General features: G+C 35.8%; 6 protein-coding genes, 1 long non-coding RNA gene and 2 pseudogenes across 9 annotated transcripts in view; 7 read left to right on the forward strand and 2 right to left on the reverse strand.

Annotated features, from left to right (window-relative positions):
* Positions 1 to 1,816: 1,816 nt before the first annotated feature.
* Positions 1,817 to 3,406, reverse strand: LOC148934097 (protein FAR1-RELATED SEQUENCE 4-like). The gene is made up of 2 exons (XM_089062407.1): positions 2,463 to 3,406; positions 1,817 to 2,366 (listed from the first exon to the last, which is right to left on the reverse strand). The coding sequence occupies exons 1-2, from the start codon at positions 3,346 to 3,348 to the stop codon at positions 1,978 to 1,980; spliced, it is 1,275 nt and encodes a 424-aa protein (XP_088918533.1). The 5' UTR covers positions 3,349 to 3,406; the 3' UTR covers positions 1,817 to 1,977.
* Positions 3,407 to 13,094: 9,688 nt separating this feature from the next.
* LOC125220167 (uncharacterized) lies at positions 13,095 to 16,178 on the forward strand. The gene is made up of 3 exons (XR_007176330.2): positions 13,095 to 13,382; positions 14,302 to 15,706; positions 15,822 to 16,178. It is a non-coding gene; the product is annotated as an uncharacterized LOC125220167 (long non-coding RNA).
* Positions 16,179 to 18,814: 2,636 nt separating this feature from the next.
* On the forward strand, positions 18,815 to 26,176 carry LOC125219472 (aspartic proteinase 36-like). Of its 2 annotated transcripts, none has more exons than XM_048121449.2 (10): positions 18,815 to 19,042; positions 20,367 to 20,496; positions 20,618 to 20,862; positions 21,662 to 21,886; positions 22,658 to 22,817; positions 22,908 to 22,981; positions 23,524 to 23,611; positions 24,827 to 24,902; positions 25,519 to 25,590; positions 25,706 to 26,176. In XM_048121449.2, the coding sequence occupies exons 1-10, from the start codon at positions 18,819 to 18,821 to the stop codon at positions 25,849 to 25,851; spliced, it is 1,440 nt and encodes a 479-aa protein (XP_047977406.1). In that variant the 5' UTR covers positions 18,815 to 18,818; the 3' UTR covers positions 25,852 to 26,176. The 2 variants fall into 2 exon arrangements, with proteins under 2 accessions (XP_047977406.1, XP_088921560.1); XM_089065434.1 differs by having other exon boundaries at positions 21,662 to 21,822; positions 22,738 to 22,817.
* Positions 26,177 to 29,386: 3,210 nt separating this feature from the next.
* LOC125223348 (putative WD repeat-containing protein C2A9.03) lies at positions 29,387 to 33,587 on the forward strand. Its single transcript, XM_048126461.1, has 10 exons — positions 29,387 to 29,550; positions 29,760 to 29,885; positions 30,039 to 30,206; positions 30,333 to 30,419; positions 31,525 to 31,659; positions 31,842 to 31,952; positions 32,132 to 32,223; positions 32,303 to 32,405; positions 32,693 to 32,779; positions 32,932 to 33,587. The coding sequence occupies exons 2-10, from the start codon at positions 29,775 to 29,777 to the stop codon at positions 33,343 to 33,345; spliced, it is 1,308 nt and encodes a 435-aa protein (XP_047982418.1). The 5' UTR covers positions 29,387 to 29,550; positions 29,760 to 29,774; the 3' UTR covers positions 33,346 to 33,587.
* Positions 33,588 to 39,091: 5,504 nt separating this feature from the next.
* On the forward strand, positions 39,092 to 42,413 carry LOC125218216 (Leucine-rich receptor-like protein kinase family protein). The gene is made up of 2 exons (XM_048119846.2): positions 39,092 to 40,768; positions 40,854 to 42,413. The coding sequence occupies exons 1-2, from the start codon at positions 39,246 to 39,248 to the stop codon at positions 42,289 to 42,291; spliced, it is 2,961 nt and encodes a 986-aa protein (XP_047975803.1). The 5' UTR covers positions 39,092 to 39,245; the 3' UTR covers positions 42,292 to 42,413.
* Positions 42,414 to 43,919: 1,506 nt separating this feature from the next.
* LOC125218217 (eukaryotic translation initiation factor 3 subunit H-like) lies at positions 43,920 to 49,067 on the reverse strand. 2 transcript variants are annotated; one of them, XM_048119847.2, is made up of 12 exons: positions 48,931 to 49,067; positions 48,778 to 48,857; positions 48,277 to 48,393; positions 48,080 to 48,183; positions 47,499 to 47,565; positions 47,231 to 47,364; positions 47,082 to 47,130; positions 45,231 to 45,302; positions 45,053 to 45,154; positions 44,923 to 44,990; positions 44,657 to 44,809; positions 43,920 to 44,376 (listed from the first exon to the last, which is right to left on the reverse strand). In XM_048119847.2, the coding sequence occupies exons 1-12, from the start codon at positions 48,938 to 48,940 to the stop codon at positions 44,319 to 44,321; spliced, it is 1,014 nt and encodes a 337-aa protein (XP_047975804.1). In that variant the 5' UTR covers positions 48,941 to 49,067; the 3' UTR covers positions 43,920 to 44,318. The 2 variants fall into 2 exon arrangements, with proteins under 2 accessions (XP_047975804.1, XP_047975806.1); XM_048119849.2 differs by lacking the exon at positions 45,053 to 45,154.
* Positions 49,068 to 60,229: 11,162 nt separating this feature from the next.
* LOC148934098 (uncharacterized) lies at positions 60,230 to 62,585 on the forward strand (annotated as a pseudogene).
* Positions 62,586 to 64,185: 1,600 nt separating this feature from the next.
* Positions 64,186 to 64,959, forward strand: LOC148934099 (uncharacterized; annotated as a pseudogene).
* Positions 64,960 to 65,200: 241 nt separating this feature from the next.
* LOC125221839 (importin beta-like SAD2) overlaps positions 65,201 to 71,219 on the forward strand; it is a 9,185-nt gene continuing 3,166 nt past the window's right edge. Inside the window, exons 1-14 of the mRNA XM_048124126.2 lie at positions 65,201 to 65,461; positions 65,635 to 65,770; positions 66,227 to 66,314; positions 66,569 to 66,718; positions 67,280 to 67,442; positions 67,801 to 67,985; positions 68,069 to 68,242; positions 69,005 to 69,150; positions 69,233 to 69,356; positions 69,449 to 69,629; positions 69,947 to 70,106; positions 70,190 to 70,231; positions 70,326 to 70,444; positions 70,523 to 70,721. Coding sequence (XP_047980083.1) covers positions 65,372 to 65,461; positions 65,635 to 65,770; positions 66,227 to 66,314; positions 66,569 to 66,718; positions 67,280 to 67,442; positions 67,801 to 67,985; positions 68,069 to 68,242; positions 69,005 to 69,150; positions 69,233 to 69,356; positions 69,449 to 69,629; positions 69,947 to 70,106; positions 70,190 to 70,231; positions 70,326 to 70,444; positions 70,523 to 70,721 — 1,957 coding nt within the window. The 5' untranslated portion in view covers positions 65,201 to 65,371. The remainder of the gene's footprint in view (positions 65,462 to 65,634; positions 65,771 to 66,226; positions 66,315 to 66,568; positions 66,719 to 67,279; positions 67,443 to 67,800; positions 67,986 to 68,068; positions 68,243 to 69,004; positions 69,151 to 69,232; positions 69,357 to 69,448; positions 69,630 to 69,946; positions 70,107 to 70,189; positions 70,232 to 70,325; positions 70,445 to 70,522; positions 70,722 to 71,219) is intronic.

Genomic DNA, 71,219 nt, shown 5'->3' on the forward strand with positions numbered 1-71,219 from the left:
GTCTTTTCATCAACACCACACCTACGGTACAGTAAACGAGTAAATAAATAATAGTATTACATTAAAAGTTAAAATATATTTACAAAAATGTAAACATGACAGATTTACAACATTACTGCAAGGAGATCTGGTTGGACTGAAGCAGAGAGTCGAGAAAGATTTTGCTCAAACTTGAATGAATTTGTGTCACAGATTGAAAATTTCAAATGGGAAAATTATGACCTGGTAAGTCATAATTAGATATACATTACAGAACAAGGGTGCGTTATAATGGTAACCCATATTTATGTGATAAGCTAATAACCCTATCATTTTATGGGTCAAAAGTATCATTTTTACTAAAAATGATATTTTTCGTCCATAAAATGATATTCTGTTCTACAAAATGATACTTTTCATCCATAAAATGAGGGTTATTAGGTTATCACAATAAATATGGGTTATGATATGATCACATCCCTTACAGAACAACATACCTATATTTTTGAAAATGACATTTATATATAATGTTTTGAAAATTAGATATTCTTTCCAATCTGGGCGTACGAACATTATTATATCATCTGCTTCAATCTCAAAATGCAAATGATGGATGTGATTGACAATTCTCTGGTTAGTCAAGATTTACTTGAGAAGAAATATGAAGATGCACCAAGTACTCTGGTATGTTTAGTTAAATGCATTCAGTATTTATTAGTTAAAATGCATTGACTATAATTCAGTATGGAACATAATATAATTTTTAATCAATCTCATGTATGTTTTGTGTTATTTGAATAGAGAAATTTCTTCCGAACTTATCTTGGAAATGGACTCAATCCATCAATGGGAAGAACTGTCAAACTGTCAAAAACCAGATACATGAATATGCCATGGCAGAACGATACAAATAAAGTTGACTGTGGAATTTATGTGATGCGCCATTTGGAGACTTACATGGGTGGTCCTGTTCGTAACTGGAATTCGGGTTTAACGAAGAAGGGAACAGAGTCTTTCATAAAACTCCGTGCCAGATATACTGAAGCATTGCTTATTGGAGATACTAACAAGAAGGCTTTTGAGACACTTACAATGATAAAGAAGAAGTTTGAGAATGACAGCAAAAAAGAAGAAATTGATGTTGAAAAGATGATTAGAGAATTTAAACCCCCTGTATACTAACTTCTATGACTTGATAATAGCGTTTTGTAATAGTGGTTTCGAATATAATCACCCAAATTATCATTTTATCTGCTACAAGTATGATTTTGTCATTATATCGTTTTATCAGTCAGAAGTATCATTTTATCATTTTATCTGCTGAAAGTATCATTTTATCAACTGCGAGTATCATTTTATAATTTTATAAGTCAGAAGTATCATTTTATCAGCTTATATATCATTTTGTGAGATTAAAACATCATTTTATCCGTTGATAGTATCATTTTATCAGCTTATATGTCATTTTTTCCAGCTTATACATCATTTTATAAGGTTATTGTCATTTTATTTGCTGCGAGTATCATTTTTTCAGGTTAAAGTATCATTTTATCAGTTTATAAACAAAAGAATGATGTTATCAGCCAAAGTATCATTTTATCAGTCAGAAGTATCATTTTATCATTTTATCTGCTGAAAGTATCATTTTATCAACTGCGAGTATCATTTTATAATTTTATAAGCCAAAAGTATCATTTTATCAGCTTATATATCATTTTTTATGTCATTTTTTCAGGTTAAAGTATCATTTTATCAGTTTACAAACAAAAGAATGATGTTATCAGCTAAAGTATCATTTTATCAGTCAGAAGTATCATTTTATCAACTGCGAGTATCATTTTATCAACTGCGAGTATCATTTTATCAGCTTATATATCATTTTTGATGTCATTTTTTCAGGTTAAAGTATCATTTTATCAGTTTATAAACAAAAGAATGAGTTTATCAGCCAAAATGTCATTTTATACACCTAAAATACCTAAACTATATCAAATGGCTTCAATCTGACTTCTCATTGACTCTACCACAATTTCTTGAATCATGACGACCCATCTCATGACATTTACCACACCGTCGTAGAGGCTTATTTGCTTTCCTTATTGCACTCTGCCTCTTTGCTACTTTGCCACTAGCTGATCCTTTAGTACTAACAACGTCTGGAGGATGTACATCAATTACATCAGGTACTGCCATTCCATAAAAATCCTCAACCATCTTCTTCTTTTCAATGACTGAAGGTGCTGCACAATTTCCAAACATATGCTGTTCCAAATCATCAAGACCAGCACTTAACAAAGACAAATGATCCATACTTCCTTCAGACTTTTGGACTAATCGATAAAAGTTGGAGAACAACTTTTTCTTAACTTCATGCTTTTCATCCAAATCTGCAAGATAAAAGATAACATTATTACAATAAGTACTATCATTTCTCTGACTGAAAAATAGAATTTTTACAAATAAAGGTTAAAAATGGAACACACGTTCAAATGGTTGTTGTTCCTCAGATGGTAGACCATGTGCTGCCTTTAGTAAAGAGCTCTTCAACCACCTTCGACCAAAATATTTCTCAGGAATGAGATTAGCAGACTTATTCTTCAACAAACAAAATATATGACAACATAACAAACCAATTCTGGAAAACTTCTTGCAACTACAGTCGAATGTGTCTTGCTTACAATCATACATAACATCCAATGTTCTACCATATTGGTCCTTGACCTGATGCTTCTTGATGTTATCCTCAACAGTAGTTATAGAAACAATCTCACATACAATACTTATTTCCTGTTGTACATGTTTGAAAATAGAATCAGTGTAGATTGTAGATGCATGCTTCTCAATAGGCAATTGGGTTGACAAATCAGGAATAGTTGAGTAATCCAAGTAGTTCAATCGTGAATTGGCATTCCTTTGATCTCCCACAGCATAATTAAAGAAATTGATGAACTGTACAAGATTTGCACGTGGCTTTGTGTAGTTTTTAAAAAAGCTATTCTCCGATTCAGACATCGATGTAGTCCTAAGAAGCGACCCCATGGGAAAATCTCGAAAATAAGCAGGAACCCAGAATTCTCTATCTTCAAACATTGATCCAAACCAGTGCACGTCTTCTAATCCATACCGTTCCATTATATCATTCCATATTATATCAAACTCATCAGGCTCTAACAAATCAGACCAAACACATGCATTCAACTCTTTTTTGAAATCTTCATTACCAAGTAAAGATTTGGGCAACTTATCTGACACCTTAACCATGATATGCCACATACACCATCGGTGCCTTGTTTGTAAAAGTACTTGTTGAACAGCAAGTTTGATCCCCCAATCTTGATCAGTGATAATCAATTTGGGTGCTACCCCCATGCATCGAACAAAACAGCCAAACAACCAAGAATAGGATTCTCTACCTTCACTTGATAACAAGCCAACTCCAAATGTAACTGGTCTAGAATGGTTATCTTTTCCAGTGAATGGAGCAAAAATCATGCAATACCTTCAGAATATAACATAAAAATGAATTATATTTATCAGCTATGAGTATCATTTTATCAGCTATGAGTATCATTTTATCAGCTATGAGTATCATTTTATCAGCCAGAAGTATCATTTTATCAGCAATGAGTATCATTTTATCAGCCAAAAGTATCATTTTATCAGCAATGAGTATCATTTTATCATTTTATCATGCAAAAGTATCATTTTATTAGTAAGAAGTATCATTTTATCTACTGCAAGTATCATTTTATCAGCTATGAGTATCATTTTATCAGCCAAAAGTATCATTTTATTAGTAAGAAGTATCATTTTATCAGCAATGAGTATCATTTTATCAGCCAAAAGTATCATTTTATCTGCAATGAGTATCATTTTATCAGCCAAAAGTATCATTTTATCAGCAATGAGTATCATTTTATCAGCTATTGACAGAAGGGATACTATTTTATGATGCAAAAGTATCATTTTATGATGCAAAAGTATCATTTTATCATTTTATTATGCAAAAGCACAATTTCTATCATTTTATCATGCAAAAGTATCATTTTATTAGTAAGAAGTATCATTTTATCTACTGCAAGTATCATTTTATCAGCAATGAGTATCATATTATCAGATATGAGTATCATTTTATCAGATATGAGTATCATTTTATCAGCAAAAAGTATCATTTTATGTCTATTAGCAACAAAAGTAATATGCCTGTTAGTGTTGTATGTTGAATCAAATGAAATTACATCTCCAAACATATGATAATTTCGTCTTGAAATAGCATCAGCCCAAAAGAGTCTAGTTAACTTTCCATGAGATCCTATCTCAATTTCATAATAGAAGGCATCAGATGATTCCTTTTGAGAACGCATATAATCAAAAATCATTTGAGCATCTGAACCATCAATATTGGACATAATATCACGATAACCATTTCTAATATCAATAATATCACATCCAACATTTTCAGGTCCACCCATTATCTCCTTCAAAAGTTTGAATGTGAGAGTGGGACCAATATTACACCTGCCACAATCCTCCATAAACCTCCGATGAATAGGATCCAGATTGCGATTGGCCATCATAAAATGCCTATGCTCATCCGCAACCATTAAGTGATTATGATACTCAACAAACTGATAAACCTCATATCCTCTGCTCTTGCCATCTGAATAATATCTCAAATTGAGCTTAGCAAGACATTCACACCTAAATAACCGACACCTACGCTTCTTAAAAGACACTTCAGTTGATTGGGATGCATGACCAGGTATAAAATTCTTAGAGCCTTGTCTGTTGCAAGCCAAATACTGCCACTTAGTAATACCTTGAACTGATTTGTTACCCATTTTACGAATGCCAAAACCAACTGAACGAGCATAATGTTCATAGAAACCAACTGCTTCTACTAATGTATTGAATTTCATACCAATCATTGGCTTCAAAGCATCATCACAAACAGGAATGTACATACCTACAAATCAGTAAAAGTATCATTTTATCATAGTATCATTTTATCATAATATCATTTTATGCACTAAAAGTATCATTTTATGCAGTAAAAATATCATGTTATGCAATAAACCTATCATCACAAACAGGAATGTAAATACCTACAAATCAGTAATAGAATCATTTTATCATAGTATCATTTTATCATAGTATCATTTTATCCGACAAAACTATCATGTTATGCAGTAAACCTATCATCACAAACAGGAATGTACATACCTACAAATCAGTAATAGTATCATTTTATCATAGTATCATTTTATCATAATATCATTTTATCCGACAAAACTATCATGTTATGCAGTAAACCTAACATTTATAAGCCAAAAGTATCATTTTAACACATAATCGACAATACATAATATAATCAAATAAGAATTTCAGTACATCAGAAACATAAACCAATCAACAACTAATATTAATCTAAAATCAAATTCAATACATGAATATGAACACAATCAATAAGCTAAATAATAGATAATGATTGTTACCTTCGTTATTTGCTACAGATTCCATCGAAGCAAATTTTCACAGCAATTGAAGAGGTAATCAATGAAAATAAGAACGCAAAATTGAAAACATCTTCCCGATCACAATTATGGAAACAAAATCTGAAGACTATGGAAAATGAATCAAATCTGGAGCCTATGGAAACAAAATAAGCGAGAAGTATGGAAACAAAATCGCAGAGAAGAGGAGAGAATCAAATTGAGTGATCTGGATCAAAATGGAAACAAAATCACAGAGAAGAGGAGAGAATCGAAAATCGCTGAGAAGAAACCGATGAGAAGAGCGTGAAATCTGGAGTGAATCTGGAGCGAAATTCAAAAATTAAATTAGCGAAATGACATATTTACCCTCTGCGCCTATTTTTATTAAGTAAATCTAAGTTTGAATCTCAACCACAAGATTATAAAATATGTGTGGTCCAGATTTAGTTATAGAGTTATCATGTGATTTGAGGGTTATGATATGATCGCATCTCTATCCCTATATATATATATATATATATATATATATATATATATATCCTGCTTCACAAATACTCGTAGTACTAGTAAAATTCTCTTTGAGAATGGTGAAAGGTAGATATGTCGAAAATTAAGAACACTTACTATATACATGTAAAATAATATTACGGTGAATAATACTAGTGTAACAGCCCGCCCTCCTAGGGTACAATAATGCGGCGACTGCTACCAAAACGGACTTAAAGAAATGAACAAAGGCTAGGGTTTCATTTAAAGAGTGTTGACCAAAAGATTAGAAAGAACTATCAGAGCATTTAAAACAACAACTTAACTTAGAAGCTTGAATAAGAAAAAGGAAGGTATAATAAATGACGTTCAAGAATCTCAAGAGCATGACATAGTTTCCAAGATAAAAACCACAAGATAGTCTAAGGCCTCTAAACCGAAAGGAGAGTGCAAAATATTCAAAGATACTAAGGTGTTTCGAAGAGAATTCAGCGGAAAACGACCAAGAGAAAACACAGCTATGTATGAAGACACAACTACGCTTGAAGATCAAAGACATCCATCTTAATTAGTTAACATGCTCAACACCTGCCCCCGCTCGTCATCGTTCAACCTGCACATAAGGAAAACACATGCAGGGCTGAGTATTTTGAAATACTCAGTGAACTCGTTGCCAAAACATTTTATAAGTTATGCCACCCTTACCAAGTGAACTCGAGTTTTTAAGCAGTTTAAAGAGAATATCACGAGTATCACAAAAATATATTTTCCATAGACTGGCCAGTCAAATAACTCCCCACTTTTCTCATCAAATTCCACAATCACAATCTTTCCATGGTGCGACGAAAGTATGGCCACACTTTTCGCCCACGAGACCGGCCGACTAGCAAGGATGGCTCCCGATCCCCTCGTGTACACAGCCTGGTAGTGTTTGCGGCCCATACTCAGACCCGAATTCGTATAAACCTATCCATAGCCCTATTGCCCAATGGAGCGAACTCACAAGCTAGGCATCAGGCGCACAATATCAAAATAAAACAGACATAGGCATGGCATAATAGTTAAACCACCCTTATTTCTTCACATTCATAAATTTGCACATAAAAGAGTTTAAGAGTAAAGCCCACCTCGACTGTTTAGGTTTCAAGTAAGTTCTTTCCCTTGTTATCCGGCTTCGCAACTGAGGTTTCACCTTTTTAATCACATAGGCACATATCACAAATCAGATTCAATACATACTCCTAACTCATGCATGTCTCAACGTTTTTCCCTTTTCCCATCGACCTATTTTAGCATCATTAATCAATCAAGATCATGTTCATCACATAAGTTCCATTCGCATCTCAAATCTAGATCTAACATCAATATGTGTCATACAAGAGTATTCAGCCATCCAACACACTCCACACAACGCAACACACACACACGACATGCACACACACACACACACGCCACACACACGTATACAAATTCCCATACCCCTTTTTATCCCACTTTCACTCAAACAAGATGCATGAGGGTTCAAGAATACCGATTAATCGGTTAGAAAGGAGAGGAATCGAGTAGAAACGAAGAAGATGAATATAAAAATACCTTAAGAGAAAAACGAACGGTAGGAATTAAGTATTAGACTTGGTTCTTCAAAATTCTTGGATCAAACTTCAATTCTTCTCAAAGGTTGAAGGATTATTGAAGAAAAGTAGAAGAAAATTGAGAGAGTGTGGAGAAGAGAGAGGGGGGCAAAAATTATGGGTAGGGGGCGAAAATTTGTGATGGCTAGGGTTAGGTTTTTGGCTTCTTATTTATAGTGCTCAATAAAATCTTTAGGTAAATAAAATAGAATATTTGGTAAGATCTTATTCTCCACAACTAAATAAATAAATATTGTGAAGTAGGGAAGAAGAATTAACAAAAATAGATCCTAGGGCAAAATCTCATAGTTTTCGAAAATTAGGCCTTTTAATTAGCCAAGATTTTGTTTTGGTATATTTTACGGAGTAGAATAAAATATCACGGAGCAAAATAAAAAAAAAAAAAAGAATTCTCCCAACTTGGGATACCTAGAGGTGTCAAACGGGCCGGGCCGACCCAGCCCAGGCCGGCCCAGGCCCGGTATAGGCCGGCCCAGGCCCGGCCCACCAATGAAATGAAGCGGGCTTGGGCTGGGCTTAGTAGGTTAAACGGGCTCCAATTGGGCCTTTCTTCAAACCCAGGCCCGGCCCAGACCCGGCAGAATCTCAATTTTATAGTATATATTCTTAATTATGTGAATATATTTGTTTTTTTCATATCATATTATACATATTCTTTATTCTATTTAGTATTAAATAAATTACCTAATCAATCTAAATCAAAACTTATATTTTCAAATTTTATTTCCATGGTTATATAGATTAATTGTTAACTACTTTTCCTTTTAAAAATAGTGTATCTTAGAATTTATTACTTGATTTATATAATTGAAGAGATTAGTTCCATATATAAAGTGATTGATTAGTCATTTATATTTATGTGATATGTATAAATATGTATTATCTATTATGCTTTACGTGTATTCATATGGGTAAAAAATTTAGATATTATCTCTACATATTCATATCTTTTCTATTAATTTATTACTAGATTGCATGTTATTTTATATTTATATATTTTAAAGATAATCATAGATTTTATTAATAATATTATGCAAAAAAATCAATTAATTTAATTACTAACTTAAGTCAACACTTATTTAAATTTGATTTCCAATTACATTTGATTCACATAATTGTAATTGATTTGCATAATTATAGATAGTAGTTATATTTGATTTATTACTAGTAATATTTAAAATAGTTCCATAATAGTAGCATATCATATGTAACTCCTAATTTTGTGGGAATAGTGGAATTATAGGAGCAAAATTAATTTATATGCGTGTAATTAGTTGATTGATTAACCTATAATTATATTACTCCACACCATATCATAGTTCAATAATTGTTTTTTTTCATAGTTCTATAATTTATTATGCATGCAATGAATGTAAGTATAATTTTATTTAGCCATTTAATTAATTAGCAAACTAGGCCCGGCCCAGCCCGACCCACTTGCCAAATGGGCCGGGCTCGGGCTGGGCTCATTAAAAATACCAAAACCCAGGCCAGCCCGGCCCGCTTCAGACATGGGCCTGGGTCGGCCTGGGCCTAAATGTCAGTGGGCCTCAGCGGGCCCAGCCCGGCCCACTTGACACCTCTACCTATGCCTTTTTAAATAAGGCATAGATTTTGAATATTAACTAAAATAAGATAAGGCAAGATCTCTTGAGGTATGGAAAGATTTGGTAGAATATTTAAATTCTAGGCATGGAAGGAAATCAAGTAAGAAATCAATTAAACAAGCAAAATAATATTTCCTTCCCAACATAGGTGATTTTCGAAAATCACCTAGGAAACAAGGGGCTCGATTTTTCTCCATAAAAATAAGGAATAATTGGGTCTTGGATTTAATTTGGATAAATATCCCAAGAATTAAATTAAATCCGGAAAAATAGAATTCCTTCTCCAAAAGTCAAGGGGGTCGAAAATCTCAAGAATTGGGTGACTAGTATTTATGGAAATTTTCTCTAATATTCTCACTCACCCATAAACAAATAATTCATCTCATAAATTAATAAATCACATGCCACATCATATAATCAACAAGTTTGACTTTTCAAACTTCCAATGCAAACCCTAGACTCGACTCGGCCATAGCATCTCATGCAATAAATGCATTCATAAATAATTCACGTCTCCACGTCATCAAAATAAATTTTAGGGCTCTAAAATTAGGGTTCGGGTATCCGGGATGTTACTTTAATAGTATTCCATACTAGTTACTCCATGTCTTATTATTTATATCTTCGACTATTTGAATTTTTTTTTTTTAAACTATCGATTTAAAATCAATTGTATTATAATTCCATTTTCCGGCATAGAAAAATTGATGTGGATCGCGGACTATCACTGTACGTATATGTATCTCATGTTTTTTTATTTAATTAGAAGTATCACTAAAAACTTAATATTTTATTCCTAAATTGTCAGATTTTGTTATGCTTCTCTACATTTTTCATAGGTTGAAGCTCTCTCCTCGTCGTTATCTAGTTCAATAGAGCTTGTTCTATATACGGTACTGCAACATACAAGATAAAGTTGTTTTATCTTTGAAGATGACACGCCTAATCCGATAACACTACTTATCTCGTCTTGCAGACAAAATTCTTCCTCAACTTGGTTAAATTAAGGTCATTCTAGTTTCTGCTAGATTTGTTTAGTTTAGTTTCCCAATACTTTTTTCCTTCGTATTTCTTTTGATTTGTATTACACTCAAAAAGTTTAATTCTGTAATTCAAAATAACTTTGGACAGCATTTAATTAACTCGCACACTATATATGGCAATATGGCAAGGCCAATATATAAAAGTAAATGAATGTGAAATTAATATTACAAGTAGAAAAGCGAAAATTATGACACATATGGCGCAATTAATATTATTGGTGTGAGTTTTCACAAGCTTACGCAATTAGCAGAAAATCAATGTATTCAATTAATATTATTGATGTGAGTTTTTCACAAGCTTTCGCAATATTAGTACTACAAATTAGATGGTGCTCGGTTGCCAAGATTAAATCTCTGATTAAATATGTATTATATTTGGTTATAAGATTGAACCCTTCAACTTAATCCTAAATGGATAGTCTCATGATAATTAGTCATAGCTTCTCCCCTCCAACTAAAATAATCCCACAACTTAATTCTAGATGGATAATCTCATGATTATTAGTCATGGCAACCGAACGCCATCTTAATGTACTAATATCGTATCATTTGTGAACTATTCCCTCTATGTAAAGTACATCCATATATAGCGATAGCAGTCACAAAATGTACTGCTTGTCTATTTGTAAAATCAAGCATGAGATGAATTCTAAAAAGGACGTTAAAAACATTTAGTCTTGTTTGTAAATTGTGGAATGAAGGACAATCATATTTAAGAGATACTGTAATTATTTGATTGTTACAATTCAACGTACGAACAATGATTGCATATTAAATCTTGCTGATATATACATAAAGCAAAAGGCAAGCTGTCGCTACAAAATAAACCGTGTTTATCGAGCACCAAAGTGCTCGGAAAATTTGCTTCGTCGGAATATTTATCCAAGCAACGATAGTGCTTGCCAAACTGGTCAACACAACCTTGTGCGATCATTTCAAGCACCTTGTTGTACTCGGAAAACTTGTGTTGAATAATGTGAGCACCTACTTCTGTTTGGATGTTGCGAGCACTTTGCATATGCTCACGAAATTCGCGAGTACATGCATATGCTCGGAATTTTTTAGCTGATAGTTCTGATATATTTTGAGCACATATTCCGAGCACCATAATTGGTGCTTGCCGTTTTCCGAGCACATAAATGGTGCTTGCCTTGGTTGATAGATTGTCAAGCCTAGCATGTTGATAGTATTAATATGTTATTGATTTATCGATGAAGCTTAATTGATTGAAAATGAGGAAGCACAATAAATGTCACATTGGAAACATGGAAGTCTTATTGTTTATTGTTTATTATTTATAAGTCATCACGTGTGCACAAACAATAAACAATCACATGTATAAACAATCATTTTCCCGCCTAAATGTACCTGAGTAGCATTTTGGTGAATATCTCAGCAACTGCCACTTTAGATAGTGATAGATTTATAAATAGCATGTTTAGGAATTACAATGATCACTTTTAGCGTGTCCGGATTTTTAGAGGGGAATTTATGGGACTGTCATATATTAATATAAATCATGTTGATTTAATAAAAAATTTAAACTACTATATGGATAATGGATTGGCAAAACACATCCTTAAGTCCTTGTACTTTGATTGTTTATTTCAGTAGATCCTTATACAATTTTTCTGTTTTAATAAGTCCTTCTACTTTTATATTTGATATATTCAAATCTTATTTAACGGAACCGTTAACTTTTCCGTTAAAAATATGACATATCATAATTATTTAAAATATTCCACCTAATATCCTAGTTGGAAAATATAAAAAAAAAGTGGTAAAACAATAATTCGATCACTTTTTCATCCATCTCCCTCAATCTCTCTCTGCATTAATCTCCCACTCCGTTAGCGCCATTTTTTTGTAGCAATGGGGAGCGGCAAGCAGCGCTGGAAAATCTCCTTCCACAAATCCTCCTCATCGCTGCGCTCAAGCAGGTCCAAATTCCGGCCGAGTTCCTCTGCCCTCTCTCCGGCGCTCTCATGGCGGATCCTGTAATCGTCTCCTCCGGCCACACATTCGAGCGCAGCTGCGTCTCCTTCTCCTTCCACTCCACTCTCACCGGCACCGCCACAGATTTCTCCACCATCATCCCCAATCTCGCCCTCAGATCCACGATCGTCAACTGGTGCCTCCTCCATCGCCTCGACCCCCAAAACCCCTCGCCTTTCACTCCGCCAAGAAAATCATCCGTCAATTAATGCCTCCGCCACCGCCGCCGGTCGAGTTTAATCGGATACCTAGCGTCAGCAGCTCGGAGAGTCCGCGACGCCGTGAACTCCGCTCCTTCTAACCACTAGGCCGGCGTGCTACTCCTCTTGTTTTACCTCTTTCTTTATGTTATGTTATATTTTTGGATATTAGGTAGAATATTTTAAATAATTAATATATGATGTGTCATTTTATAACGGAAAAGTTAACGGTTTCGTTAAATAAGGATTTGAATATATCAAATATAAAAGTACAAGGATTTATTAAAACAAAAAAATTGTATAAGGATCTATTGAAATAAACAATCAAAGTACAAGGATTTAATGATGTGTTTTGCCTAATGGATTCATGACATGACATCAGACGTTATTATGCACATGTATAAACCATGCCACATGTCATCGGAGCTTATCATACACATTGTAAACCATGCCACAGTCATCCTAATAAATAGTATTTGAATGAAAACATCACCTATATTTGAATGAAAGTAATAATTTAGGGAACATTTTTTTTCATTTCAAAGATTACAGTTTTTTATAGATCAAGTCACTCAAACTAGTAACTTTAATACGAGTAAAATACTATACTAGTGCATATTTAAGCCGAAAGCCTTGAATCCGTTTTGCCGCCATCACTGCAAAACCCTCTTCCTATTTGTAGTTTGAACATGACAGCAAACGACGCCGTTCTCCTCCGCTTCTCCATACCATCCGATACTCTCGCACCGTCGCCTTCACCAACCCAATCCTCAAACCAATTTCATCACCCCCACTCTCTCCTAAACGACCTCGTCTTTATAATAGAATCAGGCGACTCTCAAGCCCTATTTTCCTATAAATAATTTCTTGTGATTGCCATCGCGGTTGCTTCTTTGCTTCTCTTCAATCTGTCTAACTTTACTGGGTCAGTCACTCTCGCTCAGACGCAGTTTTGTGGTCTTAATTCTGATATTTAAGCTGTTTCAATCTTCAATTTTTGTGATATGCCTGCTTGTAGTTGTAGACAAGATTGAAACTTTTGAAGCTTAAAGTAGTAAATATTGGGAAACCTGTAAGAGAATAATCATATCCACTATTTGATATTGTTAATTTCTACTGAACTGTGTTTTGAATCTCTTATTATCTGTTAAGTTCTTAATTAAACCGCCAATAAAATCAAGAAAAACATTTCCATGTGTAATATCTGTGAATCTGTGATTGATGTCAGAAGAGGACCATGGCGTTAATTGATCCTGACCATAAATATATGTGATCCTGTTTGCTTATTTGATACATGTAATGCTATATTTGTCTTGGACATATTATGACTCAGATATCAATCATAAGTTACATAACAGGTGATAGTCTGATAGACTATGCAACTCTCAAAACCATGATATTAATAGGGATGATTAGGAAGATTGAGATCACTCAGTGAATTTATATTCTAAACAATTTACTGAATTTCTTTAGCAGTCACCCTGATGCATAAAAAAGAGATCTGGTAATTTAGCTGGTGGGTGTGATTCGGACACAAATATATTTATAACCTCAATCATGTGTCATCTTGGCTAAAACCCACCTTTGATCTGTACCCAAGTATTTATCCAACACTTGGACTCTGCTGCAGCCTATGAGAACCTTATAAGCATAGGGCGTGGTGAACAATGTTGTATGGATACTATGTGTGGATTCATTGTCTTTTCTTTTAACAAGAAAAACCATATACAAATGTATGTTTGCTATTTATTTGTTATCTAAAACAGTAACAAAATTTAATTTCGATCCATATAAGTTTTGAGACGAGCGAGTTTCATTTTTTTTTTCCTGCAATCTTGTAACAGGCCATTGGTTAACATTCCTTTATGTCGCTTGAAAAATTGTCGGTCCTTGAGTATATGAATGGACGGAATGGGAAACATGGGCACAACAGGAACTCATGTCTGTTGGTGGTTCTGACCTTTGTGCAAAATTCTCTAACTTGCATGTATATGTAGCCTTGATTCTTCAAATTGTTTTACTCTTTGAATTAAATAATGAATTTGGGTCGTTGGAAAGAATGATGCTCGAGATTGAAGGACGCATAGTGATTAGTCAGTCAGAGTCTTATGCGCCAAATAGTGATAGCAGTCATACTGACCCTATCAGTGTTGTAGCTTAAATGTTGCTTATGCCTACGGAACAAATGGTTTGAAAATTGACTCCACCAGAAGTCGGGAAGCCACCTGATTGAATTGATTGGGACAATCTTCAGACAGATTGTTCAAGGTGGCACAAGCTGAAAGGAGATCTAGCAATGTGCTCTGAGGCTCTACTTAAGCAAGTTAGATCATACCAAGGATTTGATTTGTAGAAAGACAAGGATCGGTTTGTGGAATTTGCAAATGCATCCTTGGACCTGTGCAAGGTGTATCAGGAACTTGCTTTGCGTGGCAATAGCCGTAGAGAAATGTTTGCTGCCGAGATGCAATTGAAGCAAGCTATAGATCTTTCTAGCACTAGAGAATATAGAGATCTTGTAGCTTGCCTTGAAGACATACAAAGGGCACTGAAAGCTACATAGTTGCCTGGTTCACGAAGCCTTCACTCAGCCTTTCTTGTTAGATTGATTCTCTGTATGATATACGTGCTCATGTGTGAGTGGAAGGGTAAGATGGTGTGAAATGGTGCTCATTGGCTCAAGCTTGGGTTACGCTTAAAACTTTTACTTAAACAGAGTGCTTTTGTTTTATGTATGCATTAGCTTGAGCTTCAGTAGTGTCTTATATGGAATGCAGTCTAGATTAACTTGCAAGACTTAATGAGATTCTTCAGAAGGAATGAGATTGTACAATGATCACTTGTAGATTCATAATTTAGACATGGTTTTGGCATGTGATGAATATCTTATGATTTTGATGTCTTCCTCATCAATGCTCAGTTAGTGCAGTCTTATAAATGCTGTCAAAGCCCCGTGAAGAGACTTCCTTTCGGAAGCTGACCTGTGACTGAGCCTGTGTGAGCAGAAGGTTCCCACCAAATATAACACCATATACATATGTAAGAAAAGTTGGAATCAGGAGAAAAATGCTCCACTTATTCCATAAATGTGAGATATAAGAGCATCTCCAATGGCGGACTTCCCGTCTCCCTTCGGAGAGGCTTCCGGGAAGTCTGTCGGGGAAGGGTGCTATTGTGGCACGGAGAGGAGGACGCCGACGTCCCGTGAGGACATGGGAAGGACGGGCGGACGTCCGCCGGGGATGTCCGGTATTTTAATTTAATTTTTTTTTTTAAATTCTATATATACGGCTCGTTGACTATTTGTGAATTTTAATTCCGTAACGTAAATTGAATATTTGTGAATTTTTTTAATTGCGAGAAGTCCGCGCGGGAATGACAGATTGTGCAGTGGGAAGTCCTTACGACGTGGCAGGAGGGTGAGAAGTCCTTATGACGTGGCAGGAGGTGTATTTGGGAAGGGCGACGGGAATGGCATTGGGGAAGTCCGCCCATTGGAGATGCTCGATACCAAATTCTTTGTACGTTGGATTTTCTTCAAATCATTTTCTGCGAATCGACACCAACACCTTTGGACAAAGGAATCTGTCCCTACGCATTTTATCTTGTGTTGGAGAAACTTTGCATTACATTTTAGATTTGATCATGATCAACCCAATTATAAATATAAACATAAATATATTGATGGATCAAAAATATTACTAGTAGTAGTAAAAAGTTAATTATATAGTACGATGCATCCAAGCTTGATGAGTTAGTTCTCAATTGGAGTTAATGTGCATATAGTGTGACAATTTTAATTTTCTCTCAAGAACTAAAAATTTGGTGTTAAAAACTTATGAATGGATTTTGTAGTAAATTTTCAAAAATTTGGTTTCACGTATTAGTTCGTATAAATAAATGATAAAATGCTACTGAATTGATAAAAAGATGTTTCCATTATAGGAATAGATTTGAGAAAATGAATGTATCTGAATTGTAACTTAAAATGAATGTATCTGAATTGTAACTTTCACATAATCAAGATGATGAATGCTAACCGTATTTCAATGCCTAAAAATTGTCATATGTCCAGAACCAAACATAAATAAAAACAAATACTTCTTACATATGATATAAATAAAAGGTACGTATTCCCTCCGTCCCTCATAATTTGTCACCATTTGACCCAACATGAACTTTAAGAAATGTAATAAAAAGTGGGTTGAAAAAGTTAGTGGCACGTGGGTCCTATTTTTATATATTAGTTTTATAATAAAATGTGAGGAGAAATGAGTTAGTGGAATGGAGGGTCCACTAACAAAAATAGTACTCCCTCCGTCCCTGAAAATTTGTCACCTATTTCCATTTCCGTCCGTCACTAAAAATTTGTCACCTTTCACTTTTACCATTTTTGGTAGTGGACCCTACATTCCACTAACTCATTCACACTCACATTTTATTATAAAACTAATATATAAAAGTAGGATTCACATTCCACTAACTTTTTCAACTCACTTTCTATTACATTTCTTAAAATCCGTATCGGGTCAAATAGTGATGAATTTTGGGGGACGGAGGGAGTAGAAGGGAAATGTGACAAATTTTTAGAGATTGACGAAAATGGAAATAAGTGATAAATTTCCAAGGATAGAAGGAGCATATTTTTCCAAAAATGCAGAAAACTACAAAATCATAAGCTCTGAAATTCGTATTAGGCCATCTACAGCAGTGGACAATTCATTTTCAATCCATCTCCAATTTCCTCCTGTCCATTTTCACATCAACCCAAATTATGGGGGGGTGGGAAAATCGCCGTCGATCAGCGCTTCTGTTGTACTCCCTCCGTCCGCGAATAGGAGTCCCGTTTTTCCATTTTGGTCCGTCCACGAATAGGAGTCCCGGTTCATAATTACCATAAATGGTAAAGAGGCCCCACATTCCACCAACCCATTCCACTCACATATCATTTAAAACTAATATATACAAGTGGGTCCCCTATTCCACTAACTTTCTTCCACCCACTTTTCTTAACATTTCTTAAAATCCGCACCGATAAGAAATGGGACTCCTATTATTGGACGGAGGGAGTAATAGCCAGTGCCCTACTGCGAATGCTCCTCGCTTTTCACCGACAACCATTTATTAGTAACAGATATGACCATTTATTACTAAGAGATTAAAAAACCATTTATTAAGAGATACTCTCATGTAAGCGCAGCAATTAACATGCCAAAAATGGTTTTAATTAACATTTATTTATATTAATTTTAAGTTAATCACTCTTATTAACGTATTAACACATGTTATTAGAGCATCCGCAATGGTGCTTAGGCCAGCCATAGGCCAGCAATAGGCTAGCCATTCTCTCCCCTGCCACGTCAGCAACACTAAAAAATCCACCTGCCACATCAGATTTAGGTGAGCCATAGGCCAGCCGTAATAAAAATAAATTCAAAATATACTACATTTACGGAATTAAAATCACGATTAAATTTCCGAATTAAATTTACGAGACATATACGGGAAAATTCATTAATTTTATTTTTAAAAAAAAGTACATTAACTAAAAATAAAAAAAATTGCATAATAAAAAAAAAATTCGGGCTTCCACACACGAGCCACCGCCCCACTCTACTCCTCACTAATTTATTAAAAAAATACATAAAAAATGTTAGTAGGCCTTGAATCCGTTATAGTTTGCCGCTAGCCGAACGGGGGTCTCGCTGCCCGGTCAGCGAGTCAGGGGGTCAAGGGGGGCGACGCCCCCTTGCCATGGGGGTCCGGGGGCGCGGAGAGGCCCCCGGCCCGACGGTATGACATGTTTTTGTTTTAGGTCTTAATTCTGTATTGGGCTAGTTGTTGTTGTCCATCGCTAGATGTTGCTCTTGTACAGAAATTTAGAGATAGAGAAAATCGCGTTTATATAATTTTTCAAAAATAAAAAAAAGAATAAAAAAAAATTAAAAAGAAGAATTAAAAAAAAATTAAAAAAAGAATTAAAAAAGAATTATAAAAAAAAATAAAAAATAGCGCTGGCTGATCGCTGGCCGATCGGGCCGCCACAATGGCGGCTAGCCGATCGGCCAGCGCTTCGGCCAACGACGAGCGATCGGCCAGCCCACGCCGATCCGCTCGCCGATTTCGTCCTCGCCGATTGCAATGGTTCGGCTAGCCGATCGGCTAGCGCGACGAATCGGCTAGCCGGTCGCTAGCCGATCATTGCGGATGCTCTTAACGAATTTTAACATTTAGTGTTCAAATATAATGAAGAGACACATATACCCCCGAACGGCCGAATCACCATTCTCATATTTAAAAATTTAAATTTAAATTTAAATATTTATTAATAAGGAGTAGGAAAGTGAGAAACACAGAAAAAATGGAGTCGCGCTTCCTTTCCCTCCTTCTCCCCTCGCTCCTCATTTTTCTCTATCTACACCCAGTCTTCGGAAGCGGCGCCGGAGTCATCAAAGTTAATTACAAATTCTCCGGCTCCGACGCCACTCTCAGCGCCCTCAGAGCTCACGATGATATCCGCCACCTCTCCATCCTAGCCGGCGTCGACCTGCCCCTCGGTGGTACCGGTCGTCCTGACGCTTCTGGGTGCGCTTTTGTTCTACTTTACTCCTTTTCATTCCCTTCTCCGTTTTCGCGATTGTTTTTTAATTAGAATGGACAATTTCGGTGGTTTGCTACTTGAATGTGGTGGAAAATGTTTCTCATCGTGAATTCATGCTTAGTTTCACTGTAATTCGTGGAATTGTGGCTGGATCTTGTCATATACTAGTAAAATTCTCGTTTTAATTTGTTTGTCTAAGTTTTTAGTTTTCCGTTGTTTGATCTTGCATGTTTCCTCGTTAGTATGTGCTTCACTGTTCTAGTGTCAAATTTATGTGTAGCAATTAGTCAATTCAATCTTGGATGTTGTGTAAGGTGGATCGTTACTTCGCCAATTGCTGGGAGTTAATGAAAACCGTGTTTATGTGTCCCTCCTGAATTCGAGGAATAACAGGATTTTAAAGGGGGTCCTAGGTGGAATGTCATACTATTTACTTTTGTACGCAGTAATCATCTTTGCATGTGTAAGTTACTAATCACACTATACAATGATGCATCGCTGTTGATGGATTCTACTTTTACTTAGAAGTCTCAAGGTTTACTAATCAACTAATCATGTTTGCATGTTTGTATGGTATGATTGCCCTGTCTTATCTTCAGATCAGCTCCATTACTTCTGCTTTTGCCTTGTAATTTATGCCCACCCAATTTGGCAACAGCTATGCCCACACATGTAGAAAATATACTCACGAACCAATATCGATCTTATGTGCCAAGCCATGGTGTTTCAAGTCCACTTTCGGTTATGCGTTTAGTGTGTTTTCTTATTTATACAATTTCTAGTCTAAACTCTAAATTCGTGCCGGGTCCTCGGAAGTTTTCTATACCATGGGATTGGTTAGAGATTTCTGGTCCTAAACGTCAGTTTCTCATGAACCACTCACTCTTATCTGCAAATAATGTGGACAGATATGAGATACCCTACATGTGAATGTAGTCATGTACAATATTATTGGGTCTCACACAAGCATGCTCGAATGCAAGTAGTCAGCTTTCCACTACTAAGATGCTAACCCTGGCAATTAATGTTTACTATTAAGTACTACTACTACTAACCAGTTTGCAAAAGTATTATGTTATTCACTGATTCTTCAAGTTACTTGAAAAGTTGTTATTTGTTCATGGTATGTGGATTTTTTGAACCTTCCTGCTGCTACTTTAAAGAGCAGATTTTGGATATGTGGTTATTTTTTTTAACTTTCTCCTGCAGAATGATAATGATGAAACACAACTGGTTATAATTTTAAGGTTCCGCATATGAGTGTCAAATCTCACATCATTCTTCTTGCTTGTGTAATTGATGACACAGGCTCTACTATGCTAAAATAGGCATTGGAACACCGTCAAAAGATTATTATGTGCAGGTTGACACGGGAACTGATATAACTTGGGTTAACTGCATTCAGTGCCATCAATGTCCCCGGCGAGGTTACCATGGTGTATGATTCGACCTCACCTGTTTCTTATGTACTTTTTGTCCAGGATGAGGTTTTAGTGGTCTTACTGCAGTAGAGATTCCTTCATCCCTGATTATCTTGTGCTTGATTTATGTTTTGGCAGATTGAACTTCCCCTTTACAATCCAAAAGATTCTCTTACTGGAAAACTAGTGTCATGTGAGCAAGATTTTTGTAAAGAGGTCGGTGGAGGCTTATCAGGTTGCAATGCTAATTCATCATGCTTGTATACTGAGGTTTATGGAGATGGGAGCTATACTATAGGATACTTTGTTGAGGATGTTGTTCAGTATGATCGAATATCTGGGGATTTGCAAACAAAATCAGCAAATGGAAGTGTTATTTTTGGGTATGTAATTGTTTTTATAATAATGCTAATTATTATTATTGTTACTACTATTATTTAGTGAGTACTTCTATTACTGTGTACGTCTGATTATTTGAGTGGCTGTTTAATCTCAAGCATTTGACGTGCATTGCAATAGAGAATGCCTTTGACACATAGCAATCTTACTTGCATCAGGATCTACCCTAAGTGTGTCAGTAGAGGGATGAAACCATAACAGAAATTAGAGTGGTGATTCCACTTTAAACGTTAGGTGCTTTTAGGATACAGAAGGTTTAAAATCATTCCTTTTCCTGGTAAACTTGCTGCTTGTTAGTTTATGAATTTGTTAATACTTGTTCCATCTATTATAGCTATAATTTGTATGCTAATCAACACTCTGAATGTCATAATTTGCATGCCTAGAGGCTGCAGAGTGACTATGAATGAGTTAGCTGTGACAGCATGTTTACATTGATTGCCTTTAAAATGATTTCGAAGTTAGTTCATGATTATTTCATTTTTTATGTTCTCTTCATAATTTCTCCTCCATCTCATGACTCTCTCTGCTGTATTTGGTTCTTGCTCAAACTGTTATGCATATGATAGGAAATTATAGTTTCATCATCTGTTGCAGACTTGCAGTTATATCTCGAAATAAGAGTCGAGGGATTTGTAATAATTTCATCTCATGGCTTTACATGCAAATGCTATATAACAAAATGTTGTATTCTTATCTTTGTTGGTTTTTGAAGTTTTCCTGTATTTTAGAATTATTATGTTCTCATTTAATCCAATGATTGAGTGAGGCCTTTCTGAGCAGATGTGGTGCCCAACAATCTGGAGATCTGGGGCCATCAGATGATGCAGTTAATGGAATATTGGGTTTTGGAAAATCTAATTCGTCATTGCTTTCACAGCTGGCTTCGTCTGGAAGAGTGAAAAAGATGTTTGCTCATTGCTTAGATGGTGTCAATGGTGGAGGTATCTTTGCTATTGGGCATGTGGTTCAACCACTAGTAAATACAACACCCTTAGTGTCAAACCAGTATGTCAGATTCATTGCTATAACATATGCATTTTGTCTTTAACCTTGTCCTTCAATACATTTTGTTAAATTGTATGCTGTTGAATTTCTGTACTTGAGTCTTTTTTAGATTATCATGTAAGATTTTAGTTATATCTAATAAAGATCATGGGGAGTGAGGTTGAACTGGCAAATGATTCAGTGTATCTGTTTGCTCAAAAAAAGCTGCTGGCCATGCATATTTTCGTACAAATTCTTGCATTCTCAACATAGTACTCCCTCCGTCCCACCGAAAATGACCCACTTTCCTTTTTGATTTGTCCCAACCAAGATGAACCATTAGTAAAATGGAAACACATTTATCTCTACTTTATTCCTTCTCTCTTACTTTATTCTCACCACTGAACACACAAAAGAAAGTTGCATAAAATCTCGTACCGCCCAAGGAAGGGGTCATCTTCCTTGGGACGGATGGAGTATTAGATTAGGTGTAGGAGCAATGTAGAGGAGCACATCCTCAAGAATAAACCAAATATAGGGATGTGGTTCATTCTGAAAGATTGTTTTGCAATATCTTGTTGCAATACTTTAGATTTGTTGATTAAGACAATTCTACAAGTGATTCATTCTGCATTGGTCTGCACTATGCTAGTAAAAGATCTTGGCATTGGTACTTGATTGTCTTCTGTTGTTTCCGGTTTACAAAACTTTGCAGTTACTGTTATCTTTATAATGTTAAAGCTGCCTCTTGTGCCTCCATTCTCTTATAGCAATTATTTAATGAAATTGTAGGCCACATTACAATGTCAATATGACTGGAATCCAAGTGGGTCATGATTTCCTGAATCTGACTACAGATATCTATATGGCAGACAAGAGGGGAGCAATAATTGACAGTGGTACCACATTGGCATATCTTCCACAAATGATTTATGAACCACTAGTAAAAAAGGTATCTTTTGTAAAAGTTTCATTATACGCACTTTGATTGCCAAATTGGATGGAGGGAAGCTTACCCTTTTTTGTCCTTTATAATTGTTAGATACTCTCCTGGCAGATGGATCTGAAATTGCAATTGCTTCACGACCAATATACATGCTTCGATTTTGCCGGAAGGTAGCATCCATTGTTAATACTGTCTTGAATGAGTCAAATACCATTTGATGCATGCTAGAGGTCATTATTTGGCAATTGGTAGTGATTATAGGATGGCTGTACTTTATAGCTCTTAAGTGATTTATCTCTTTCTGTCTCTGGTCACTTGACTATAATTAATTTATACCTCTGAAATTCGTAATTTCCTTTGAATTCTACGCTTCAACTTGTTCACATTCCCCTGGCATATTATATATGATCTTTAGTATGTTCTGTACGGTTGTTATTAGCTAAGTGCTGACGTTCTGATCCATAATATATTAAGCATCCTGCAAATTCAGATGTATTTCTATATTGTATGCACATTTCGGTTTGAAGAATTTGAATACGTTAAGTCCTTGTTGTATGATTGTATTCGACAGTTTGATGGTTCTCATTTCAAAATGATGCATTATAGATGAAGTTATCTGCAGTACTATCTTTGATCACTCAAAAAATTATACTTTTTATTAGCTCTCCTTTTAGGTAATGCTTCTTAATAACTGTGTTTTCACCTTTTGTAGTGTTGATGATGGATTTCCAATTGTGACCCTCCATTTTCAAAATTCACTTTCTCTGAGGGTTTATCCCCACGAGTATCTGTTCTCATTTGTAAGTACATTCTGTTTACAAGTACAGCATGCATATTATCTTTTATTTACTTTAATAAAATATTTATTACTATATCTGTATATATATGTGTAATACAAATTGTTTTTTAAGCCTGATAGTTATAATTGTAACTGACATTTCACTTAAAATGCTAGCGTTGTCATTTTCATATTATAGCAAGGAGAGCTTGCACAACTTTACTAGCAAAATGAACTTCTTGGCTATATTTTCTTGTGGCGGCTGTTTCTTTCAGTATTGAGAAAATACCAGGGGTAGATTGCATCTTATCTTTGGAGTTATCTTCTTTAGTGCATGTAAACACCTCTGCCTCAATTTAACCGTCAAATTAATAGTTACACTTAGAGAGATTGGTCCTAGAAGGCAAGCAACTTACTAAATGCATCAGAGCTTGGATTCTGGTGGACAAACATCTCAATGGTTATAGGATTTTACATTTCAAGTGATTGAATTAGATATAGAGAATGTATAATTTTGTACTTCTTGAAACTCTGGTGTTTTCGCTAAAATGATCTGTTTACAATTGCCACTGGAACTATATATTATCATATTCTGAAATTTATTAACCTCGGAGTCGATTCATTTTTTGGACCCGTTTTAGAAAAATAATTATAGATAGTTAAAGTAGAGAAAGAGTAAAGTAAGAGAGAGAATACCATAGATAAGATTCTTCTCTACATTATTCTCTCTCTTACTTTACTCTCTCTCCACTTTAACTATTATTACTCCCTCTATCCCAACTAAGTTGAGTCAACTTTTGGGCATGAAGATTAAGAAACTGTGTTGAAAAGTAGGAAAGATGAAGAGAGAGTAAAGTAGGTTATGGATTAAAGTAAGAATAATTGGATGTTTTGTTTTTTGTCAAAAAGAGAAATGACTCAACTTAGTTGGGACATCCCAAAAAGGAATACGACTCAACTTAGTTGGGACGGAGGGAGTACCATTTTTCGAAAACGAGTGCAGAAAATGAAATGACTCTATTACTGTGGAAGGGAGGGAGCATTTTGTTTTTCCTTGATACATCTTATTTTCTTGGTTTGTTGGCAGTTAGTTATATTCTGAAAATATGTTGTATTTATATTTGTTTTATTTTTATTTGAGAGGAAAGTTTGTCTCTCTTAACTATTTTTGATAGGTCTGCAAGTGCAAACTAAAATCTGCTATTTTACCTCCCCTTGTCTTGTTATTTCTGGGCAGGAAGACTTGATGTGCATTGGTTGGCAAAACAGTGGCTTGGAGTCCCAGGATAAAAAGAATATTACACTTTTAGGAGGTAGGACCTTGCAATCTTTAATCATCGTTCTATTTATTTTAGAAGAAAATATTTATTTTGTTCATCTCCCTCGAAGGAGCACCCTAATCTTATACCTTTAAATCTGTCTCCCCATCATTAGTAGGCCTCTGGAGCTCATAAACTTGTTCCTTACTTTTTGACACCAAAGCTGCTCAATATAGCATAGAATTTCTGAGCCACAACAATTTTCTAACTTCCAAATCCCACTAAAATTTCATTTGTTGTTTGATCTGAAATACTGAAATCTCTTGCATCCCTTGCGAAATATGAATAAATTTACTGCATTCAAGTTTCTTGGTTAGTCTTCTATTCCTTGCCATGATGCCGGTATTTTATTTCTGATGTAGCAAGCAGCATGACATAAGAAATTTTCTCAATTATTTAGCAGCTAAGCTCTTTTGCAATATTGCAGTTTTAACTTCCGAACTTTCTTAACCAAGATTCCATTTGTCACACTGGTTTTGGTACTCTTGGAAAATTTCTACATATTAAATTGCTTAGCTCTGGTCAATACAAAACTATTCACAATTTGAAGAGTGTTATATTTTCTGGTAATGTTTTCAGTTTTGAATTTAGCTTGGTCTAATTTTGGCAGATCTGGTTCTTGCCAACAAGCTGGTCCTTTATGATCTAGAAAAACATGCAATTGGATGGACTGAATATAACTGTAAGTGTTATAGAACATTCGTTATCATCATTTTGAGCCTTTGGTTTGACCTGGTTCTTGAGATAAATATTATTACGTCCTTTGTGATGGTTGCTCTTTTGAAAATATTTGCCAGGCTCATCGAGTATCCAAATAAAGGACGAAATCACTGGCTCAGTGCATCTCGTGGGAGCTCACACTCTGTCTCGTGGTTGGGAATTCACCCCCCCTGTTGTAATCATCTTACTGATGATGGCTGTGTTGCATTGTTTTATACAATGACCAGTGACCACAAACAGATCAGTATAGGAAACACTGAAAAGTGGAAGAAGTAAATGACCACAAAACTTCATCCCAAAATGTGCATAATAATCTCAGAAATTGGCTAAGCTTACAGTATTATTACAACACAGAATTGTAGGTCATTGCTAGATACGATTTTGCGTTTTTTTTTGTAAGCTGCATTACATGGTGTAAATAGTTGTTTGTACAGATGAGAACATAGTGTTATTATTTCTAAAGATTATTGTGGTCATAATAGATGCATCCTATCATATTGAGATGTAAAACTTCAAATGATTTTATGATGAAATTTTATGGTTATCTATAGTGTTTGGTAGGGTAGATAACTCATTAATCCAAATCATCAAGTAGGAATTGAATAAAAGCAAGTCGAGTAGGTAGTTTACATAACATAATGATTTAGGTGTTTCAAAATAGATGGAACCCTAAGTCTAAGTATGCGTGCATTTACATAATTACATGTTATTGACATTTGCCACACTAAACATGAAGCATTAGTATGGAAGAGAAATAAAAAATAAAAAATCAGCCAAACATTGATAATGAGAGGTTAAACGAATGCCCTAAAAGGGTCCACGTAAAAATCCTAAATTATTTAATTCCACAATCACAAGATCTTCTGTTTAGAAATTCTCAAATTTATTAGTATTATATAAGGATGGCGTGGTAAGTAGGATTATAGATTTTGTCGGTCTACTTACAAACTTTTGACTCTCATTGCATCTAGAATGTTTTTTTGGTGGGATTCCTCTTTTATTTGGATTAGTTGAAATACTTTATTTTATCTACTTTTTTTAGAAATCATATAATTTGATGAAAGATCTAGAAGTAGAACATTGTTCCAGAAATAAATTACTTGGGGGACTTGTACTTCTAGATTTCAATTAATTTAAATTTCGTGATCCAAATAGTTGAAAATGGTGCTCATTTCTTATTTAAGTAGTGTATTTTTTTCTTGTGCGTATAAATATAGAGGGGAAAACTGCAATCAGTTTACCAAAAAAGAAGAGTGAAAAACAAGAAAGTAAAAGGTAAAGTTTAAATATTACTTATAAAATTATCATTTATTTCCATTCACGTTTTTTAAGTTATAGAATGATTATCATCACATTACATAAGAAGCTTATCATAATTAACCTTGCTCCCCTTTAAGTACATGTAATTATGGAAAAGCAAGCAATGAAAAGGTAGTATTTTATTTCTAACAATGAAAAGGCTTCGTTTTTCTTTTTTTTCCTTTACTTAGGAATACATCATATATATTTATATTTATATACTACGGAGTACTATCTCCGTCCACCAAAATTTGTCCCACTTTGACCCGGCACGGATTTTAAGAAATGTAATGGAAAGTGAGTTGAAAAAGTTAGTGGAATGTGAATCCTACTTTTATATATTAGTTTTATAATAAAATGTGAGTGTGAATGAGTTAGTGGAATGTAGGGTCCACTACCAAAAATGGTAAAAAGTGAAATGAGACAAATTTTGTTGGACGGACGAAAATGAAAAAATGAGATAAATTTTGGTGGACGGTGGTAGTATTTTTTTAGAGGGAAATAATTCGATTAGACTGCAGCATATTTATTATATGGTGGTACAAGTTTTTCGTATTTATATTTACTAATTTAATGAAAATATGAAAATGAAATTAAAGCAATAGGGTTAGGGGGTAGAACAAGTTGGACGTGCTTATGTCTCATGAGTATCGTCACTAACTACTACGAAATTGTAGCATTTGCCATTATACATAAGTGCACATATATATTATTAATTTATTATAAAGATAGATGATTGTCTAGGAACAAGGTATCTAATAATTAGTCGTTGTTGATGTTACGGCCCTCAGTTAAATACTATCTCCCCTTATACCTACCATTTATTGTTTTAATAAAGTAAATTAATAGTAATAATTTTTTTATGATAGTGATTGGATCCTGATTTATTAGTTAGATAAAAATATTTTACAAAGATGCCACTTATATGGTTTTAATTTAGTATCGTACTGTATGTCTTATAGGAATATATAGGATATACTCATGAATATTTCTTATGAAATTAATTCAAGAACCATATTCTGTAGTTTTAATTTAGAATTATAGATAATTACTATATGGAGTGTGACAAGAGAAAAGATGCAGCCTTCACCGGTCTGCCAGGTTCACAAATTCGACAATCACGAAATTTTATTATATTGGTGCATGCATTATTTAAATTCGAAAAGATTGTAAATATGCCATTGCTACTAAGTAATCCCATCAAAATATACTCCATTATTTAACAACTGAGAATTGAGATAGATTTTTACAAATTTGAAATTCAACAAATATAAATACTCATAAGGTGAAAAATGGTTCAGAAAAGGAAAAACAACCACTAATTAATTAAAACAAGTCATTCTTTCTACCAAAGATTTTTCACATATTTGTACAAGCAAAATTTATTACTGTTACCGATTTAAATTACTTTGTAACGTGAAATCATAGTCCCCAAACTACATCCGCAGCACTGTTTTTGTGTTTATAAAGTATTTGATTTCTAAATCAATGTTTTTCTTGTGGTTGGATCAAAAACTAAGTTAACAATTTTTAGAATGGGTCCATTGATAAAAAAGTTACATGGGAACCTTTTGAGGAATTTGTCTCAATTTCGTTTTACAAAATCGCCACTATAGTCTTATCAAATTGCAACCATCTTTAATGAGTAGATTACACTGAGAATGCTTTGCGTCAGTGATTGAAACGATGATTACTGCTTTCTCCGGATTATATATTTTTATTTTACTAAAAGAGTTCCAAACAATGGAAAAAAAAATTTTGATACAATTTTTATCAGCAATAAAATACAACCGCAAATGGAGAATGTTTTTCTAGGATAACTAAAGGTTTGTACATGTATCATATTCAAAAAAACTAATACTACCTCAGCTCCAAGGTACATATCACACTTATTTTTAGTTGTATCATAAAAAAGACGTCAACTTAACACATAAAACAACGGTCTCCTAAAATCTTTTGTCATTGCCTAAATATGACATCTATTTCGGGATTAATAGAGTAAGGGTTCTAGTTGTAATTGTAACTTCAAATAAGTAGTATCTAGATCACAAAAATGTGGATTGATTTTTATACCCAATAAACAAAATTAATGACAAATTCTAGACCATTTATTTCATTGTGTCTTTGAATTAATATCCACTTATTAGGACAATTACTTATTATTGCAATCTTAAAAAGATAGCAGTAGTTGAGTACAAGCTTAATCCAGTTTCGTATAATGAGGTTTTAGATCTAATTTTTGAACTGCATAGATGATGCCCAAATACATGTTTTAAACAAGTAATATATGATATGCAACGAAAATCAGACACCTAAAACGTGATATTTTTAGATTCAACAATAGTATTAAGTAGAGTCAATATTATCATCAAATAGAGCCACAAAACGCAGGCCTGTGGACCCCACACCGCAAACACCCATTTATTCCCCCATTGCATAGATATAGATACGCATGCAATCTCTCTCTCCTTCTCTATACTAATTTCTTCAATTTCTTCTCTCTCTCTCTCTCTCAGGCCGCAGCCTTCTCCCTGTCTCTCTACCTTTCCTATTCCTATAGCTTGCTTCTTATACTGCTTCCACTCTTTCTCTTCGCTTTCACTTTCTTTATCCTTTTTCTCAGGTAACTCCAACTTCTCTACCGTTCCCATTTCAGTTTTCGAATGAAGCTCATTTTGTATCTATTGTGAATCGCCTCCTTTAATTGTACTTTAGCAGCTCAACTTTTTCAAGTTTTCATCTTGGAATTATTTTCTTGTTGCAATTTGGATTTTTTTAATTGAAAAAGTGATGGCTTAAATTTGTGTTCTTCTTTCTATGATGTTGGTGTAGAAAGAGAAGTAAACGATGTCGTTTAATGGGGGTGATCAACAGTACTACACGGTGGATAGTATGGATGGAATTGATGAGGAATCCCATGCTGCTGATGATGATGCTAATCTTGATGAGTATGAGATGGTTAGCACATTCTTGGACGAATGTTACTTGTCCTGCTTCTCCTTTCAAAATTAATATGGATGATCAAGTGGTTTTGTATGTGTGTGTGTAATAGCTAAGCCTAATCTTATTGAATGTGCCTTGTGATGATTTGGCTTGATTTGGATTGAGCAGATGATGAAAGTGACAGATACATCTTCCTCACAAGCAAGGGAAGGAAAAGATATACAGGGTATTCCATGGGATATCTTAAATATTACCAGAGAAAGCTACCGATTGACTCGTCTTGAGCAGTACAGAAATTATGAAAATTTACCTTCATCCACTGAAGCTGCTGATAAGGTGAGGAATTTGAATTTTTCTTTTTTCATTACTTTTCCTGAATTCTTTTGTTTTTTCCTGTACATGATCAAGTTTGTGGGTTAGGGTAGGTTCCATGTTGGTAATCTCTCTTTTCTATTCTTGTAGGAGGGCAATCCAACTGATAAAGGAGGTAGATACTATGAATTCTTTCATAATACAAGACTTGTCAAGCCTACGGTCCTGCATTTTCAGGTTGGTTCATGTTTTAAATGTTCGAGTTGTCAATGGATCGATAAGCTATTTCTTTTTTTCCCTATCTCTGACTATTGAAGTTTGCTGTAAGAAATGAATTCTTCCAGAACTTTAATATCTTCTATGAAGCCTTGCTTGTCTGTTCTGGCTTGTGAAACTGCATGCAACCAAGACTTACTCCAAATATGTTTAACACATCATTTGAAAATTCTATGAAGCCTTGTTTTCTGACTTTCTATAACACATCATTTGAAAATTCTGTTTTGGAGTTTATCACAACTTGTGACATGAGATTTATATGATTCATTTTTGCTATGAGCTCCTAATGTTTATTGCTATCCAACACTGACCTCAGAAATGTGAAGGTCCAAGACGCAGATAATGGTAATGGATAATAAATCTCTTTAGTTCCTCCATCATTGTCATACAAATGACGAGAATTGAAATGATGGCGTTAAACCTTCTATACCCATGTACTAATGAAAATTAACCTTAACTTCTGCATGCATCAGTGATTTTCAATGATTTGGATATTGGGATTTCTACTGCTGATAACTGGATGAATATGACATTAAATCATATCCAGTCACATATACACTATGTTTGTTTTTCATCTCTTCAAACTACATTTTTTTGGTGGTGCTTGGTTGTACTTGTCGATGTATTTGGGGGTTCTAGTGTACTTGAATTAACTTCATCTGGTGTGGACTGTTAACTTTGCCCCCTCAGAAAAAATAACCCCCTTCTCACAGCATAGCATATATCTAAAATGGTGGCTTTCCCCACTGTCCCATTTCTGGCATGACTGCTACCTGTCCAAACCATGACCTGTTTCTATCTGCAAGACTTCCATAACTTGATTGTAAAAGAATATCCATGAAAGATTTAATTCAAGAATCTCAACATATGATCTCTTTTGGACTGTCAACTGGTCACATGGATTGCCTGTATGTCACTCACTGTATATGAATCTTTAGCTAGGAGCCTAGGACAATGTTGCTCTGGAACTTTAGCGACAAGAATCTTGCTTGAGGTTTCTTGTGCTTTTTACTGGTCATAGAATTTTACACTTTACAGTGTGCTTATTTCTGAATATGCTGTGCAGTTGAGGAACTTGGTCTGGGCTACATCAAAACATGATGTTTATATGGTTTCAAACTATTCGGTTATGCACTGGTCATCATTACTCCAGAATTTGACCGAAGTACTAAACTTCTCTGGGAATATTGTGCCGACAGAGGTATATAGATTTTATACAAACATTTTCTTTCTATTTGTTTATGTATTATTTTGATTGTAAATATATTTATCTTTTTGCATGTTCTATTTGCATTTAGATATTCTCATGTAGTTTTGCATAGATCCATCTGGCACCTGTTTGTTATTCTATTTCACCAATTTTACTTTCAATTTTTCATGTAGAAATATCCAGGGACCCTGCTGGAAGGATTTACACGAACACAGTTGAGCACACTGGCCGTGAAAGATCGTTTTTTGGTGGCAGGTGGCTTTCATGGAGAACTTATCTGCAAGGTGAGCAGATTCATCGTAACTTTGAATGCCCTTATCGATCATTAGTTTGAAACGAACCGCAAAATAAATTTGACCCCTGCCTTCACAAAATCATTACTTTATTTGCAAAACTTATGTTTCATACTCGACCGTTCTCTTTCATCATCTCATGCTTGATCTGTATTTCTTTGAGCTTGTAGTCCTTGGATAAACTGGGCGTAAGCTTTTGCACAAGGACTACACATCAAGAGAATTCTATCATTAATGCCATTGATATATATGAAAGCTCAAGGTAACACAAACATTGTTATTCACCTTTTTATTTGACTTTCTTCTCAATTAACTGATTTGAATTGTTGATTATCATGCAGCGGATTACATTTCATGACGTCCAATAACGATTGTGGTGTAAGAGAATATGACATGGAGAGGTTTCAGCTCCTTAACCACTTCCACTTCCCTTGGGCAGTCAATGTCAGTGTCTACGTTCATTTGTTTTAAATTTTGTTCTGTGTGCTAATACACTAGCTGCATATAATCCCATGAAACCCCATTTATCAAGAAATGGTTCAGTTTAGATCTAGATAACATATAATTCTGTGATTTAGATCTCGTGAAATTTTTGTTAATTGTTTGCAAGGGGGGAATTGTGCTATAGGTGCTATTGATAGATGAGAATGTTTGAGGAATTATTTATGTAATGAGTAGTATAAGATAACTTATATTCGGAGCATATTGCTGAAAGTTGTGCTCTAATGCAGCATACATCAATGAGCTCTGACGGCAAGCTTCTAGCTGTCGTTGGAGATGATTGCGATGGATTACTTGTAGATGGCCGAAATGGAAGGGTAAGTCTTACTGCAACTCGGTCTTACTATAAAATGTTCAGTTTATTTGGATGTAAGTGCAAAAGTTATTTTTGCTGCCAATTATCAGAACACAGAAATGAACATAAGCTATTATTAAAAATTTATACACTAATGTCCATGTTCTCTCTCAGAAAGTTGCTTCTGTAGCCGGTCATCTAGACTACTCATTCGCCTCTGCTTGGCATCCGGATGGAAGGATATTCGCCACAGGGAATCAAGACAAGACGTGCAGAGTGTGGGATGTGAGAAAATTGGCATCTCCAGTTGCAATTCTCAATGGAAACATCGGTGCAATCAGATCAATACGTTTCTCAGCAGACGGACAGTTTCTGGTGATGGCTGAACCGGCAGATTTTGTGCATATTTACGGCACTAGAGAAAACTTTGAGCAAAGGCAAGAGTTGGATTTCTTTGGGGAGATAACCGGTGTGTCTCTGAGTCCAGACGACGAGTCCATCTTTGTAGGAATCTGGGACAGGACGTACGCGAGCTTGCTGCAGTTCAACAGAAGGCACACATACGAATATCTTGATTCCCTTACGTAAGTCGCGCTCCCTACCTTCTCGACCATGCTACCGACGAACACATGACAGGTTAGAAACATCGTTATTGCCTGCTCTAGGCTAGTATGATAAGGTAACGTGTACAGTTTTTAACATGCTTTTGAAAAAAAAGAAAGCTTTCTTTATCTTGAAATGTAAAGAAATTTCTCTCTGGGCAGTTAGCTGAAACTAATTGGCTTTGTACAGAGACAATTTTGGTGAAATATTTGGACTGGTTGTTTTCATTGATGTAGTGTTAACTGTTAAGAACTAACCATTTTAGGGTGAAGGAACAAAATTGTTGGGAATGGATAAAAATAAAATTAAAAAATAAGCTGAATATGCATTTTGTCCTATTTTGAAGCTGGAAGTGGTAAAGTTCTGTTACACAGGGGAATTGGAGAGTTTTACACATCTTTATTGGATAATCATTGGTTGGTACTTGAAACTTAAATTGCTGAACAAAATTGCCAAAAATAAAGCAAAGTAGCCAAGAGGTCACTTACAAGTATCTTGTGGCTGGGCTATTATTGTGTGGTAGGCAAGAAAAATGGAGTAAAATATTTTAACTATTTAATCTGTAATTGATAAGGGAATTACTGAGCTGTCATGAGTTGAACTTGAAGTGAGTGAAGATTGGGGTGGAGAAGATTTGGCAGTTACCAAAATTATTTTGTTTGAGAATGGCATGTGCATGTGATTGAGCTGAGAGTGACAAAGACCAAACAGATTGGCAAAGGCATAAAACGACAGCAAAACCAAAAGCTTGAATTATTTTTTTCCCTCTTCTTCTTCTTCTATTGGAGTATCAAAATCCATTTGTTATATTTTGAATTATAAAGAAGAATGAAGACTAGACAGAGGAAAGAAAAAAGAGAATGATGATGAATGACCAATTAGGGATGCACCACAATGTAGAAATTAGAATAACTGTGTACCACATTCCATGTTCAAATAGCTTTGTGAATTTATTACACATCCATCCAAAATTGAATTGAAGTAAATACCATTTCAAATATACCATTTGTTTTCATTAACTACAAATGGAACATCATACTAAAATGAAGTATGGCTTTATTATGTTCTACCCTTGAATAACAAATAATGCAAATGGAATTGTAGCTCTGGGTCGCAAATTATTTTTATGGTGTGCGCTATAATTGTCAAGTTGAAAGCATAAGGAAAAAATTATATTATATTATTCATTTTACTTATCCATATATGATTATGATACTGACTCCATTAATAAACTAATTTTATTATTTTGGACCATCCATAAAGTTAGACCAATTTTAAAATATAGAAAGTTTTAAACAATAAATATGGAGTATTAATAATATGGATCCCATAATCTACTACAACTACTTCCACCACATTTTCCTCTTTTCTCTTACTTTACCAATTATACATTAAAATATACTTCATCCGTCCCCAAAGAGAATGAACTATTTCATTTTTCGTCCGTCCCCAAAGAGTATGAACTTTCTAATTTTGAAAAATTCAAACAACTACTACCCTAACATCATTTTATTTACAACTTATACCATTATCATTAACACTTGTATCATTATAATAATGTGGACTCCATTCTTCACTAACATTATTTCCACTACACTCTCTCTCTCTCTTACTTTTCCACTTATTTATTTAAACCCGTGTCAAATTCAAAGTTCATACTATTTGGGAACGGAGGAGTATGTCATTTATAACTTAGTCTTTTTGTTTTGGACGATGTGGTGTAAACAGTAACTCCCTTATCCAAGTGTTGAAGAAAATAATTTGTAAAGCCCAATTCACATAAGATAAACAACCAAATACAAAGCATCCATAGCTATATTGAAAGTATTCTTTAGAAACGTGTCAACACTCAATACTTGATTAAGTACCCACCCCAAAAAGCTATATAGATTTCACTAAACTTAGTGTGATTCGTAAATCCAATTCAAATATTCCACTAGTCTAATATAGTTGTTATTACACATGTGAGACAAATCATTATCGGACCAATGCCATGCAAAACCCTACTTAATTATTTGTAATAAGCTCGTGAATGCTATAATTTATAGTATATGGAAAAAGATACTATAAAATGAATTTGATTATGAATATATGGAGGAGATGATATAATATATAGTGGGGCCATATCGGTTCATCCCGTGACTGCCCATCTGCATCATGTGAATCATCTTTTGTCATCACTTGAAAAGGTGCTCAACACAATATTGGAGTAGTAGTATTATTTAATTTCTACATATATAAAAGATTGAAATTAGTACTCTTGTTTTAGTTTCAAAAGTGAATTCCATTTTCTAAATCTATTTATATTCTTTCATATTAGCTCTATGTGTGCATCGTAATTCATAACTCGTGGTGAATGTGAAGTCAAAAAATATGTATAGTAAATTCTTTTGAATTGATTGCTTGCATGAGTATTACCTGACTTATTTCAATCAACTAATGAGTGAGTTTGTAAGGTTTGAAGAGCAATACAACAGCTTGGTAATTGTGCGACAAGTGACAGGAAAATAACATAAGAATATAAATTTTGAACTTATGTGGGATTGGAAGTTAAAATTCAAATTCCGATTCATTCTGTGAAGAAACAACAAACAGAAGCAGTTAGAGTAGCAGTTGCTACTGAAAATTGTTCACTAATTAAATATCACAGAAAATTAAAATGTGAAAAGTGAGAAGACAAGAGAGCAAATGACATAATAAGCGACACAGAAAGAGTCGAAATGCTCGTATACCTTAACTATGCAAAATTTGCATAAATTAACTAAATATTGTAAAATATATATTTGAAATATGAAACATCGACATCTTCAATTTGCCTTGGGGTATTTCCTATTCCAGTTTATTTATTTATTTTTATTTATCTGGTACAATAGTATTACCCAATGCGCACGTAAGAAATGACCTAATATCTTCAAATAGATAAATCAAGCTATTCATTTTGCAACAAGTCCCTTTTGAGCTGAGATATTAGTTTAATTCACATGTACTCAATACTTTAATTTAATATAAAACATTTATTACATATACAACATATTATTATTGTACTCAATACTTTAATCTCATAAATTTGTTAAAAAAATTATTAACACATACTGTACAACATAATATATCCATATAGACTTCTTTATGAATTGAAAAAAGCTTAAAATCGGAAAATAGCGAGCAAGATCAATCGTACAAATCGAAGTTCAAAAGACCAGCAAAGACAGAAAAATAATTGGCAAAAATAATATACTAAAGAATGACGAGCTAAAGGTCGCATAAAACCTATCAATAAGAAGACCTAACAAACCACTCAAACAGCACCAAAACACTCAAGCAACATAATACCTCAAGAAAGCAACCAAGAGCGAAGTAGAGAAGAAAAGCATAACTCTGGACTTCACCAAGCAATATACCTGTCACTTTTTTTTTGTCTTCATTCCAATCTCTGAACTTCAAAAATGCTCTTCAAAATCATAAACTTTAATATTGGTACCAAATTTTCACGGTGAGTCATTCTTTAAACCTGACAGATTAGGTTATAGGACACATATTATTCAACGCCAAATTCAAGAATTAGGGTGTCGAAACTCCGTCGTCTCATTTATAATTCAGACCAAGTCACATAGATTTCATGGCAAGTCACATAAGTTCATTTGTCTATGGATTACTAAATAATAGAATTTTGAGGTTTGATAGTATTTGACTTTTATGTAGTTCTTTTTATGTTTAATGTTCATAACTCGTTTCCACTTAAAAAAAAAGTATGTAAATCTATTCTGTTCGAATGGAAAAAATTATATATTTTCAAAAGTTTATAAAATTTTAAGACTACTTTCAAGCTTCTTAAAAAATATTTCCTCCGTTCCATAATAGATGTCATACTTCTTTTTTAATTTGTCCCACAAAAGATGTCACATTAATAAAAATATACTATTTTTTTCTCACCACTCAACACATAGAACAACATCTCTTAAAATTTTGTGTCATTATCTATTATGGAATGGAGGGAGTAACGGAACGTACTTCAAATTTTATATCATTATCCCTATAATAATATACTTGAGTAATTTTATCATAAACCAAAATAAAGTCAATGCAAATAGAATGAAATGACTAATATCAAAGGTGAAATGAATGATTATTCCATAAAGATATGAATAGTGATTCGATTCCTAAGAAACAATAGTACCAAATAAATGAATGGAATAACGGTAAAAATCATCATTCTATTTCCATGTACTTCATCGTACCATGGCGCCCAAGAAATAATGTATTTATGATATCATGGATTACTTATGAGACACTTCATGAGATCAAAATTTATAATTAGATTACAAGCTTAAATTAATAGGACATTCTTCAAAAAAAAGCTCAAATTTTGATAGTATGATGACTTTTTAGCTTGAATTTATAATAATTATAAATATAATTTACATTATTATGCATTTTATAGTTCAATTAGAAAAACTTACAATTTGACATTTAAAAAAAAGGTAATAAGAATTATAGAAGTACCAATATTGTAAATCATTCTAAATGCAGAAGCGAGGAAGCAGATATATTTTATTTGCACTAATTGATTGAGAGCTATAAAATGTACAATGAATACTAAATAGTACTAGTACTATAAGTTATATTTTCCCGCATGGGCATAGCACGTTTGACAACGGAGGGGTAGATCTTACGAGTTTAAATTGCAGGATATCGTGTAGTTGCTTCCATCTCTCAGTGTGAGGTCTTGGGAGATGGGCTTCTGGCAGTTAGTGGATTAAAGTCTCCCCCTTAACGGACTACTGTATACCCTGATTGAACCCGCTCACATGATGTCGGGCTAGAGTGTGGGAGTCGCCAAGACGACAGAATTGCCTTTTTTGCTGCAACGAATTTGGACTAGAAAGTCACCAAATGAGCAAAGTTGGAGTTATTTTTATAAAAAAATTCTTAAATTAATTATAAGTTTTATCTGTAACATAGCTACCAAATACACCGCTAAACTCGAATAAATTCCATTATCTAGAATCTTAGATGTAATATAGCTACGTACCTAAACAGTGAAAACGATTGGTTCCCATAGTAGTATTTATTTTTCAAAGTAAAACTTTATATAGTTTTAAATAGAAAACACCAGGTGGACATTAAGTCTCTTACCATGTGATATACCACATATGTGCCCACCGTAGCCAAATGAGTTTTCTCAGTCATTTATTTATTTTTAAACAAATGTATTATTTGAAAAATATTATTCCCTCACCCAAGATACAAGAATGAAGTTGTGTATTCTTTTCAGAATGTCAATAAACTAATTTAATTTTTAATACTTCTATTTTATTCTTTTTATTTATTTAATTTACTCTTTTTCTATTTAACTTATTAACTATTAATAATACAATTTTTTCTAGTCTATTTTATTCTTTTCCTAAATTACGTGTTAAGATAATTTTCTCACTTATAAATAAATCAGAATTATAACCTATTAAAAAGTGTACTCGGTTTCATCTATATAAGGAAAGACATAAATAAATTTACAATCCATCAAATGACAGGAACATTTACCACACACATGTTTGTCTGTATTAGTACGTAGATTCAGTACACGATTTACAGTAGAATTAGGACAAATTTATTGCTTCAAGTTTAAACTTTAATAAATGATTTATGATATTACAAATTATACTTACATACAGAGTTTGATGTTGATAAATAAAATAAGAGAAATTGAGAGAAAGAAGTTAAAAACATTCCGCTCACATTCGTCTGCTTTTCCATGACTTCATTAAACAGTTGCAATATTATTGAAGCAAAGAGAGAGCTGCATTTGAAACCCTTCATCTCTCTCATCCAATAACAAATGGATACCTAAACTCTTAACTCCACCTCTCACACTCACTCACCAAAAAGAAATGAAGTATCACCGCTACGCCTTACTTTTACTCCTCCTCTCATATCTGTTCCCGCCGCCCTGCCTCTGCGGCGACGTCCTCCAGCTGAACGACGACGTCCTCGGCCTCATCGTCTTCAAAACCGCCTTCCTCGACCCGCACCAGTCCCTCTCCTCTTGGAACGAGGACGACGCCTCTCCCTGTGCATGGAAATTCGTCCAATGCAACTCCGGCAACGCCCGCGTCTCCGAGCTCCACCTCGACTCCCTCTCCCTCTCCGGCAAGATCAGCCGGGGCCTCGACAAGCTCACTTCCCTCAAGCTCCTCTCCCTCTCCAACAACAACCTCTCCGGCCCCATCTCCCCCGACCTCGCTCTCATTCCCACCCTCGAGCATCTCAACCTCAGCCGCAACTCTCTCTCCGGCAACGTCCCGCCCTCCCTCGCCGCCGTCCAGTTCCTCGACCTCTCCCACAACGCTCTCTCCGGCCCCCTCGCCGACAACATGTTCGACAACTCCCTCTCCCTCCGCTTCCTCTCTCTGGCAGGAAACCGCCTCGAAGGCCCGCTCCCCGCCTCCCTCTCCAAATGCGTAACGCTTAATCACCTCAACCTCTCCACCAATAGGTTCTCTGGGGGATTTCCCCAAGGGATTTGGTCGCTGGCGAGGCTCCGGACTCTAGATCTTTCTAGAAACGTCCTCTCCGGGGAAATTCCGGCGGGGATGGCCGCCGTACACAACTTGAAGGAGCTGGATTTGCATGGAAATCAGTTTTCTGGATTCCTGCCTTCCGACATCGGTCTCTGTCCACATTTATCCAAAATCGATTTCAGCTACAATTTCCTTACCGGAGCAGTTCCTGAGTCTATGCAGAAGCTGAACGAACTCACCTATCTTAGCATATCCACCAATTTCATCACCGCCGATTTCCCTCACTGGATCGGAGGAATGAGCAGCCTCGAACACGTGGATTTCTCCGGCAATGCCCTCACCGGCTCCGTTCCTTCATCCATTGGAGAGCTGAAGTCAATGAAATTTCTTAATCTAGGCTATAACAAGCTGATCGGAGACATTCCGAGCTCTCTGAGCGAGTGCTGGAGCTTATCCGTGCTTCGATTGGGCGGAAACACTTTCAACGGCACCATACCTAGCGGTTTGTTTGACCTGAAATTGGAGGAATTGGATGTTTCTAGAAACGAAGTGACAGGTTTCGTTCCTCCTCCGTCAAGCAAGCTTTATGAGAGCCTTGAGATACTGGATCTGTCAGGGAACAATCTCGTGGGAGATATTCCGCCGGAAATGGGGCTGCTGAGCAAGCTCAGGTACCTCAATTTGTCTTGGAACCATCTGGAATCGAGAATGCCTCCGGAGCTAGGCTACTTCCAGAATCTCACCGTCTTAGATCTCCGGAGCAACGCTCTCACCGGATCCATCCCCGGCGATATATGCTATTCCGGCAGCCTCGCCATCCTTCAGCTCGATGACAATTCGTTTGTAGGCCCCATTCCTGATCAAATCGGCAACTGCTCTTCCCTCTACTTGCTGTGAGTTTTGTTAATTGAAATCGTGATCAATATCTCTCTGTCTCTCTTGTGAATGTGATTGTGATTTATGATTTGTGATTTGCAGGAGCCTATCTCACAATAGTTTGACAGGGCGAATACCAGAATCAATGTCATTGTTGAGCAAGCTGAAGATTCTAAAACTGGAGGAGAATGAATTGAGCGGTGAGATACCGCCGCAGCTGGGGAGGCTGGAGAATCTTCTCATCGCAAACATCTCCCACAACAGACTAGTGGGGAGGCTACCGGTAGGAGGCATCTTCCAAACTCTAGACGCGACCTCAATCGAGGGAAACCTGGGCATATGCTCGCCCTTGGTCAAGTCTCCCTGCGTCATGAATGTCCCGAAGCCTCTAGTCCTCGATCCCTACGCGTACGCGAGCCAGCCCGGTCGTGAAGCCCGCTCGCCCCCACGCCGCACCTTCCTCAGCGTCTCCGCCATTGTGGCGATATCCGCTGCTGCATTCATCTCCGTCGGAGTGCTGGTGATAACCCTGCTCAACGCCTCGGCTAGGAGGCGTATCGCCTTCATCGACAACGCGCTCGAGAGCATGTGCTCCAGCTCCACCAGGTCAGCCAACATGGCTGCAGGGAAACTGCTCTTGTTCGACTCCAAATCTGCTGCGGAAAGGCTTAGCAATGTAGATTTGGATTCTGTTTTGAACAAAGCAGCCAAGATTGGAGAGGGAGTGTTCGGAAGCGTGTACAAGGCTACAACGGAGTTGGCTATCAAGAGACTGCTGACGAGTAACACGGTGCAGTACCAGGAGGAATTCGATCGGGAGGTTCGGATTCTTGGGAAGGCGAGACACCCGAATCTGAACCCGCTGCGAGGCTACTACTGGACTCCGGAGCTCCAGCTTCTCGTGTCGGACTATGCTGCTCAAGGAAGCTTACAAGCGAGGCTGCACCAGGCCTCTCCGCCCATGACATGGGCGGAGAGGTTCAAGATAGTGGTGGGGACGGCCAAGGGGCTGGCCCACCTGCACCACGCGTTCCGGCCGCCCATCATACACTACAATCTGAAGCCGAGCAATGTGCTGCTGGACGAGAATCTGAACGTAAAGATATCGGATTTCGGGCTGGCTCGGCTGCTGACGAAGCTGGAGAGGCACGTGGTGAGCAACAGGTTCCAGAGCGCGATGGGGTACGTGGCACCGGAGCTGGCGTGCCAGAGCCTGAGGGTGAACGAGAAGTGCGACGTGTACGGGTTCGGGGTGATGGTGATGGAGGTGGTGACGGGGAGGAGGGCGGTGGAGTACGGAGAGGACAATGTGGTGATACTGAGTGATCATGTGAGGGTGGCGGTGGAGCAAGGGAATGTGGTGGAGTGTGTGGATCCTGGAATGGGGGAGTATCCGGAGGAGGAGGTGCTGCCGCTTCTAAAGCTGGCACTCGTCTGCACATCACAGATACCTTCCAGCAGGCCATCCATGGCTGAGGTGCTCCAGATTTTGCAGGTCATCAACACGCCACTGCCCAACACAATTCATCCACAATTCTAATCTACTCTCACTCTCACCTCTTTTTTTTTCTTTCATCAACTGCACTTTCTTTCATCTTCCTAATTACTCTGTTTTTCTCAATCTATATTCCAATTTTATTTATATTTACTTTTGTTTATTCATCCACTAATCACTACACAATTGTGGCAACCCGAGTTTTTTCCTTTTTTTACGTATATGTGTCTGATGGAATGATGGATGTAGACATGTAGTGTTAGCAATAAGATACCCAAATCAAGATGCAGGAAAGATATCTAGTGTGATTCAAATCCATGTAACTCAGATGACTGATTTATAGTATTTCCTTGTATATGTACATCCATCTACAATAAATTGATGGATACACAAAAATACAACAACAATAAATAATAGTATGGGATATTGGTCTCTAAAATCATGAACTTTGGTCAAATTTTAGTATTTCCCACCAACTTTAAAATTGGTCTAAAATATCACAAACTTTATATTGTGTTTGTTATTTCCCATAGCTCAATCACCATATACCACCAACTTCTGTGCATTTTTTATCCTACTTGGGACTACTAAATCAACGTTATTTTCTACGTAGCTTTTTATCCTACTTGTCACGGTTGCTCATGTATAATAAGATTTTTGCAAAAGATATCTTATTTGGCTGTCATGAGAAATAACAAACAAAATGTAAAGTTTGTGATATTCTAAACCAATTTTAAAGTTCGTGGGAAATACCAAAATTTGACCAAAGTTGATGGTGTTAGAGACCAATTTTCATAGTACTACTCTTCCAATCCTCCATATCTTTCCATTTCTCCATGCCATTTCAAATGGAATAAGAGCGACTAATCCGAAAAACCAATCGAACTCAGAAGTGATTTCATTAGTATTGGAATACTCATGCCAACCTTCCGATTGATCAATCCTGCACAATAACATATTCAAATCAGAATGACCAAAAACACACATACAATCAAGTATGGCAGAGAAACTTCCCAATATGGTCACGATATATGCAAGTAGCTGATTGGCTGTGGTCCATACAGCCACCTCAATGGAATCACCACGAAGCCAGATGGCAATGATCCACCATCCTTCCCAAAATGGGAGGAATAAGATATGACATTATTCTCATTGTTTTTATACAGTATATCAGGACCGAGGACAATAATTGTAAGTGGTATTAACAATTTAACACTATGATCTCTACTATGTAAATGAGATAACTCAACATGGCAATGCTATGGACAGGGAAATGTGATTGCGGCATCAGCGATTAGGTCATCCATTGAGTGGTTAATTGAAATTTTCTATTTCCTAAACTTGACAAAATTAGTTTATGATAGTTGTGTTTTGGCCAAAGCCACAAACCTTGTTATAACTCATGCTCGCTTGCGTTTTTTTTAAACACTCGATGTTTCACAGTGAATTACATTCGTACCATGTAAAGGGTGGAAATGCAATAGAGTCTTGGAGCACTTTATTTTTAACAAATTGAATTAGACTTTGGTTTCCTTTGGTATAATGTACTCCAATTATTTGTACCGTAAAATGGATTACCATTTCAAATTCTGTCAATTCTACACTTCAACACACATTACACATTGCCAAACAAAATAATCATACTTAATTTTTCAACTTACCAAACAAAAAAATTGAATAAAACAAAATTTATATTAATCACCAAATTTACCAAACAAAGATGGCCCAATGGAAAAAACCGGCCAAAATAAAAACTGTGTGCTGCATAAAAGATGGCCAATAGACAAATATGTAGTATAACCCTAATACTCAAGAAGAGAACGGAGATGATACACGATTTAGCAACCTCGATCCAAAATCTTAACATCAGAAAACAAATTAATCGATTAACAAGATCTTCTATACCTCAAGATGGCATTGTCATCCACAAACAAGTAGTATCTCACAACCATTAGATGCCAGGAATACTCCAAATATTGAACCTTCATGCTGCAGAACAATTCTTATCTCGTCTGATAAGCTACAACCATGAGCAGCGATTGAATACCACGTCCCACCACAGGGGTGCATCTTTACTTTTCATGAAGTGCCTTCATCAGATACAGTCTGCTAAAGCTTTGTCCAGCCACTCTGCAACCCACATCATTAAAACAAAGTTAATGTGACAATGAAAAACATCAAAAGTTAACATGCACTCTAAACTCTCCAAACAAGTCCTTCTAAACACACATGGGATATTGTATGTCAAAGATCAAAAAGGAAGAAATGAATGGAAAATAAAATATCACAGAATCATATCATCTTGAAGAGCCTAGCAATCCATAAAATATTGGATTACTAAACAATGATATTTTTACAGCATGTAACATACAACAAAATCAAACCAACTTGCAGAAGTTATATGCTATACCCATTGATTTGGTTGCAATAATTTGCAATTTGATTTGTTATAAGGAAACTATCCAATCTTGATGGCTCGGGGATAGGCTTGAAGAGAGGGTTTGTGGGATCCTCCTCAGGTAATGGCTCTTCCCCTGCATTCTTCCGCGCAGCATTTTCAGCCCTACAAGGAATGAAAATAATGTATTTGTGACAGAAACTTCCACGTTGTAAATCTTAGAAGGAAAGAGCATGCTCAAATAACTAACTTGGATGTATAGCATCACATCACATTACCTTCTCTTCTGAAGCCAGGCCTGCTTCTGTGCTTCTTGACGAGACAGATTCCTGTAGTAGAATTGGAACTGGAGAAGAAAAGGTCGTATCATGTCATTGGCCAAGCATGCAAACAAGAATAGATACAGACCTTTTGTTGTTCCATTGACAAGTCATCCATGCATTCAATTAGAAATTCCACATTTCTCTCCAAAATTGGACTGGTTGATAATTGCAATCTATCATAATCACACTGACAAACTAGAATGGGAATTAGTTATTGCTCACTGAGGCAAAGTAAAAGGACCAACTATGTGGAACTAGATTACCTGGGTGACTGGAGTATCTGCCTCAAGCTCAGTCATAAATGCGCTGATTAGAGCAGAATTTGAAACCTTAATCTGAAAAATAGAAAGACCAGGAAATAGTTTTAAAGATTGCTAAGAGTGTCATCTGTCTGATATAAAAGCTGTTCACATCTAGCAATCAAAAATGTAACATTTTCATTCTGTATAACTAGGTAATGTGTATGGACCACAAGAAAATTGAACAAGGAAAGAAACATAAGTCTGCCAAACTTAACCTTTAACACCAATGTTTAAAATTCACTTTTTAGGAGTGTCTCGGTGCGGTTCAGCAGAATGTCGTGTACAAGGCAGCCTTACCCTGTTGCAATGTTGTCAAATAGCGGATATGGTGGCACTATGGCATGGCATTCGGTGATGGATATGGCGCTATGGCATGGCATTCGGTGATGGAAACACCGTAGCATCATGGCACTGCCATAGTGCCACCATATCCGCTATTTGACAACATTGCGTGTGTACTGCATTTAGGAATGAGGTATTATGCAAGAAACATGGAGGTAAGGGCTGTATTTTATGTTTTATTAATTGTTTTAAGAGTTTTAGAAGTTATATTTTAGTTATTTTCTTATTTTTAATTATATACTCCCTCCGTCCCATAAAAATATGGGCAATTGATATGGCAAGGTAATAAAGACAAAATTGGTAAAGTAAGAGAGATGAGGAGAAGGGTAGTTAAAGCTGGACAGTGAGACCCTTATTATTAGTAGTGTTTAATGGTGGTATAAGTTGTAAATAAGTTGATGAATAGGGGTAATAAATTGGGATATCTTTCCAAAAATGGAATGCACATATTTTTGTGGGATGGACGAAAATGGAAAGTGCACATATTTTTATGGGACGGAGGGAGTATAAATATAGAAGTATTATTTTGTTTATTCAATTATTGACCGTCATATCCCGCCATACCAATACACCATATCCTTGTGGCGGTTTTCAGGCGGACCTCCATAAGCCACCAAACAGGATTTACAACATTGCCCTGTTGGGAGACAGGAAGCACGCCTTGCAACCCTGCGTGCAGTGTTAGTATTTGTCCAGATTTCATGGTCATGGGCTCAATTTAGATGGCCTGTCCAAGGGTTTAATGAGCAGCTAGCTTAATCTAAAAAATGAACACCTAGCGGAGAGTCCCGCTCCTGCTCCGAATTCCCCCACCCCTTCTCCATCTCATTCTCCATTACTTTTCAGAAGATAGACAAACACAGGCATTTTCTTCTTCTTTTGATTTATGACTAATACTTAACACTATTTGATTGGAACTTTAAGATTTTAAAGACTTATGGGCGTATAAGAAGTTAATATATTTTTGTGTGTTATCATACACTATTTGCTGTATGTATATGTGTTTTATTATGTTGGTAACAATTTTAAGTGTTTTTCTTGATTAACTCCTCATGAGTTGGTATAAAAATGTACTTTAATACATTGTTCAAAACAGCATATTGTCCAGCCTCAATGGTGAACTGGTTCCAAGATTTTAATTGGTCTATCAACAAAATTATGGACACGACTTATACATATTCAATCATATTTCAACACCAATAAATTTGAAGGGCCAAATAATTTTGAAGGAGTCTGGAATATCTAAATTAGGTATTCATCACTTATACCAAGGATTAAGCTTTATCTCTGTTGGACCCTCAAAGTCAAACTAGATTATTAAACCAATTTTATGTTGATTACAGATTCATTAGATTCTTAATAAAAACGTGTTTCTTATAAGGAATTAGAACAACAAAATTATAAATGAACAAAGAGATAATCTTAGTCAAGCTTGATACTTCAAGCAGAAATTAAGAATAAAAAACTTACAGGAATCTCTTCAAAAATATCCACAAAGGAAAGATTTTTCTCTCTCAACCTGTGAGTAAAGTGAACATAAGATACAGACTACGCATTTGAACTCATCAAAAGGATAAATTTTAGAATTTTTAAGGGTATGAAAACATGTAAGAACATACTTCTCCCCTTTGAAGTTATTTGTGCGATAGAGCTCCATGAAGGTATCAGAAAGCTTCAGGGCCTTTAAAGCTAGGACTCCTTGATTAGCTCTTGAAGGGTCATAAATGATGCAGACACATCGTCTTATATTTTCCTATCACCAATATAACACAAGTCAGACAAGCAAACAAAACTCTATCAGCAAACATGCAAAAAAAGCAGCTACAGCCAATCAATGGCAGGAGATGAAGCAAAGCACTACATGATTTAGCATAGGTAAGGGACTACCTGGTAATTCATAAAAGTCTCTATCAGTTCCCCAGTCTGGAAAGAGCCAAACATAGTTGATTGATACCTAGAAAGATGATCTCATTAGAATGAAAGGAAAAAAACATTCAGATAACATTGTATATTTACCAGGTTTCATTTATTGAAAAAGTCATATGACTATTTCCCACTGAATGCCTGAAGACATCATGCAAGGATGAAACTTACAAAGTTCACAGAATATCTGACTATCAATGCACATCAGCAACGACATTATAATCCATACTTCAGAGATCACATTTTAACTCTCTATACTATATTCTACACCCGATGAAACTCCTCTGCGTGACTGTCAGACTGTGTAGTTGACAGTGTTAAAGAACTGGTACTTATATATACAAAATGTTATTCTGTTGATATTAAATTAGAACTTAGCACTGCTGACTCACTTGATACGCAATGTAAATATTATTGTGACAACTAACAACCCAAAATTACAGCTTATTCTTTCAGAAACATAAAAATCATGTGTGCTAGCTTCCAAGGCATATACTCTGGAAATGCCCATGATTGTGTTTGACTTTAGCAAAGAGAATACTTACCAACCAACTGTGTTGTTGTCGACATTAACCTCCCTAAGGCATCTCATCATCTCAAGCTGATAATTAGCACCTTCGGCTTCAACCTCTTCATCTTCCTCACGAATCTGCAACATTATACACAGGTCGTTTGAAAACATGATAATTATTATAATATCATGTCGTGCAATAAATATGATCAGCTGAAGCAACACGCTCACCGGGAATGGGAAGCAATTAGTGACTTCGAGAACACTACCAACGTCCAAACCAAGAAGCTGTCCAGTAACCAAAGCTGGTGATAACTCCTTGCAGTGCTTGATTATCTTCAAAATAACCTGAATTGTGCATTCCAAGTATAACGTATTAGAAAATTGTATCACTAAGCCACATGAAAGATGGTACCACAAACGCCAGGCAATTCAAACAGAGTAGCAGCCATTAAATTGCAATCAATCTCATAACTAATTGGGAGGTCTAAGGAATATGACAGATGAATCTTTTGTCCAAAGATTACCAACAGGATAAAAATCAATCTGCACTTGCTGCTATCCCCCATCCCCACCCGACAAAGATCTAAGGAAGTCCCAATATCTCACCCAGTTACATAAAATTGTTTCTTTTGAATCAAAAAATTGCAAATAAACCTAAATTCAAAGCAAATACTTAATGTGCAATAATCTACTACTCGAATGTAACTACTTTTTCGATGAAAAACATACCAGTCCTTCGATCTGGACGACTCTGAGCGGCGGCGCGGCCTCCTCTGTAACCGCCACTTGCAGAAAAGACCTTGTTGCAGCTGCATAGCAGTAAAGCCATCAAAATTCGTCAAAATTAATGAACAGACGAAAATGATAGACGAGTATACGCACTGTTCGCCATGATTCGAGTGATGTGAGAGACGAATGGGAGAGCCTGAGTTGTTCCGATAACAAAACACAATACAGAAAAACCCTAAATTCAAAATTTCCGAATATAGCTTCCGATAGATATTTGTGCAATGGGCTGATTAAGTAGGCCCATGTTCCTTCTTCTTTTCCTCATTTTCTACTCCCTCCGTCCCACTCAAGATGGTCACATTTCTTAGTGGCACGGAATTTTAGAAAGTGTTGTTAGGTGGAATAAAGTACAAAGGAAAAAGGTAGTTGAATATTTTAACAAGGAGAGAGGAGAGAGGGGTTTTTTCCAAAATTGGAAAGTGGTCATTGATACGCTCGGATTTTGCACTGTTTTAAAGCCATTATTTGGTCCGTTTTTACTATCAAAATCACTCTACATGTCCATTATTTGCATATTTTATACATTTTGGTATTTTGACGTGTTTTGTGAGAAATGTGCATATTTGAGCCGAAAAGGGGAGTAAAAACGCATAGTCTGGAAATCTGGAGTCAGACGGCGACCAGCGACCGCCGCGAAGTTGTACGGCGACCGCCGGCGCCCGGCGGTCAGAGCCATGTGGCGGTCCGCCTCGGAAATTTACGCTAGGAGAAGAGTCTCGCCCAGTGACCGCCGGAGGACATGTGGCGGTCCGCCACCGAAGGGTCAGAGTCTCTGGACTCCAACGCGGCGACCGCCGGCCAAGGTGCGGCGGCCCGCCGGAGAAAGGCGGCGAATCCGATCAGCCCTAGATTTGCTCCAAGACTTACCAAATTTTGAAGATCTTTTCCTTCTATGATGAGGAATAATTTTCCCCTATAAATAGGACCTCAAGCTTCATCAAAAAAAAGGAGAACACATTCATAGAGAAAGAGAGTTACTACTTGCAATATTCATAGAGATCAAAAGCTAGAGTACTTCAATTATGCAAGGAGTTGGAGAAGGATTTCAAGAACATCAAGAACGACAAGGATTCTACCTACGGGTTTTATTTGCTTTAGTTTTATGTTCAAATTGTTTTCCCTTCAATCTATGTTTTTAGTTTATTCAATTATGTGTAACTAAACTCATAGGATTCTAGGGATGTGTTAGTAGCAACTTTGGTTATACAATTCCGTTTTCTATTTAATATCCGTTTTGTTTTTACTTTGTTTCTTCCCTAAGTTAATCATGATGCTTCGTAATTGAGTGACACAATTATGTATGATTTAATATAACTTGCTTCATAACTGTGACAGAGTTCTAGCGAGTTAGATCCACTTAGTAGACACTACAGTTAGCTTCCTTTAAAACGGCACTGTTAATTGAGAGTGAGGACTTTTCAAGGGTCTTAGGAGCTTTTTGGAGTTACGTATTAGGATTGACAACCCTAATGTTAGTAATCAACGTTTGTATCGCATGAGCATAAGCTAGGTAACTCGTCCTTTCAAAGTATTAACTGTGCTAGGGTATTGTAGTTTGGAATTTGTATAACCATAAAAGTGAAAGCACATCCCTGGAATTCCCTTATCTCTATACTTTTCTCTCCGTGATTTGCTTGCATTTAGTTGTTTACTGCTTTTAATATTTTCTGTTTTCAAAAATTTTCAAAAAAAAATTCTTGTTTCTCCAGATAGTAATTGAGTTCTAGTAGGAGATAGACACTTTGTGTACGTCTTCCCCGTGTTCGATATCCGGTACTAACCTTTTGCTATACTATACCTACTCTGTATACTTGCAGGTATTTATAGTGCAAATAAAAAGTGCATCAGTCATCTTAATTGGGATAAACAAAAAAAAGAAAAATGGTCATCTTGAATGTGACGGAGGGAGTATTTTTTAGATAATCACTAATTTAAGCTATAAATATTTCTTTTTTTTCATTATTCTTCTAATTATATTCTATTGGATAAAGCAGGGAAAGAAGCCCTCAAAAATTTCCTAGAATGTATTTCATGTTGAAAGAAGCTAGTGCTCACATCAGTGATACACTATAATAGCAAATCCACTATAGGTAGAGTACAAAATGGTCTTTATGATGGTAAGTCTTGACACATTCGTCGGCGATATAATAACGTAAGACAGTTAATCACAAGTAGTATTATCGCAGTGGACTATGTAAAATCAACGGATAACTTAGAGGATTTGTTAGCAAACTGTTAAAACTGTGATCAAATGCATAAATTGCTAAAAGGAATGAGACTGAAAACCACATCTTAAAAAATTATTATATTGATAACCATCATACGATTAGAGATCCTATGGGCTTGGTTCCATGATACTCTCCTCTACATTACTCTGTCTCTTATTTTACTTTCCCTCCACTTTAATTAATTATTATGATTTTTTCAAAACACGTGCGGAAAACGAAAGGGGTTATCTTAACTGGGACAGAGGGAGTACTTGATTCCACGTTGCTACTCTACACGGATCACCTCTCAAGGTCGTTGGATGTTATGTGTGTCTGTTGAGAGAGAGGTAAATGAGTGTCTCTCGGTTTTCCTTATCTCATTCTATTCACTTGACTCTCTCTCTCTGGCGATTCTAGGGCTTTCTTCTCCCTTCGTCTTTGATCTTCGTCTCCGATCACTTCTCTAGTTTTAGTGAGAGTGTTTGATAGTGAAATAACTAGCAGAGGTAACTGCTTTGGTTTCCTTGTGAAGTCCAGTGCTAGAATTATTTAGCAGAGGCAGCGGAAGCGTTCGATAAATCAAACAAATAAATCACATAATAATCAGATATATTTAGCAGATTATTTAGACAAATTCTATTCGCGTAATTAACACATGTATCATGCTCATAATTTGAATTAATCATGCTTTAAGTATAATTGAAACCTAAAACATGCTTTTCTACGGAGCAGAAATAATACCTTGTTGATTCTCCAAAGAACGTCGATGGCTAGCGACTTCTCCACTTGACGCTTTGAATACTAGACCACGGATCTTCTCTCTGGTTCCCGAACTATACTCCAATATCAGTGTGGGCTAATCTCACCGGAATACTAGGACTTAAATAAAAGAGACAGAAATTCGAATCCACAGAGGAGAGCTGGACGAAAATTTCGCCCCCCCTAGGTTTAGGAGTGGACGAATATTATAGAATAATTAAAGTGTATTTTATGTCTCCTTTATGCTCCTATTTATATTAAGTTCATTTTGGGCCCAGACAGGGATCTATGGAAGGTTTTGGATATGGACTCATCCAATTTACTTTTTACTAATTAAATTGAACCCACAATTTAATACAAGCTTTAATTGGAATATTACGAGCAGCTACTACAGAAGTAATATTGAACTCCCCACATCCAAATATGAAATTATAAGTAATCCGGGTTTCCGTTTTAACTTTCATTTCCCGCACTTAAGATAAAAATGTCCATTTATTAATTAATGTCTGTTATGGACTTAATTAATTAACTTCTTATAAATTCCAAGAGTGGACTCAGCATGAAACGCTTATTTATTATTCTTGTAGTAATCAAACTCCAACTAGCTAGGTTTCAAATAATAAAACTTTGTTTCGCGCTCCTCTTGGGGACATTATCAAACGAGACTCACCTCGCGCACGATTCGACATAATAGCAATCCTAGCACCGCTAGATATTAATCACCACTATGTTGGAACCGGCAGCGGAAGCGGACGCATAAATTAATCACATAAAAATTAGATCTATTTAGCAGATTATTTAGACAAAAGCTATTCGCGTAATTATCACATGTATCATGCTCATAACTTGAATCAATCATGCTTTAAGAATATTGAAACCTAAAACATGCTTTTCTACGGAGCAGAAAAATACCTAATTAATTCTCCAAAGAATTGAAGATGGCTAGCTTCTTCTCCACGTGATGCTTTGGGTACTAAACCACAAATCTTCTCTCTGGTTCCCGAACTGTATCCCAATATCAGTGTGGGCTGATCTTACTGGAATACTAGGACTTAAATAAAGAAGACAGAAGAAATCCTTTTTGGAATAGGAGAGGAATTCGAAAATTCCTACAGCTTGTGAGAGCTGAAATTTTCGAAAATTTTAGCAAATAAAATTGTGTTATTTCTGTCTCCTTTATTCTCCTATTTATATTATGTTCTTTTTGGGCCCAGACAGGGATCTATGGAAGGTTTTGGATATGGGCTCATCCAATTTACTTTTTACTAATTAAATTGAACCCACAATTTAATATAAGTTATAATTGGAATTACAGAAGTAATATTGAACTCTCCCCATCCAAATCCGAAATTACAAGTAATCCGGGTTTCCGTTTAACTTTCATTTCCCGTGCTTAAGATTAAAATGTCCATTAATTAATTAATGTCTGCTATTGACTTAATTAATTAACTTCTTATTAATTCCAAGAGTGGACTTAGCATGAAACGCTTATTTATTATTCATAGAGTAATCTCACTCCAACTAGCTAGGTTCCGAATAATAAAACCTTGTTTCGCGCTCCTCTTGAGGACATTATCACACGAGACTCAGCTCGCGCATGATTCAATATAATAGCAATCCTAGCACCGCTAGATATCGATCACCACTACCCAATATATCAGGATCATTGGGTTACGAAAAACCCGCACCATTTGATAAGTCAAAGTAGTGCATAATCAATACCGTATGCTCAATGCTAACCTACATTGATTAAGAAACAAATATTTATCAAGACCTCGCCTTTCAGTAGATAGCCTAAGGCAAGTCTCGCTGTTAGATCCGTTCAGTGCTTTACCACACCAATGTCATCTTATTTCAGTAAGGCTTAGAAATGTGCGGACTGACATTGCAACCTTTCTCGATGGATAGTCAAATTCCATCTAGGTTGTGAAATTCATCTTTTTCTTTGTTTAGAACTGGCCGTATTACCTTAAAGTGGACGACGCCCACAACCGGTCTACTAAAACAAAGACTTAGACTTTGTTAAGTTAACTTATACATTTAAACATGCATTAACATCCATTAAATGTAAAACATAACAACATTATGACAAAAAATAATCTGTTTTATTTATTGGAAAATAAAATAAGAGTTTTACAGTATTCAATCACTCGAAACGTGATTTCTAGTATACAAACTCTAACACACTACCCAATATATCAAGATTATTGGGTTGCGAAAAACCTGCACCATTTGATAAGTCAAAGTAATGCATAATCAATATCGTATGCTCAATGCTAACCTACATTGATTAAGAAATAAATATTTATCAAGACCTCGCCTTTCAGTAGATAGCATAAAGACTCGTCTTGCTGTTAAATCCGTTCAGTGCTTTACCACACCAATGTCATCTTATTTCAGTAAGGCTTAGAAATATGCGGACTGACATTGCAACCTTTCACGATGGATAGTCTAATTCCATCTAGGTCGTGAAATTCTTCTTTTTCTTTGTTTAGGACTGACCGTGTTACCTTAAAGTGGACAACGCCCACAACCGGTCTACTAAAACAAAGACTTAGACTTTGTTAAGTTTACTTATACATTTAAACATGCAATCAACATCCATTAAATGTAAAAACATAACAACATTATGACAAAAATAATCTGTTTTATTCTTTGGAAAATAAAATAAGAGTTTTACAATTCAATCACTCGAAACGTGATTTATAGTATACAAACTCTAACACTTTGATTCAGATTGTCTCATAGTGCTCTCTTAGATAGATCAGGGTGATTGAGGAGGTCCTTAAACCAAGCATAGTCACATTGTGAACTAAGCCAACATCTCTGTCTTCTCTTCTGACTCTACTTCGTGATTGGTTCTCTTGTTTCAGTTCCATTAGGATATTTTCCTTAGATTACTGATTTGTTTATTTAGTGTACAGGGAATACAATCCGGCAGCTCTGGTGGATGATCTGAACATAGCTATGGTTTCTGATTGCTTAGTTCTTGTACTTAGTACATTTGTAATCTTGTCTTCTTTTGTATTTGGCTTGTTCCTTCTGAGATTAGTCATCTCAGTAAGCAGTGTAACAAAAAGACGTCCCAGTAATTAGTGAACCCATGGTGGTTTGATCCCTACATTTGTGATAAGAAGGAATATGATAGATTTTATGAGTCAATACCGTGTTTTGAAAAGTATGTGGTAGAACCACGTTGCACAATGTTTATCACATCAAACTTTATTGTTGCTACGCATATTTGGACCCAATTTAACAAAAAATATTCATAATAAAACATGTAATTAGGCATAAAATGGAGTTGGAATGAAGTTGGGAGTCAAGGATGAAGTTCGAAAGCTGTTTCACTTTCACTCCACCATAGTGGAAATGCGGCGATAATCCACTCGACGAGAGTGGATACGAACATCCCAAGTCAGTTATATTCACTCAACCAAGTGGAATTGTGGCGAGAATCCACTCGACCAAAGTGAACAATCACGTCTCCAAGTCAGAAAGTTCTACTCGACTGAGTGAAAGTGTGTCAAAAATCCACTCGACCATAGTGGGCTATCACATCTCCAAATCAGAAAGTTCCACTCGACCATATGGAATTGTGTTCAAAATCCACTAGATCCGAATGGTGTTGCGCTCAACCACAAATTGATAGTTTTTTTTTAATCATTTTTTGTGGCAATTTTGGGTTCATTGGGGGACATCTTTGAACATCTGATACGAGAAAAAGAGAAGGAGGATGAGAGGAAGAAAGAATCCAATTTTGGTCATAATTCCGACGAACCCAAGTTAATGCAACCAATCCATTCCATGAGAACCAGGCATCTATGGTTTTTGTTGTGTTTTCTATTGTGTATATTGCTAAATACTCTATTGTTTCTCCTAATGTGAATGTTTTGTGGATGAAATATTAGTGTTATTCTAATTCTCATTAATATGATTGTTTTCATCTAGATTAAGTTTGTTGAATCATTCATTTAAACTTGTACCCTAAGCCATGACCATGGCCCATTTCCGTACTAGAAAAAGTGATCATGACGCTTATGTTATTAATCTTGCCGATGAGTACAATGTTAGTTTCACCTCTAATGTATCTGACTTGAGCCCGTTTGATGATACATGAGACGTGGTAAAATCCTCGAATCTTGCCGACACGCATCATGTGACGAGCCATGTAAAAGACTCACAACGCCTTCAGACGAGAACGATGACCTGACAAATGCAAGACGTCCTGGCCGCTCTCATTCGACACATCACCGGGAAGAAGAAACACGACCCGAGTAAGTCCAAGGGTTGAAAACAATACAAGAATATTATTCTTTAAGTAATGCAAGTTGATATCAACAATATCTAACGGATTAACTAATTTACATTACCACTGTTTTATTTTAGAGTGATGCTAAATGGCCACATTATGGCCAGCCATACATGGTTAATTTAGTCAATTTATAGATCTAAAAAAATTTAAATTACTTAAATATCCTTACATCATTTTCGGTTTATATTCCTTAAAAAAATTATATTACCTCCAGAATTTGACATTTTTCAAATTTAAATTTGAATTCAAGATGCATTAACTACTCCAACTTAATAGTCTAAATTGAAAATTAAAGATTACTTTTGCGTCGACATTCTCTCTCCAAACTTTCCTTCTCTCATTGTTTCCGCATCTCCATTTGCAAAGAGTAGTACTATATGGAGATTGTACATTGAACTTAACCAAATTTAAGCTAAATGAGTACAGCTTTTAATATACGAATCAATCAAAAAAATCAACGTACAATTGAAATATTAAATTGAAATATGCATTTTCCTTGATATAAAATTGATTTGTTTGCACGCCAAATGTTCGACCAAAGTCCTCAGCAGTTGTTAGGATTGAAGGCCGAGTTCAGCAAGTTTTCTACTGAAATTTATTGTTTTAAGGGTGTTATGTGATGGGCGAAGTAGGGTCACCCGAGGTCGGCCAACCACACTATGTCCCACGAAAGCTGAAAGTTCTATTACAATCGGTGTTTCAGATGTCGTCGGTCCCTCGTGTGTTACTCCCGCTGTTGGCGAAGCCTCCAACTCCTCATTTCGAATCGGCTATTGTGGATTGAAGTTGCTCCCATCATCATCTTCAAAGTTTAAACTCAAACCGACTTTGTAGCTCTGGTCCTTACAAATTGAAGTCGACTATAATCAGCAATCTCCCTCTTAGGGGGTGTTTGGTAGACATGCTAACCCATCACATGATAATTATTTACTACAAAATTTATGATAACTAATATAATGATCTTGTTTGGTAACAAAAACCAAAATCAAGATAACCCTATGAAATTTAATTTTACAAGATCTGCACACGTCCATTTCTATCCCCTCATTTCTCTCTCCCATTTCCCCCATTTCTCTCCAACCAAAAAGGTATTTGCAGCGCCTCTTCCCAACTCACACCTCCCAACACCCAATAGATATTCTCTTTGCCCCCGCGCTCCTCATTCCCACCGGCATCTAGTCGTAGAAGAGCTTCTACAGCCCCACCACCGCAAACACGTTGGCCAGCCCGCACATCACGCCTGCGGCACCACCCACCACGCCGACATAAGGACCGCCGCCTGCGAGCTGTTTAGGAGGCTGTGCTAGGCTGCGTCTCAGAGCCTTATTCTGGAATTGAAGATACTTGCTCGCCCTAATTTCTGGAACTAGAGATAATTGATCAAATTTCTTGTCAATTTCAGATGGAAAAACCATTGGAGAAAAGCCCTAATTTTTGGAATTGGAGCTAGAGATAGTTGATCAAATTTCACGTCAAACTCACTTGGAAGGGTAGGGGTATTTTAGTCATTTCGTATCATATATGACGGATGGATATGCTATCTCACCATTTTGGGTTGTAAAATAATCAACCATTTTGAACTAATTCACTTTGGGCCTCAGCGGGCCAAGATGGGCTTTGATAGCTTAACATGACCCTTATTTTATCTACCAAACAACCAAATAACCAATATAACTCATATATCTTGGCCTTATCTAGGCTACCAAACACCCCCTTAATGGATGAATAATGACAAAGATATAGTGGTGCTTGACAGTATTCATTTCATAGCATTTGCTATTTTGATGTGTTTTTTTTTATTTTTTATTTGTGTTAAATGACTAATATCAGCTAAATTAATAGTTGCAGTGACTTGTAAGTCTTATAATTTGGTGATACAATACACTTAGAAAAATGCTTGAGACATTAAATAGAAAATAAATAACTTTGATAAAAAAACATGAAAAACCAAATTTTGAAACCTAATTACATTGAAACTAAATCACACGTCACTTGTACTCGAATCTAGGATCAGCAGTGGGATATAGCTCGAACTTCCTTCTTGATCTTTGTTTGTCGTATCGAGCTTTACTTCCAAGTAAAGCTCATACAACTTGAGTAGAGGACGATTATCCAATAGCAGCTCACCAATTTGTTGGACATTTCCCGCAGACGAAAATCGACGGAACATCTCGAAAATTTCATTCTTCAATTTTGTATTTTCTTGTTTCAGAGTCTTGCCCATTTTATCCAAATTTTTGATAGGTGAGGGTTCATGACCTCATCTTATTCTTATTTGGTGTAACGACTTTAGGGCTTTTGGTTGGTGTTTTTTTCTGGAATGGGGTCAGCTTAAGATCTGCCATTGTAAGAGATGGATGGTGATGGATGTGAGTAGGGAGAGAAGAAACTTCATTTATTATAAAGCAAAGTGGAGACTCTTTGTATGCCCAACAATTAACTCTGCTGGTATACATTTCTTTTGGAATACACAAAAGTTACTTCCTGCTATACTTTTTAGTCTTTCTATGGAGATATATAATGCTACTTATTTATTTCTTCTAGGGAGACGTAGTGTTTAATTGATGATAGTGTAATCTTCAACATCTGTGCAGTATTGTACATGGTACGACAAAACCCAATTTGCATATCATATGCACAATATCTATGTCATTTTTAGTTAAGATATTTCATTCTTAACAACTTTTTAAATTAAAAGGTTAAATATAAGTGTATTAATAACTCAATTAAAGAAAATTAATCATAATTGGACATATTAAATTACATCTATTTTTTTTTATATGAGTATGTTTTAAATGTAGTTGAACATTTAGGTGAATTTTAGATTAAAATATTCAATTGTTACATCATACTACAATTGAGTGATTATAAATAGTGGAATTGTTCGATTTGATCTAAGATTCAATTGAACTGAGTAGTATCAGTAAAAATCTCAAGTGTATCAATTTAATCAAATGAACAATTCAAGTGAATCTAAGCACTATTGAATTGCTCAGTGGTTTCTAAGTTCAATTGTTCGAGTTGACCTAAGATTCAATGAAGTTGAGTAGTATCAGTAAATCAATTATATCGATTACCTTTTATATAATATGTTTAGAAGTAATTGGGCAATAAAAGTTAATTTTAGATTCAAATGAACAATTCAAGTGAAGCTAAGCACTATTGAATTGTTCAATGGTTTCTGAGTTCAATTGAATTATTTAGTTACATATGATAATCGTGCGAATCTAAAGAGTAGAATTGTTGGATTTGGTCTTAGATTCAATTAAATCAAATAGTATCAGTAAAAATCTCAAGTGTATCAATTAAATCGATTACATTTTATATACTATGTTTAGATGTAATTGTGCTATAACGGTGAATTTTAGATTCAAATGAATCTAAGCACTATTTAATTATTCAGTTGATTCTTAGTTCTATCAAATAATTTAGGTACATCTTATAGTCGAGTGAATCTAAAGAGTAGAATTGTTCGATTTGATCTTAGATTCAATTAAATTGAGTAGTGTCAGTAAAAATCTCAAGTTTATCAATTAAATCAATTACATTTTATATACTATGTTTAGATGTAATTGGGCTATAACGGTGAGTTTTAGATTCAAATGAATCTAAGCGCTATTTTATTGTTCAATCGATTCTAAGTTAAATTAAATTATTTAGATACATATAATCGAGTGAATCTGTTCGATTTGATCTTAGATTCAATTAAATTGAGTAGTATCAGTAAAAATCTCAAGTGTGTCAATTAAATCGATTACATTTTATATACTATGTTTAAATGTAATTGGGCTATAACGGTGAATTTTAGATTCAAATGAATCTCAACACTATTTAATTGTTCAATTGATTCTAAGTTCAATTAACTTATTTAGGTACATTTTATAGTCGAGCACTAATGAATTGTTCAATTGATTATAAGTTTAATTGAATACAATGTTAGTTGCACCTCTAATGTATCTGACTTGAGCCCGTTTAATGATACATGAGATGTAGTAAAATCCTCGAATCTTGCTAACACGCATCATGTGACGAGCCATGCAAAAAACTCGCAACGACTTTAGATGAGAACGATGACCTGACAACAAAGTTATTAAATATCAGCTATGGCGGGGATATGACGCTATATCATATCAGTTTGTAATGAAAACACCATTGCCATACTGATTCATGGCATTTTTCTGTATCAGCCGCCACGCCCGCCACGGTCGTGGCGCTATGGGGCCACTATATCCTGCCATGGCGGTGTTTTAGGCTAATTTGGACTTTTTTTTGTCTAATTTTGACTTTCTAATGGGCCTTTTTTACTTTTTAATTGAATTTTGCATGAGGCCCAAAATTAAACCAGCCCACCCAACCATTCTAACCCATTTTATTTAAATATAAAATCAAAATTAAAACCTTAATCCATCGGCTACTCCTAATCCACAATCTGCCGCCTATTTCATCGCTACTCCTATTCACAATCTGCCTCCTAAACCCCACTCTGCCGCCGCCTAGCCCCTCGCCGCCTCCAGCGGCAGCCCAACACCCTCCAGCAGTCAGCTCCTTCCAGCAACAACAGCAAGGTATTTTGTGATTATATTATATGTTTTACCCATTCTATAATGTAGAAAAAGTAACAATATCAACATCAGCTAGGCTAACCCATTCTCATGTTTCAAAGTCTACACCTATGTGATAAACAAGGGCATGCCTACATTCTGGATTTTGTTTATTAACTATATTTTATTGTTTTCTTTGTTTTACATATAGAGTTTGCAAAAACGTCTCATGGAGAAGAAGCTTCAGCAGCTTCCACTAGGGGAAAATTTTCGAATTGAACTGATCCGGGCTGGAAGTATTGTTCTCCAATTGATGAAAAGTTGACTAATAAAGTCAAATGCAACTTTTGCAACAAAGAGATGAACGAGGGCATCATAAGAGTAAAAGAGCATTTGATGGGAAGAAAGGAAAGGTTGTCGCATGTCCTAGTTGCCCGAAACATGTGCAAGAGGAGCTTTGGGATCACTTGCAATCCAAAAATATTTTTGGAAGCTAGATATTTCGAAGTATACAGAGTTTGTTGATCTAGGTGGTACTGGTAGTACGAGTGTCAATGATGAAAATGCAGTTGAAGATGCAACAGTAGTGAGAGGGCCGATGGATACGTTTATGAAAAGGTCTGCAAGTGCTGAAAAACTAAGTAAAGAGTAGATGAGGCAACAGAATGTGAAAGAATCTTTTGATAAAAAAGCTGTAGGGTTAGTCCATCATAATATTGCTCAGTTTTGGTATCAAGCATGCTTGTCGTTCAACGCGATTCGGTTGCCGAGCTTTGAAGTTATGGTTAGATCAATTGGAGAATTTGGCACGCATTTGTCAATTCCGAGCTATCACGACATCAGGGTTCCTCTATTGAATGAGATGGAACTTACTGAATCATTATTAGAGAAAAAGATGAAGGAATGGATGGAGGTTGGTTGCTCGATTATGTCGGATTAGTTAATTCTCCTCGTGGATCGGTATTTCTTAGATTTATTAATGCATTTGGCATTGTGAAAACAGGAGAAAAAAAATATTTGAATGCTTGATTCCGTGGTTGATGAAATTGGTGAAGAAAATATTGTCCAAGTAGTAACAGACAACGGGAGTAATTATGTTGCAGCCGGGAAGTTGTTGATGGCAAAGAGAGAGCGTCTTTATTGGACTCTATGTGCGGCACATTGAATAGACCTAATGCTCGAAGATATTGGTTAGATTGCCGTGATTAAGAATACAATTAAAAGGAGTGTTAGTTTCGTTGGCTATATTTATAGTCATGATTTTACCTTACACTTGTTAAAGACTACCACACACAAGAAGGAGTTAGTGAGGCCGACCATCACTCGATTTGCTACATCCTATCTATCATTGCAAAGGCTTCAAGAGGAAATAGACAACCTTAGGAAAATGTTTACATGTGATGAGTGGATGCACAACAAGCTTTCGAAGGAGGCGAAGGGGATTGAAGCAACAAAGACCGTTATGATGACTTCCTTTTGGAATAATGTCGTCTAAATTCTCAAAATAATGGGTCCCCTTGTACGAGTGCTTAGTGGATTGTGAGAAGAAGGCAGCGATGGGCTACATCTATGAGACAATGGAGAAGGCAAAAGAGGCGATCAAGAATTCTTTCAATGGGATTGAAAAAAAATATGAAGATGTTTTAAAGATAATTGATAAAAGATAGAGTTGTCAACTCCATAGGCCATTGCATGCAACTAGATACTTTCTGAATCCAAGCATCTTCTATGATAACAAGGAGTTGAGCTTTGATAGTGCAGTGACTAAAGGGTTATATGCATGTTTCAGTCGATTGGCGAAATTAAAATCAGAGGAAGATAGGGTGCTTAATGCGAATCAAATTATACATTTTTATTGCCATAACTTCACATGATTTATATAGTTTGATACTTGCAAAAGTATGTTTTTTGGTGTAGGAAGAGGAATGAATGGTGAAACGAAACATGGAATGAAGCTCGGATGGAGAACAATGTCATTGAAAAAAGTCATGCAAAATGCCCAATTTGACAGACTGCCCAAGCTGCGGCCAGAATGTGCTCAAAATGAGGCACCCGGCCGGGTGAATTTTATGCCTAATAATTCACCTGGCCAGGTAACATGTCCACAACACGAAAATTCCAGCAAGACCTCAAAATTTTCACCCGACTGGGTACGAAGACGCAGTAACCTCCAAATTCAATTTTCAAATAGTTTTGAGGCAGTTTTGGGGAGATTATTTGGGATCCTTGGACGAGAAAAGAGGGAGGAAAAAGAGAGAAATAGAGGAGGAAGAAGAGAAGGAAGAAATTTCGGCCAATATTCCGACGATCCGTCTCCACATCTTAATTCCACTCAACGAGAGCATGATTCCTATGGTTTTTATTGCAAATTCCACCATGTTTTTAGGTTAAACTCTCTATGTTGCTCCAAGTTGTAATCTAGGCTTTATTTGGATGTTTCAAAACCATTGAATTCATGTGTTTTGTTACCAACAATGTGCTCAATGTTTATACACTATGTTTTTGGCTAATAATGTAGTGTTGTTATTTCCTTTGCTATTGTCTCTTTAACATAGTTAAGGAATGTTTGATCATTGGTATGCTATTGAATTAGCATTGTTCAGACAATAATTTGATAATGAATTAAATAGGTGATTATAGTAGATGTTTATTTCTCCCGCGCTTCCGTATTAGTTTATAGACATTGAAAATTGGTCCATAGGTTATGTATTCAACTAATTGTGAACTACTCATCGTGTACATGTTCAGTGATGTTTTAATCCGTTGATATGTTTCATTATTAAAGGTGTAGAACAATACAAGTCTAGTGAGCAACTTGGAGTGACATGTTTTCTCGTTTTAAAAGTCTTTCTCTAGTTAATTTGTAGCTTTATTTTTGTCATCAACTTTCAAAATCAAAAATCAAATCTTTACATGTTTTTGTATGCTTTTAAGTGTAAATAATCTTTCGCCTCCTTGTGGATCGACACTTGAAATACTACTACGACACTATAATCTTGCAGTCATTGTAGTGTTATTAGAGTTAATTAGTTAAATTTGATATATTGTGTAAACCAGACAAGATACTCTAAAATACACACCAGTGCTTCAAGAGTTGAATGTGTACACAAACGCAGGAGGCGACTTCTTTGGTACCTAGGCTGCGCAACGACAAATGAAGATTGTACATCCTGGTGAGAAACTTTAAACTTAGTCCTTAAAAATATTTGAATTCTATTTTCTAATTTAGTAAGATATATGATTGTGTAGCTACATGGTGGTCTATGTTTAGGGAAGACACTAGACTTTTTCAAAAATTTGCAATTAAAATCTTAAGCTTGGCATGTAGCGCTCTGGTTGTGAGCACAATTGGAGCGTCTTTGAGCAGGTCAGTACTTACTTTACTACTTACTGTACATTTTTAAAGATTACTTATTGTACTTAGTAGTGATTTAGTTTCTAATAATATTTATAAATAACAATTATGTGATTAATTATATTTTTTTTGTAGTTTCATACAAAAAAGAGAAATATGCTCGAGCATAAGAGGATGTAAGATTTAGTTTATGTGAAATATAACCAAAAATTGCATGATAGGAACAAACTTAGTGCAACTGATGAATTTGATCCTATTTTTCTCGATGGTATTGATGAGTGCAAGGAGTGGTTAGTTGGGGAGTTGGATGATGATGATGATGATGATGATGATGATATTGATGGTAGTAATCATTTGGTTCATGATAATGATACCCTTGATTGAAACATGTTATATAAGGCTTCGGGTGTTGGAGAGCCTAGGACATATACTAGGTCAAAGAAGAGGAAAGAATCTTCTACACCTAGTTCAAGTTGTTTTAGATATTCTAAGAAAAAAGAACCTATCATACCTAGAAAAGAGAAAGGGAAAGGAAAAGGGAAAAGGCTTGAGCTTGTAGATGAAGAATCGGAAGAGGAAAAATTTGAGGATAGTGTAAGTGGAGGTCAAGAGGATGAAGCAATGGAGGCCAACGATGAAGATGAAATGGATGCCAATGATAGTGATGATGATGAACTAGAAGACTATGTTGAGCTTGATGATTGATGTCTATTGAGCTTATCCTGGCTTTATGTTTTATTGAACTAAAGACTTTAATTACTAGACTTTTATTAATTGCTTTTTATTTTATGTTTTATTACTTGTGTTTAAGAGTTTTTGATGTTATATTTTTATTTATTTTCTAATTTTTTGAATTATATATAAATATATAAATATTATTTTATTTATCGTCATATCCCGCCATACCAATACGCCATATCTCTGTGGCAGTTTTCCGGCGGACTGCCATACTGCTTTGACAACATTGGCTGACAAATGCAAGACGTCTTGGCCACTCTCGTTCGACACATCACCGAAGAAGAAGAAACACGATCCGAGTAGGTCCAAAAGGCTGAAAACAATACAAGAATATTATTCTTTAAGTAATGCAAGTTGAGATAGCAATATCCATCAGATTAACTAATTTACATTACAAGGTTTTATTTTAATCAGTTAGTTAAACAACTATCACTAAACCCTAACCATTTAAGTACTGCGCACACATTCCTTCGATGTCCATCTCTCTCCCGGTGCATCTCCTCGCTTTCATATTCTCTAAACCCTAGAAAGGAAATCAATCAGAATAATTCCCTTTCTGGGGTTTACATTTAATCCTTCCTTTTGTTTCAGTGTGCTTGTTTTGTGCTTAAAGAATCGCGGGATGGATCTTCCGAGCTTGGCTGTGATCCTGCAGGGCGCACTTAGCACCAATCCCGACCAACGGAGGGCCGCTGAAGAGAGTCTCAATCAGGTTTTTGCTACAATTTTGATCGATTATGTTTTGTATTTAGATTGTTTTGGGTTGGATGATTGTAGGAGCTATGAATTCAGTGGCAGTTTACTTTCGCAGTTTGTATGATTGATGCATGTGCTGCTTGAATTGAGTGATATATGACTTGTATATCTTTGGTGTACCTTTTGCAGATTCAGTTTGCACCCCAGCATTTGGTCAGGCTGTTGCAGATCATAGTAGAAGTCAGTTGTGATTTAGCGGTTAGACAAGTCGCTAGCATTACCTTCAAGAATTTCATTGCTAAAAACTGGGATCCTCATGAACCAGGTAAATTTAGGAATTCATGTAAAAGCTTGTGATTAAACTGAATCCATACAATTTCAAGAATTAATAGGTGGATTTAGGAATTCTCTTGTGATAAAACTTTCCTACAAACTGTATGGTGTCCAGTAGCAAGCCAAAGGCTTGCTTGTACCTGTCTGTTAGACTACATATAATGCTCGAGGATTGGAATTCTTCAGAGAGTTCTATCTGAAGTATTAAAAGATAATAGTAATGTCTTTCAGATCCGTCCCAAGCAATAGCAGCTTCTTCTTTTGAGAAGATTTGCAGCAAGCATTTATAGTTTGCTCTTATCCATCTCTCAGGAGCTGGCTGTGTTATTTCTAACGAAGAGAGCTGATACTGTCAGATAAAATCTAATTATACTGACCAAATTAAGTTTATGCCTTCATGAACTTCTGTTAGATACTAAACATAATCGTGTTACCTGTGCGGCTGTAGGTGAACAATCAAGGATATTGCCTGAGGACAAGGAAGTTGTGAGGCAGAACATACTGAACTTTATTACCCAGGTTCCACCAATTTTAAGGTATCATTACCTTTCTATCCTCAAGTACTTTCTCTTTTAAGGATAACACTATGTAGAAAATCCTTAGTAAGTGCATCTTCGCAAAGTACGCATGTATACACAGTCAGCTTGCTTATTGGGTGCTGTTTGTGTCCTTTGATGATACAATTCAATTAGTAGTGTTTTACATCAAAACAGTCATGACACATAATTTATTGGTGCCAAATAACCGTTAAGACTACTAACTATGTAATTGAACTTCCATTTTTAAACAGAGCACAGCTGGGTGAGTGTTTGAAAACAATTATACATGCAGATTACCCAGAACAATGGCCAGCTCTTCTGCATTGGGTGAAGCATAATTTGCAGGATCAGCAAGTTTATGGTTCTTTGTTTGTGCTAAGGATTCTCTCCAGGAAATACGAGTGAGTTCTCTGTCTGAAATATATCTGTTTCATTTCAATATCACGCTCTTAATTCAGAATATGTTAAATGGATTTTATGTATCGATTCTATAGAGTTTTATGTTGTCTGTCAAGTCCAGTGGGCCAAATCCTTACTCCCTCCATTTAGTTGTCATGTAGTAGCTATGATCAAGCCTCATAAACTTGTTAGAAATTCAGCTCTAATTTTTTATGAGTTACAGTGATAAAGTTAATAAAAATTAGAACGTTGCAACTTCACGCAAATGGCATATTTTCATAAATATCTGAATTGTATTCTGCATGAAACTTCTACATGCTGACAAACATGCGTATGATATTGAAGCAGGCTAGCTTGTAAATGTTACATAAGCATATGGAAACTATTTGTTTATTTCTTTCATCTGGTATAAAGTGGTAGGTACATCAAGTCTTTTTATAAACTTGGGACAATAATTTTTAAGATCAATAAGCATGGGACTTATTTCAAAAGAATTTATCTTCCGCAGAATAATTATTTTGTATAATGGTCATGCTTGTGTTGATTATGTTTGTCATTTGCAGGTTTAAATCAGATGATGACAGAATACCAGTTAATCACATTGTGGAAGAAACATTTCCTAATCTCCTTAACATATTTAACCAGCTCGTTCAGGTTGCTAACCCTTCGGTGGAAGTAGCAGAATTGATCAAGCTGATTTGCAAAATATTCTGGTCATCTATTTATGTAAGCTCAGGTCCCCTGGTTCAAGCTTATTTCTAGGCTCTTGATGCTGTATTGGAGCATTTTTGTTCCTGGTAATGGTTTGCAGCCATTATTCATATATAACCTTGTGCATGACAAATGTGTCTGGGATCTTGCTCATTTCCTCTATATTGTCATTTTTTCCAACTGATTATGTGCACAATGTATCATGACATTTTGTTTATAAAAAATGAACTTTTTAATAGTTACTGTTGATGTGATTCTCTGTGAAAGACCTACCACAACCGATCTGTATGTTTTATCAAGTTCAGTACATCTGGTTCCTGCTCCATGTTATGTGTCTCATCCATCTCAACTAATTTGTCACCCTTTATGCCAGTTGGAGATCCCAAAGCAGTTATTCGATCCAAATGTATTCAATGCCTGGATGATTCTTTTCTTGAATATATTGGAGAGGCCTGTCCCTGCAGAAGGACAACCTGAAGATCCCGAGCTACGAAAAACATGGGGATGGTGGAAAGTAAAGAAGTGGACGGTTCATATATTAAACCGCCTTTATACTCGGTAGGTTCTTATATTTCATCATTTTAGGAACATTTGATTGGACCTCGCGTTTAATTATTACTCTTTTCCTGTGCTTTTCCCAGGTTCGGGGATGTTAAACTTCAAAACCCAGAAAACAAAGCTTTTGCTCAAATGTTCCAGAAGAATTACGCAGGGAAGATTTTGGAGTGCCATCTAAATTTGTTGAATGTGATCCGCGTTGGAGGCTATTTGCCTGACAGAGTTATCAATCTTATCCTGCAATATCTTAGCAATAGGTTCGTTAATCAATCATGTATTTTTGTTGATTACTCACTGAATCTCTCTCAGCCCGTTTTCATGAGCATATATTCAACTCTTTGCAAGAGATATGGATCTTTAGTATGGCCAAGCACCTTTATATTGAGTCCGATTACTTGATTACCAATACTCTGGGTATGGGAAGTTTGAATGGGGAATATATGGACTTAACAGAAACCTTAAATATATCCAAGTGTAATTTATGAATCTGAACTCCACCCTGACTGTGGAGTTAATTTAAAATCTTAAGTCAAGCAAGGTGTAGTGTATTTAGAGGTTATATTTTTTTTTTTATCTTCTTGGTGTAGTAAGGCAAAGCATATACTGTTGTTTTGTTCCAATGGGCAGATCTTAACAACTAAAAGAAGAAATGATTCAATTGCTAAATATTCCATTTACTTTACATATACTTTGTCGGCTGATTCTGCTAAGACTAAAATATGCAGCATTTTATTATCACTTCAGTACTGATAACATCTGCAAGTTAATGTTCCTTTTGTTCCCACTTGAATTTGTTTTGTTGCAATTCCCTTTACGAAAAATTTCTATAAATCCAGATTTCATGATACTTGAACCAAGTTTGCCAATGCGTGTTTGAGGGATTTTTAATACTTTACATTTCCTTTTTTCTCCATTCATAAAAGTTAACTGCCTTTCAGTTTGTCCCTTGTATAAGTCTGATAATTCTGATGTTCCAATGATCTTTACAATCACTATCTGATGTTCCCAAAATTGTGCAGTATCTCCAAAAGTAGTATGTATAGTCAGCTGCAACCAAGACTTGATATTGTTCTTTTCGAGATCATCTTTCCCCTGATGTGCTTCAGTGACAATGATCAGAGGCTCTGGGATGAAGACCCCAATGAGTATGTGAGGAAGGGATATGGTGAGTTAACACTGTCATCTTATTATTGAGTGTTTTTTGCTTTGATATTTGAACAATTTTTAATATTTTTACATTTGTTTAGACATAATTGAGGATTTATACAGTCCTAGAACTGCTGCAATGGATTTCGTCAGTGAGTTGGTGAGGAAACGCCAAAAAGAGAATCTTCAAAAGTTCTTATTGTTTATTGTAGATGTTTTTAAGAGGTATATACATCATGGTACTTAATATTATTAATTGAGTGGTACAAATAAGTTGTATTTGATAGATGGAAATTAAATGCTTATTCCTAATATAGATATGAGGAGGCAGCACCAGAATATAAGTCCTTCAGACGAAAAGATGGTGCTCTTCTTGCTATTGGAGCTTTGTGTGATAAACTGAAGCAGACAGAACCATACAAATCTGAGCTGGAGAGAATGCTTGTACAACATGTTTTCCCCGAATTCAGCAGTCCTGTAGGGCATCTTCGAGCAAAGGTAATGTTCAGTTGCCTTTGTGGGACCTACTATTGGTTCTATCAGGTCTTGAAGTAAAATATTTTTAAAGTCCATCTCTTTCTGCTCAAACGTAGTTGTCTGAAGGTTGATGCATAAATGCAACCTAGTTCCTCTTTTTTTCGTGTATGTTTTACAATAAGTTAGGTATAGTGTGATTATATTTATGATATATCTTTCCTACAAAAAAATTAAACAGAGCTATAATGTCAATTTCTTATAAATTATGCTGATAGTACAACTCTTGATTTATGATGTTGTGTACTTATGCTGTTTCTTTGTAATTTGCTGTATTTTAGGCTGCATGGGTTGCAGGACAATATGCACATATCAATTTCTCCGACCCAAACAACTTCCGAAGAGCATTACACAGTGTTGTTGCTGGGATGCGTGACCCAGAACTTCCTGTTCGGGTTGATTCTGTCTTTGCCCTACGATCTTTTGTGGAAGCCTGCAATGGTACATTGTCTGGCTTCTATTGCTTTATGTTTATCCAGACTTGTCACTGATTCAAGCCTTTTTTTTCCTTTTTAAATTTACAGACTTGAGTGAGATCCGTCCAATTCTTCCACAACTACTTGATGGTATATCATAAATAATTGAAGTCCTATCACACTTTTTGTGAAACATGGAGCATTCTAACTGAGTTTCCTTTTCTTCTTAAATAAATCTTATCAGAGTTTTTTAAGCTTATGAATGAAGTTGAGAATGAAGATCTTGTGTTTACACTTGAGACAATAGTTGATAAGTTTGGAGAGGAGATGGCTCCATATGCCCTTGGACTATGCCAAAACTTGGTAATGCCATAATGCTAATCTTCCGGCATGAGTATATTTGCTTCATCATTTCTGATATCCTTTTTATTTGATTTCTAGGCTGCTGCATTTTGGAAATGCATGAATACTGCTGAGGCAGATGAGGAAGGTGATGATCCTGGCGCTTTGGCTGCTGTTGGTTGCTTACGTGCCGTAAGCACAATTCTTGAGTCAGTCAACAGCCTTCCTGATCTATTTATACACATTGAGCCTACTTTATTGCCTATAATGCGCAGAATGCTGACTACTGATGGACAAGGTAGCCATCACATCCTCATACTCCATATTTAGTCATTACTGTGCATTTTGATTTAGATACTTTTAAGTTTGCTGCTAAAATTTATCAAAACTTATAGGAGTATTTCTGATGGTGGAGGATGAATGGTGTGATTTTAGTTTTTATTTTCCGTACACTATATATACCATTTGCAGATAATTCATTGATTCCATTTGCAACCATCATAAAATCTAGTACCAGGAATATCATGAAACCTTTCTCGCTACTTTCCGATACAAAATTTTCCACTTTTTGTCTTGTTTGGAATCCTTTCTACCTGACAAAAAAACTTCTTAGATGTCTCTTTGTAATCTCTTCCTCCGTTATACCTTATATAATTCTTAAACCACTCATTTGTATTTCTATCCTTACTGGTGATTTTCAATTACTTATATTTTTTGGTCATATAATATGGGGATCTCAAACGCATCTTCATGAAACTTCAAACAAGATCTATGCATGAAGATGTTTGATTGGATA

This window comes from Salvia hispanica, chromosome 1, assembly GCF_029641045.1.
Source record: "Salvia hispanica isolate PSC_SH4W2 chromosome 1, Shi_PSC_v1, whole genome shotgun sequence".
In the NCBI taxonomy this organism is placed as follows: domain Eukaryota; kingdom Viridiplantae; phylum Streptophyta; class Magnoliopsida; order Lamiales; family Lamiaceae; genus Salvia; species Salvia hispanica.

Coding starts and splice junctions, on each gene's coding strand:
- LOC125219472 (XM_048121449.2), top strand. CDS start 18,819: ATGGAGTCGCGCTTCCTTTCCCTCCTTCTCCCCTCGCTCCTCATTTTT. Junction 19,043..20,366: donor GGTCGTCCTGACGCTTCTGG/GTGCGCTTTTGT, acceptor TTGATGACACAG/GCTCTACTATGCTAAAATAG. Junction 25,591..25,705: donor TGGATGGACTGAATATAACT/GTAAGTGTTATA, acceptor AATATTTGCCAG/GCTCATCGAGTATCCAAATA.
- LOC125218216 (XM_048119846.2), top strand. CDS start 39,246: ATGAAGTATCACCGCTACGCCTTACTTTTACTCCTCCTCTCATATCTG. Junction 40,769..40,853: donor TGCTCTTCCCTCTACTTGCT/GTGAGTTTTGTT, acceptor TGTGATTTGCAG/GAGCCTATCTCACAATAGTT.
- LOC148934097 (XM_089062407.1), bottom strand. CDS start 3,348: ATGGGGGTAGCACCCAAATTGATTATCACTGATCAAGATTGGGGGATC. Junction 2,367..2,462: donor GGAACAACAACCATTTGAAC/GTGTGTTCCATT, acceptor TTTATCTTGCAG/ATTTGGATGAAAAGCATGAA.
- LOC125223348 (XM_048126461.1), top strand. CDS start 29,775: ATGTCGTTTAATGGGGGTGATCAACAGTACTACACGGTGGATAGTATG. Junction 29,886..30,038: donor ATCTTGATGAGTATGAGATG/GTTAGCACATTC, acceptor TGGATTGAGCAG/ATGATGAAAGTGACAGATAC. Junction 31,660..31,841: donor GGAATATTGTGCCGACAGAG/GTATATAGATTT, acceptor TTTTTCATGTAG/AAATATCCAGGGACCCTGCT.
- LOC125218217 (XM_048119847.2), bottom strand. Junction 47,566..48,079: donor GACAACAACACAGTTGGTTG/GTAAGTATTCTC, acceptor TCATCTTTCTAG/GTATCAATCAACTATGTTTG. Junction 45,155..45,230: donor CAGATACTCCAGTCACCCAG/GTAATCTAGTTC, acceptor CTAGTTTGTCAG/TGTGATTATGATAGATTGCA.